The 72,089-nt window shown below is 39.7% G+C and overlaps 1 protein-coding gene and 1 long non-coding RNA gene across 3 annotated transcripts; both read left to right on the top strand.

Moving 5' to 3' along the window:
• Window positions 1-14,371: 14,371 nt before the first annotated feature.
• On the top strand, window positions 14,372-41,301 carry LOC139988707 (band 7 protein AGAP004871). Of its 2 annotated transcripts, none has more exons than XM_072006402.1 (6): window positions 14,372-14,489; window positions 17,339-17,551; window positions 18,520-18,700; window positions 21,999-22,160; window positions 39,401-39,566; window positions 40,734-41,301. In XM_072006402.1, the coding sequence occupies exons 1-6, from the start codon at window positions 14,471-14,473 to the stop codon at window positions 40,953-40,955; spliced, it is 963 nt and encodes a 320-aa protein (XP_071862503.1). In that variant the 5' UTR covers window positions 14,372-14,470; the 3' UTR covers window positions 40,956-41,301. The 2 variants fall into 2 exon arrangements, with proteins under 2 accessions (XP_071862503.1, XP_071862504.1); XM_072006403.1 differs by lacking the exon at window positions 14,372-14,489 and adding an exon at window positions 14,570-14,791.
• Window positions 41,302-55,627: 14,326 nt separating this feature from the next.
• LOC139988721 (uncharacterized) lies at window positions 55,628-56,488 on the top strand. Its single transcript, XR_011800192.1, has 2 exons — window positions 55,628-55,711; window positions 56,239-56,488. It is a non-coding gene; the product is annotated as an uncharacterized lncRNA (long non-coding RNA).
• The last annotated feature ends 15,601 nt before the right edge of the window (window positions 56,489-72,089 follow it).

The following is a 72,089-nucleotide window of genomic DNA, read 5'->3' as shown; positions in this document are numbered from 1 at the left end:
GATACCGCGCGAGCAATGAGCCGCGATCACACGACGACCGAAACACGTCCACGTTTTGGCCAGCCGCGTACCTCAGATCTGGTTACGTAATTCCCAAATGACGCACCAACTTCGATATTCTCGCGCGCGACATTAATATGAATGCAAATTCTACCGTTTGTTTTCACGTTTTCTTTTTCCAGGATCCGAACGTCGATTCGCGCGACAGCTCTTCAGAGGCTGAACGTCGAGCGTCGGTAAATTTTTCGACAGCTTCCATCGAGATCTTGTCACGGAGAAGATTCGATTTAGCCGCGATAAAATTTCCGAGAGTTTCGTTCTGCTCTTCTCTTCTCTTCTTTTCCCTTCCGCTGAAATATATCTCGCAGACGCGTTTCTTATTGTTAGCAATAATATCCTCCGAACACGCCACCTTTCGTACGTCCGGCGGTTTCTCTTCGTAAAACACGGAGACATTTTCATTCGTTTCGGACCGTCCACCAGCGAAACCCAGTCACTGTCAGAATACCATTGTTACGAAGAAAACGTGAATAGAAAGCAAGGAAAAATACAGCCAAAAAATAAAGACGATTATATGAAAATATTCTTTCTGAACTCTGAAAATCGAGATTTATTGTGAAAATATTGAAATAAAATACAGAAGTAAACAACAATTAATATCAATCTATAAGAATAATTAACAATAAATTACATAAATAATAAATAACAAGTTCTGTGCAATGTCTACCTGAAAATCGAGAATCGATTTTCAACGTCCTGAGCTACCGATCTTTCTCCGTCAATCTTCAATAGTTTAAATAATTATTCTGCGATCTTGTCTCTCTGATTATCTCTGATGTTGCTCTCTGTCCGTCCGTTTGGGAAATGAGTGTCTCTCAAAATTGTTGTCCGTAAAACAAAAGAAGGTCGCTCTGTCCGTGAAACAAAGAAAGTCGTGCTATCCGTAAAACAGAAAGAGTCCCTATCCCACGTGAACTCTAGGCAGTTTACATACGTGTACTAAATTTCCTTCAAAATTGATCAAATATTTGCACGAATATAACATATGGTAGATACGCGTTTCATTCCGAGAAATGGAAAAGATACGGTGTGTAACAAAATTGCGAACACGCGTGTGTCTATAATAAATTCAGACTTTTTAAAATAAAACTAACGGAATGGAATTTAAACTGAACCTGTTACTGATAATTTCCAGCTTCAAACTTCCTGTACCATACACCGTTCCTTTGAAAATTTACCTTTTTCAGTTATGTCACCCTTTCAGCCAACTAACAGTTTTTAAATTACCCTTCAGAAATACGCGTTTAAAACACGTTTTTGTTCGCGCCTGTTCTATCGAGAATTAGCCAACTTCGCGTGCATTTGACAAGTTCTGAAATATGTTTTTTTTTTTTGTTTTTTTCTGAAAACTACACTTGAAATGAAAGAGGTTCGCTGTATCTTTTCGATTTATTTTTCTACGTAAAATGGCTTGTTGCTCGGTAATGCATCGTGGTTGACTAACCAGCGAAAAGTATACAGTCGTGACACGGTAGTACGAGACACAGTAGTAGTACGATATGCGATATACCGTGCAATAACACGATTAAGACGAAACGAATGGGCTAAAACCTAGAATTGCATATCTTTCGCATCGTCAAAAATATGAAGTTACCTTATAACTGTGTTATAAAGGCAAGGTAAAAGTTTCACGCAGCACTGTACGTGTCTAGACGAAGATATATAAACGTGGTACAAGAAAGGCAAGATAGAGACAGAATATAGGAGGGTTAACAACGTGATCACGGTTCAACTACTCCCACAGGATCGCCACATCAGCTAGTCCGTGCTCTTTCACCCCTACCCTTGCAGCACACAACCATTCGACAAACACAACCATACACCAACATGCCTCGTAGATAGATACTCTCGTCTATACACACATACACAGGCACACAAGTACAAACAAGGATATAACGTGTATAGAAATTTTCACGTTGCACCAGTATGAGTAAGTCTCGTGTGCTTTAAATACGAGTCAAGATTAGTATAGGTAGATAAATACTTACGTTTACGAGGCGTACATTGAACACGATTTAATTTCGCTAGATAAAAATATACCATAGCTACTAGAGATTATAGCCGGCTGTAAGAACTAATTCAACACTTACGAGTATAGAATAGATATTTTTTACCAGTGCATTGTGAAAAGTTCGTATCGTTTGTATTATCGAACGATGAAATGTCCCAGCGACGAAATTTCAACAAGTTTCGTACAACGCGCGTAACGTATTCATAAAAATTCTCTGCGGCAAGCGTTCGAGTACTTTCGCGAGCCATGCATGCACGAGCGATCGTTTGAAAGCAAACCAGGCTCATCCGCGCTGCTTTTAAAATCCCCAGAAATAGGGAAAAGCCGGTATTATCCAGTGTTTAATTTATCGCAATTACGGTTAGGCAAACGCAACGGTTCGACGACTCATTAATTTTCAATGCTTTTCAACGCCGCGTTAAACTTCTTTTAAGCCTACCTGTTGCGTCTTCGATTCCCCGCGACCCACCCCTCGCAACGTATTCCGTTGATAAACACATTCCATATCTATTACCTTATCGCCGAGTGCGTTTATCCGAAAAGCGATTCTCCGGCGAAAATCCAGCAGCCATGTTCTCGCGTAAGAAAGTTGTGCCACGATAAGTGGAATTCATTTAATACAAATAATAAGGCTGACGCGGGGCTAGAGATACCCTTGTAACCGCACCAACCTCGCCCCATTTTAGCTTGGTTACATAACAGCGGATTTAGTAGGCCACAAAGTTTACGCAGTCAAGCACGGGGGGTTTAAAGAATCACCGTCGTACGAGCCACCCTAACTCCTGCTCGTTTCCTTCTCCCGTAACACCTAGTTATCCTCAGGATTTACTCTCGCACAAACGACGCTACACAGGCGAACGGTTGCAAACACCGGCATAGGTATACAACGGACTAGGTGATACCGTAGCTTACGTCGTCGTCGAGAGTCGTCAGTCACCGATCACCGATCCCAGGGTAGTAGCCGGTGTACACTGCCAGGTACTTTGCTCCGGAGGATTTACACTGCTTCTTGGCTTTTCGTCCCTTCCAATCGATGCCACGTCAACGTGCACACGTGTACACTACGGTACAGTATCGTACGCTATAGAATGGCTACGCAAAGTATTTGCGCATACCCCCATTTTCCAATGAAGAATTTTTTTTTATTTTCTATCAACAGACTGCAAATTTTTATGCATTCGTGTGCGATTCAAACGAAATGAAAGAATGTCTGGAAAAATATAATATTCCAAGTAAAGTTCTCGATATGACCCGTTGCGACACGACCTCTCTACACATATTTGGCCTGCACTATGCACATACAAACGAGCACAGAAGCGAGCGTAGATCGCGCTGGCATTAAATGAAACCGCCATCCCTTTCCTCCGCTTGTTTTCCTGTTTGGTCACAGTTTTGCATAGTTCGATCCACTCGGACTTCGCTCGATTCTATCGGTCGCGAATTTAATGCACCGTAGCTGAGCGTAATAGTCGGAGGGACAACGATTCTCGCTACGATGATCGTGCTCACAGAGTACAAGAAACGTATCTAATTTTCGGTTTATTGCGAGCATTATCATTAGCGGATGCGGTAGCTCGCGCCATTCGTCTGAGCGTGACGCGAACGTCGCTTGAAGCGATTGCGCGAATACAACTTAGTGAGTCTGCTGTTGCGTATGACGTTCGAACGAGATTAACGTCGCTCGAGTGATTTCAACGATCTGACCAGGATCTAGTAATCGCTAGATCCGATCGCTTCCAGCAAGTTCCCGCTTTCCCTGGAAAAGAGTGCAAGCGAAAAATTGCTCATCGCTGCGCGCTCCATTTCGATAGATTACGTTCGAAACTTTTGATCTATAGCGTGACAGGTGACAGAGAGCAACATATTGAAATATTAAATCCGGAGAAATATTGATGTTGATTGGAAAGAGAAATCGAAACCGACGAATTCGAAAGGTCTCGTTTTAGAACGAGACGTTAGATTAGCTGACGAAGATTCGGCATTCTATGTTATTCGAGAAGATGTTAATCGCGTGAAAATTCATTGATTTTAAACTTCCCTTAAATTTTAGTCAAACAACGACCGATAGCTTCTATGTTCCTTTGGTCAATTTAATTAGGACAGTTGCGTCTCGTTGCAGTGCCAATGAAATTTCCAAATGTTCTACGTAACACGCACGATATAAACGTGAAAGTTTTCCATAATAAGTATTGAAATACTTTGACGAGCCACTGTATGTCTCTCAAGACGTCTCGAAATGATTTGTTTCAGCTCGTGAAACTTGTGAACTTCCACTACTGACCAACTTTGCGACCTCGCTATATCGTTTCCACTTGTCGTAGATCGACAGACAACAGCAGCCGATAAAGCTACAGCCGTAGTAGAGCTGTTAGTCGTTCCGCGTCAGAAAATTCACTTCGACATCGAGTAAATACGGGAAACGCTAACCATCTTCGTTCTCTTAGACCTCGTCTCTCGACGGTGCTCCCAAACGAGAGTAATTCCGTTGTCCTTTATTAGCGGCGAATCAAAATGTTTCCCCGCGGGGCGTCGAATAAATTACTCTGCAACGAGAGACCCAGAATTTCATGGAATAATAAGATACAGGCAAAGCGAGTTCTGGATTGCATTGTGGAACATTGAAGCGAATGAAACGGCAAGGATCGCGGAAGCAGTGGGTGGGAGCCGTACGAACGTCGCCAAAGCGTGACCTCGACGTGCTACAATAATCACTGGTATTGTACTTGTACACAAAAATAATTTCCACGAGATCGCTTTGAATGGTCGCATGTCCTCTATCGAATATATTCGTCGTATTTTTTAGTATTAAAGTTAATATTTTAATATCTTAATAATTAATTTTTGCTAAATGTAGAACGAACTTGCAACGGATGAATTGAATTACGATCGAATTTTCTTTTCTTCTCTAATCGCGGGTTCGCTATATGTAAATGAAACTATATATCGTTTCATTAAAAAACAATTATATTTCACACAGCCAAAAATCGTCTTGCGCATCTCCATTGAAATTTGTTCTCGAATTACCATGATCGTTGCCACCATTTTACTGCGAAATATTTCTACTACGTTTGTTTCTTATATACGACAATAAGAATGATAATAAAAAGTGATTTATACGATTATCGCGTTATTTACGCTATTCTAATGTATTGTTGTACCGACGATCCTTCGCTCGATAGCTCGCCACTTGCCGTTTCCATTTCAACGATTAAATGTATTATCAGTACGCGATTAGTTCTCGTTACGTCGTGGAGCTTACGGTGCAACAATTTCAACGCAGTCGATCGCATTTCCATGAAACGATACGATGCTTTCAAGTAGCGCGCTCGCTGTTTCACTTACAACCTAGCCCAAAGGGTAGTGTGTCCACGACACGAGAAGCATCTATTAAACATCGACAATTGCCGCCGCAACTTCGATGTTTGCACCATTCGAACTTGCAACGTGGAATCCACGCTGCAGGATGCAATCTACGATCGATTTATTATTTATTGCTTCAGAACGTAGGTATCGAATAATCGAAATACCTCCGATTACAGGTCCGCGATTCGTGTGTCAAACGATCTCGTCGCTGTCGAGATGCAAGAAGATTATCGATTCGCAAGACTTTCTGTTCGATCTTCGCGGAATACGCACGAATCGTTCTAAAGAAATAACACGCTCGTTCGATGTATTTACATTCTTCAATTCCATTAAAAAAATAATAGAAATTCGAGATACAAATATAATTTCTGTAATTACAGAATTTAATCTTCCGCTGGATTTTGGTACAAATTTCTAAATGGAAAATTACGTATTGATATTAGAAATGAATCACCCAATAGGCTTTGCGTAATTTTTGAAGCAAAATACGCAGTTTCGCTTGCCCGAGAACGGCTACTCAGCTTCGCAAGTCCGACCCGAGGCAAACGCGATCCAAGCTAATAACACGAGTTAGAGCCACGTTTCTTAACCGACGTGTCGCAAGAATTTTTCAAAACTCTTTAAAAAAAAATTTCTACATAGATAATGTCGACTCTTTCACTTCGAACATTCGCCTCTTTCCTATCTGATTGTCAAATAAAAACATCCATACACCTCTTTCCTCTCCGACTATTAAATAACACCAATACACTTCTTTCCCCTTTGGCTGTCAGATAAAAACACCAATACACCTCTTTCCCCTCTGACTGTCAGATAAAAACACCAATACATCTCTTTCCTCTCCGACTGTCAGATAAAAACACCAATACACCTCTTTCCCCTCTGGCTGTCAGATAAAAACACCAATACACTTCTTTTCCCTCCGACTGTCAGATAAAAACACCAATACACCTCTTTCCCTTCTGACTGTCAGATAAAAGCACCAATACACCTCTTTCCCCTCTGGCTGTCAGATAAAAACACCAATACACTTCTTTTCCCTTCGACTGTCAGATAAAAACACCAATACACCTCTTTCCCTTCTGACTGTCAGATAAAAACACCAATACACTTCTTTTCCCTCCGACTGTCAGATAAAAACACCAATACACCTCTTTCCCCTCTGGCTGTCAGATAAAAACACCAATACACTTCTTTTCCCTCCGACTGTCAGATAAAAACACCAATACACCTCTTTCCCTTCTGACTGTCAGATAAAAACACCAATACACTTCTTTTCCCTCCGACTGTCAGATAAAAACACCAATACACCTCTTTCCCCTCTGGCTGTCAGATAAAAACACCAATACACTTCTTTTCCCTCCGACTGTCAGATAAAAACTCCAATACACCTCTTTCCTCTCCGACTGTCAGATAACACCAATACACCTCTTTCCGCTCTGACTGTCAGATAAAAACACCAATACACCTCTTTCCTCTCCGACTGTCAGATAAAAACACCAATACACATCTTTCCCCTCCGACTGTCAGATAAAAACTCCAATACACCTCTTTCCCCTCCGACTGTCAGATAAAAACACCAATACACCTCTTTCCCCTCTGACTGTCAGATAAAAACACCAATACACCTCTTTCCACTCTGACTGTCAGGTAAAAACACCAATACACCTCTGTCTGTTAATTAATAAATTCTAGGACATACATAAATTTCTCGCTGCGTGGCAAAATTTTAATGATTAGTTTACGCGTGCCGTGAGATAAGGTAGGTCGAGAATAATTCGAATTAGAGGGCAAAGAGATCGGAGAACTGCTCTGAACCGTCTCGTTACGCGAAAAGAAATAACGACGCACGTACGTCACGAAATCGCAAACTCGAATGGTCGGCCTAATAACAACGTTGAATTTCCACGCCAACAGATTGGAAGGTGATAACCAGAGCACGCGATCAATTACAGGTATCGAGCCAGTGTTAATTAACTCGTGGAGAATTCCGTGGCAAGCTAGATGCCAACTCGTAAAGGTAACTAGAGAGGAGAGCAGTGTCTAGGAGAGGAAGAGGCATTTGTCAGGAAGGGAAAGGCGATAGATCTTGCGATGGATCGCGCGTTAGAGGCGCGCGTGCAGCTTGCAACCGATGAATCGTGCGTTCCTCTCTCGCCACCTAATACAGGATAATGTTGATCCGTCGTTTCTGCGCTTGCCACGTTATACGACTAATATCCATGATCGCGTCGAGTAAATACGGTATTATCTCGTGTAATCTAGACGCGCAGCTTCTTAGTCATTAGGAGCAGCATCGGCTTACGGGTATATCCGGTGGCTGATTATTATTAATGGGTCGAAGGCGTCGAGCCGCCGGATGTTAATGTTTGCGGAACGTATACGCAATTTTAGGCTGTGTATGACATGCCATCGCGTAAAAACCTGCGACACTGTTCTTTTTTCCTTTTTCTCCTTTTTGAGAAATAGTTCTTTTTACGAATTTATTTTCGTTCGCGAATATTTATCAATCCTGCCATTCTTCTCGTTTCTTCTTAACGTCTGTTTATCTTCCGATATCTTCTTTTTTTCTTTTTTTTTTTTTTTTTTTCTTTGGAATATTTTATCGTATTTTATCGTAAAAGGCGTGGAATACACGGAAGAATATCGAAGCCAAATATTATGAAACTATCTATATTTTAATAATATCCATCGAAACGATAGAAAATCTCTACGCGTGACGCTGTGACCGACAGAAAGTCGCGTGAATGCGTCCAACGCTAACAAGAAATTCCAACTTTAGATAGACGTGGAGATCGATGCAGTCACCAACAAGCGCGTGACGCATTGGTATCGAACGATTCTTCAAAAAACCAGCAGTCGAATTGAAAATCAAACTGGGAATACAGGGAATGTAGCTACCTCTAGCTTTCCAAGTAATCGAATATTCTGCGATGGTAACGCGCGTGTATCGCGCTGTTTTTTTAATTCGCTTACTCCCAGCCGTATTTTACATGGAAAGGGGAAAAGGGTGAACTATATGAATATATGATAACGCTAATTAGCACCGGTCCGTCTGATACGGGAACATGAAACCGGCTGTTTGTTTCGATCGGGGATGATCGGTGGGAATATTTCCGAACGTGGTCCGGTGTTACATCAAAAAGCATCTGGCACGTCAATCGATTCGCGCGCTGCCCGTTCGCATCCCCAGAGGACGACGGTATGGTTTCGTTTCGGCTAACGAGTTTTTAATTTTAGTTTCTAATTGAAACGAGAAAAAAAGCCCGACGCGATCCCTCGTACTGGCGTGTATCATAAAAAGTTATCGTTGCCCGGCATCGAATAAAAAATAGCTCGATAAATTCGAACAACGCCGACCGAGCCCCGTAAATTAAACCGTATAAAAGTGGAAGGAAATTCCATCGCTGCTCACCGACGAATAAATTGCCAGTGAAATGGCCATCGAATGAACGTGCCGTGACTAGTTGACTGTAATCGCTAACGTTAGATCCTGACAATTCTATTTAAATAATTTCGCGCCAAAATCATCTTACTATCCGGGTGTTCCTAATAGTATACAGGGTAGTACCGAATCAGAGACTCAATTACGAGAAGATAAGTGATCGAAAATGTGGAACAACGTCTTTTCAAGGGAAACTTCGCAAAAATCGTCAAGTACGTACGTATACGTCGTAAATATTAGAGCACAGGCTGCTTTTATACAAAACGTCATACCTGATCCAGATTACCGAGAAAATAAATATGGCAAGGCGAGAAAGCAAACGTACAAGACAACGATGATTATGGAGGTTGCGTTTCAACGATCGTTATTCTTAGAAACGATGGTTTATGAATATTCCAATTTTATATGCCGCGTCCTGCTTCAGTCTGTCGGCAACGTTATTAGCAACGGCCGAGTACAAACAATTTGTTCCTTAACATCGGTAAACGTACATCTTACGGGGAAGCTTCTCGTTTCATTTGAAATAAGCAGTTCGGGTATTCCACTTTAACGATTTTACGGTTGAATCGCATCGTGATAATAATTGTTATTAACAGTGGCAATTTTCCGATTCGCTCGCAAATGGCAGGAAATAAAATTTCGTCGCAACATACAAATTAGCGGAATAGCGTCGTTTCCTGATGTTACGATCAAACAATTGCCACTTTGTTACTGCGTCGATGATTTTGCTGCGCCAGAAACCACGTGAATTGCGTTAAAACGTGGAATATCGACGAAGTAGCAACTAACCAGTTTCATTGACCGTTCGATCGCGCCAATGAGTAGCGTCCATCAGTCGTAACCTCAATTGTAATTTTTCCCCGTGTTTCGTACAAATCGACTGTGACGCCTTGTAGCTTCTATGTTTGTACATTTTCAAATTTGCAAATTTTACCGATATACACACCGATAGTCGTGTCCTTACGATACGGACGAAACTTGAAAAACTTTCCTACGAGGTACAAGATGTATCCGTTCTTGAAGTTGACTGATAGAAGAACGAGTGAATGAATTTGTGATAAAGAAATATATTTAAATAAATAAAAGTATAAGTATAATTTATAGGCTTATGCTGATCCAGATCGTCGTTCTCATAGTGTTGCAATACAATACAATCGACAGGGAGCACGTTCATATATTTATGGCAAAAGGATATTACCAAAAAAGTTGACGTTATAGCTTTAGCCAAAGGCTACAAGGAACATAAATAGAAATCTACTTATTAGTTTCTTTGTTCCTAGGCCATGTAACCAAAAACATAATTTATATTCAAGGGCACAATAATATGGACCTCTCCTTATTTCGAATATTTTTGTTTCGCTAAATTCTATTTTCCGCGTAATAGCGGTCTCCAGGTCAAGGATATACATAAATAAAGATGTAGAGTTTTTCTTGAATTACTTCAACATCCGTAAAAATTGTCTATGACACGGTGTAGGAAAATGTGGCATCAGTGTTACCGAGAACAGATCATTTATCGTTTAATTAGTTAATAATTTGTTAGTATTATTATTTAACAATGTTGGGCGTATTGAATTCAAGCATAAAAGGGTTAATTAAAGCTTAAATTAAGCTCAGTGAGGATTCTGAATAGCTTTTGTCGAAGTACACCGACACAACATCAAGGACAGATGTAGCATACGTGCGTTTCTATTCGAAAGAATAGCCTCTATCAGCTTTATACAGTCAAAGCGATAGATAAAACTTTTATACGACCATTTATTGCCACTTTTTTTTCTTTTTATCTATAGCTGATGAAAATCGTTGAATTTCTGGCTGATAGTCAGAATGATTGGAGAAGAAACGAGTCACGTTTGTTGCCGTGTTCGGATTTAGATCAAAAGAAAAAGCGTCCTTGCAAAGCTGGAGCACAGTTTCATTAGTCTAATGGACCTCGACGCTCGAAACTCGAATTCTCGCGGTATAACGCCCGGACAAGCAATCAAAGCGATCGAAAGAAAAACCGCGGGACGTTTGAAAGCAGTTTCGTCCGGGCAGGCACGTAGCGGGGGGAAAAAAAAAAGAAGGAAAAGAAAACGAGGTGGAGGGAAGAAGCTCGTTTTTAAAGCGTTGCCGGAGTAAACTCGTGCGCAATTATTTAATTGCGAAGCTTGTCTTCCCAAGACCGGGACCCGGAGCGAAAAAGAGCAGGACACTTTTTACCAACTCTGTCGCCGCTTTCGTGCCGCATCGCTCGTGACCAGATTTTTCCCTCTGCTCGCGGTAATTTGGGAAATTCACGCAACACTTCGACGCGATGTTCTCTGCTCGAGAACGCCTTCAAACTTCATTCTCTCTTACGAGGGTGACGTTTTTAATTAATTTGACGGCTCTTTTGCTAATTAAAGAAAATGAAAGAAATGAAAGTGCGACGCACAAAACGGTTAACTCTGATGCCGGCGCAAAACTCTAACTCTTCTACCCGTAGCACGCGCAGCCATTTCTACTTTTCGGGTTACAATTCGCTGTAATGTCGCTCTACTTTCGCGTAGTTTCAAGTAATTTTCTCATGCTATTGTAATCATATGGGCCGTTTATTCTGAAAGTGGTACGAGTTCATTTTCCTTTGGTTTCAAATAATCAAAACGTTTACGTTCCCATCGAAAAATCCTGATAAATTCTGCTTGGCTTGTGCACGTCTCTGTGTGTTTCAGCAGATGCAAATTCGTTATACGAATAATATTCTTTTAGAATTAACTCGACCGATAGGTACCTTTTTTTGACACGCGAATGCACTTGCATCACGTTCAAAATTAGCGAATTGTACGATTCATTAAATTCTAATTATTTAACGTTTACGTTCTATGCTTCGATCCACCTTTGTTTGTAAATATCTTGGAATATTTATTATTTGAAAATAAGCAGAATAAAACTAAATAAATTAAAATTCTCATACTATTATTACGTCAGAGTGCAGTAAACGTAACTGTATCGCTATCAGATTCTATCCTTAATTCGAGATTATTCACTGAGAAAATAAAATAAGATAACAACAATACGTAATAGCTTCTTCGATCTTAGATTTGCACATAGATACGGTTAATAAAGTGATAATACTTTAAATGCGATAATAATAATTCAATTGAAATCTAACAATTTAATGACGATAACAGTAATTCGATAAATGTAATTGCAATTTACGAGTGCATTATCGGTTCGCATTTAAACAACGTGTTCATACGCATGGAATATTATGTCAGATACAGAGATTAGAATTACATTCGCCATTATTTGTTTTTGCTTATTGATATATCGGTTGTTTAAACAGGATAATAGATTACAAGAAATGGACTCGTACAACCTTCGAAATAAATGGTTACGTAATTCCATTACGTATTAACGAAATTTTAATCGACTCGAACAAAAGAACATTTTGTTTATAGCTTACTCTTTAAACTATAAATCTTTTATCAATAAAAAGTTCACGTTAAAGTAAACGTCAGTTTTTCGAAAAATGGACCTACGTCACTTTCAACGTAAACGGCCCATACAAAATAACACGCGATGGATTACAAAAAGCTGGAATGTTCTGGGAAACGTGGAAGCGAAACTATCAGTCTACATCTGATCCAGCGAAAAGGGAAAATTCGGGAAATCTCAGGCATCTCGGTTTCGCAAACGAGCCTGAATATCGCGGTTGCCAAAATAATGGCTAAACAGGCTGCTTTCGATTTCCCATTATTCTCGATTACGCTGTGTATTCTAGTCGTTCAAAGAAAGCTCGTCCGGAACGCGTTAACCTCTCGTTTCCGGAGCCGAGATTCCTACCGATCGGAGAATTAAAGCGCAGATTGCCTGTCCGGCTCTCATTCTCTGGAAAATTCTCAAATTTTACTCCGTCCGCCGCGATAAACGCTCAATTACGAGAATAAAACGCGTAATTCCGATGTCGACCCGACGAAACTCAACGTTAAATCGATTTCACGGATTCTTCTCGTGGAATCATTCGGTGTCGCGACCAGCCGAGGAATCTTAATTACCGAGACATCGAAATATTCACAGCAGCCAGGTTGATCGAATCGTAAACGTAAATCAAATGATTAAGCTACCCTTGCGCGATTGACTTAATGCTATTAGTGCGTAGGAAGAGGGCTAATAAATTTTTTGAAAAATAAAAATGAGTCTCGTTCATTTACTCGGGACATACGCAAAGACTTAGAAATACCAACGGTCAAAGAAGAAATTGGCAGCTACGCAGAAAAATACAACGGAAGAACGGCAACGCGTCGAAACCAGCTGGCTGCTGAAGCGAGCAAAACTCTCATAGAAAGAAGACTAAAAAGAAAACACCCCACTGACCTCGCTAAAGAAATAAAATTGTCAAACTCAAAGATGGTATCCCGCTGGGGATAGCCATCCACATGTTACTTAGCAATTAGGCTAGAAAAATTTACCGAATATCCAGCTGGACAAATTGTAAAGTACAAATTAAATGATAAAAAAAATTTTCATTTGCTCAAGTGTTTTATGCAACGAAGGCGTCCGAAATTTCGGATCTAGATCTCTTGACGTTTTCTCGGCGACTGACTAAAACCGATCATCGGCGGTTCGATGACGGGGAATGTTTGGATTACCGTCGCTCGATCCGCCACGAACATCGATGCCCGACACGGCTCCTGGGGAGAGATTTCCGCGTCTTATTGCCTACAAGTGATATTTCACGAGTCACGAGTCAGAAATTAGTCGATTTCCCAGCATAACGATAACGAATTTGGCAGGGAGGAAGATAAGATTCGACAAAAGAATTTTGTAAAGTACAGCAGAGCCCTGCTCGTTTGAGCGGAACTTTAATTAGCGTCAGATCAATCATTCACAGTCGGCTTCGTTTCCAAGGAAATAAGAGTTTGAACGTGTTTAGTCACGATTGGCCTAGTACGCGAGCACGATAAATGCTCTAATTTATTTTGCCCGTAAACAGAGCATGCCGAGCAAAAGATTGTTTTCCGCGTTTCTCGAAAACGAAGCGTCGTATGAAGCAATTTTAATCTGTAGCTTCTTCTAATCTTTTCGCAAGGAATCGCCTCGTGTCCATCGCTTGTACGTACATCGTACGTGTTATTCGACCGATCTCTGCATAAATGGAGTTCGATTTCCGGTAGATTCAGTCAGCAGAGGTACGTTCGACCGATCGTTAACTAAAATTTCCTCTTAACAAATGCAGCCTTTGCCTACCGTATCGAAAAACGTTCGTCTCGGTCGACGTTCTCGATGACGAAGCCCAGAAGGCTCGTCTTCTTTGGACGGTCGCCATACCGCGAAATGCTGCGTTTCGTCGATCCGCACACTGTGCAATTACTCATTATGTATATAAACAGCGAACGTGTTCTTTCATGGCATGACGACCGGTTAATTCGGTAGAAGTTTGCGGTGTGCGGTTCGACGCGTATGGCAGCGGCCAAGCGATCGAACGCTCTTACTATTTCTACTTGGAATCGAGCCTTCGTTCGTCCAATCTGCCAGCTTCTCGCCAGACTTCTCGCGCCGCTTTAGTAACCGAATCGCCTTCACCGTGCACGGATTCTCGCGTATTCTTCGACACGGTGTTAAAACCGATGGGTTTCGAATTGACAGGTAAAGCAGAAACTCGAAGAAATTCGATGCAGCGATTGGCTGATCGCTGCGGGAACAACTAAAGAGTGGAAAGTGTATCGGAAACGTTGCAGCGAGTTTTCTGTCGGAGAAGCAAAGTCTGTCCGACCGAGCGGTTCCGTTCGGTTTGTGCTTCAAAGAAACGGACAGCGAAAGGAAAGAGAGAAAGAAAGGAAAGGAAAGCAAAGGGCGGATTGAGAGAGGCGGTTGAATCCTTCGCGGCATGGTACACTACGGATGCGCGAAAACCGACAGCGGTGGAGTCGAGTGCTTCGTTGAGTTCAGTGAGACACCAGGTTGCTCCATAGTATCGGATCGTTCCATAAGTAATTTTCATGTTTACGTGCGTAACTTTGAAAAATTTCGCGTCTTTGTCGGTTCTTTCGTTACGATTCTTCGCAGTTTATAAGGCGAAATCATTTCTATCTCCATTCACGATGGCGCCGGTGACTTTACGAGTTACGTCGATGCTTTCGGAACAAGAATGGCCAAATTCTTTGCAAAATTTAACGCGAATTCTTTGCTCAACGATTTCGGTCATCGTGAAACGCGGTGCTCACGATTTTCGTCTCGTACCGAACGACCTACCATTGTCGACTAAATATCTAGAGGGTCACGGAGCTTGGTAGAAAGCGCTCATAAAAATCTCCCATAAATGGTAAAACCCTATTTTTCACAACAGCACACCCAAGTGGAAAGATATATCCACAAGTTGGTTGCTTTCAGGACAGAGCCCGTATAAAAACAGGAAATGTGATTTATGTTTTTCACCTGTGTCCTTCGATCATGCTCTTTTATTTTTCTCAACGTCGCTTCTACAGAAAATCAGCTTCGTCACGATGAAACAGGTTTACTCTTTTCGTCCATCGCTATTTATCGTTTCTTCCGTATCAACATCATTTTTAATCTTTCTAACTGCTGATTATAAATTTCTACGTAATCGACGTTCGATCTTTCCTCGAAAAAAATCAACGTGCAAAGTAAAATAGGACGTTACTTATGGAATGACCCGATACTTTCTCATTGTTCATTGTAAAGTCGTGGCGAAATAAAAGAAACGAAGGAAAGGGGACGAAAGTTGTAACAATGAAACAAATGTCGCATAGTTTCCGCTGTACTTTCTCTCTTCGCGACGACAGGAACGATAATGCGGCGTAGCCATGCATCTAGTAAATGCGATTCCTTCCAAAGTATCGATACTCGAACCGAGCTATTATTCGTCAACCGAACAGAGAAAAGAAAGATACTCTTTGCTGGTAACGCCGCGATAGATTGACGGTATAAATAATTTCAAGCGAGTAACGCTCGCGTTGCGCATCGCATGATCTAAAATAGACGCCATTTCCAGCTCTGTACGCGTCTGATTCGATAAACATTAAATCATCGACAATCGTACTTTTAACGCCGGATGTTTCGTACTACACCGTCGTCAGCTTTCGTCCCTTTAACGAACTCCCAGCTTATTAATGCGTATTTTAATCCAGAAATAAACCGCCTGCCGAATCGTCCTCTTCTAAAATTCCGCTCGTGATTCCGTTGATTTTGTTGCCTTGGGCCGTTTCCACACGGACGTGTACCCTATGACGAAGCGTTGAAACAAATATAGTAACGTTCACGCTTATCGGCGATGCGTGTATTTGCGTGTGAAACCGGCCTTAGGCTATCGATACACCCGAACAATCGAATACAGAATGTTGCAATAACGACGATACAATGGAGAAGATTCTACGTGAAAAAATAATTCGTTCACCTTCGATAATTCGTTCAATCGTAGCCTTTAATGTCAACGTGAACGAGACTGGGACGGGTTAAATGATAAACTCAGCGATATTCGATGCCAAGATTCTCGTGATTTCGCGACAATGGAACGGTGAGACGGGGCGAAATCGCGTCCGGTGGATTTTGAAGAGCTTTCAAGGAAAGCAGAGAAACGCAGAGTGGTGCGATGAAATTAATGAGAAAGCCCGTGGATGGGTGGGGGGACGAATTACTTTTCTGGCAGCCGTTCCATTTCACGCGCAATTTACCGAGGACGATCCGTGCGCGCGAGAGAGGCCTTTGCATGATTGCTTTTGCACGCGGTATCACCGAAAAGGGACACGCGCTCGCCGAACGGAAGGAAATCGTCGACCGTATAACCAGTGACAAATCACCCCCATCGAACATCCATTAATTACTCGACCGAAACTCCAAACGTTTTCCATCCCTTTCGGAAAGAGATTGCGCTTGCGATACGTTCCACGTTCTATCTCGCCGAATCAGTCGATTCGATGCACGTTGAGACGAGCGTCGTGACTTCCGTTGCGTCGTAGCGTAACGTTATAGCGTGTTTAAAACTAAGCCAAAGAACGTTCGTATTTCATTTTAGCAAAATTTTGTAACAACGAAATTGTAGACGAACGTTCCTCTCGTTGTTTACTAATAAATTCTCGTACGTTACAGCAACCGGTTCGATGATTAAACGAACGAAATTTGGAAAGTAAAGTTTTCAAATTACAAGTTATCCGATAACGTTATTTGATATAAAATTCTATAGTTTAAAAAAAAAATGCGTATAGCTTGCAACTTGTAGATTCCCTGATCTTATTAGTCGATAAATTATTTTGCGAAATGATTCTCTAAACGCTTGATAATCGCACGTTATTTACATATTTTTTATATACAGTTAGCCGAAACAATCGAGCGTAACCACAACGCTCGCGAAATTGGACGTTTGTTGTGCAACGTTCGCAGGTAGCTTCGATCCTCTTACGACCGGGTTGTAATTCCTTCTGTAACCCTGCCAACGCCCGTCATTTTCCTTTTCTCTGGTTTATTTGTTGGGAAAATAGAGGACTCCTCGGTGGCACGCGTGGAAACGATGGACGACAACAAGGTCGGCGCAATGACGAGATTCGTCGAAGTGATCGCGACCATAGGATCGTTTTTACTAGTGCTCGTTACGTTTCCTTTCTCGCTGTGCTTCACGTTCAAGGTCGTGCAGGAGTACGAAAGAGCGGTTGTATTCAGAATGGGAAGGTTGAAGAGCAACGCTTACGGCCCAGGTAAATAGCCAACGCAATTTCACTTTTCTTCGTTCCGAAACAAGCTGTTTGAATAATAAGCTCGTGATCGTGCTTTGAACGCGAGGAAACCTTCGACATGATTGAAATTCCGAACAGAGGGAAGCGGAAAATGGTTTAAATAATAGAGGGGAGCTGTATGAAATTTTATATTTAATTCACGTTCGTTTGCTTTAGCTTTTTCCTCCGTTGACTGCTATATTTGAAATATGGCCAAGAAGAAAAATTAAAGAGCGATTTATGAACACATGGTGGGTTCGCGATACAATTTTTTCGATACTGATTTTAGCCAGACCACTGCTTACGTTTCAATGTAGAAGTCGAAAATGATTGACGATGATTTTCGAAATACAACGCAAATAAATACTTCGACATATCACATCGTGTAACTTGTCTAGCGAGTCGTGAAACGCTATGGTATATTTTTGACAATAATCGAAAATAAGAACGGAACATTTGTGAAAAAGTAAATTCGATAATTCACTGACGCATAAATATTTTGGAATAAATTTTTATTTATTGGCAGATACCTCGATACGGCAATAAACGCTTACCGAATATGACTACCGAATTTTTCAATTAAAAATATACATTTTTATGATTTTCTACAGATTTTCCGAATATATCAAATTAAGTACAACTTCCTCTTGTTCTCGATTATCGAATAAAAATTAATTCATTTGACGCTCGATACTCGTTTATATATCGAAACGAGGCACGATATTTATTTATCTGTGTATTTAACAAGCACCGTGTAAACGTCATAAGTGCAACGTATAAATTAATATTTGCTACATAAATTTAACTACTTGTAACTACTTGTTCAATTGGAAAATTTCACGAAAATATATTCACCCTTCGGTATGTCGAGCGCTACAACAATTGCGTTCGATTTTATGAAAAACGACAGGGCAAATATTTGTTAATCGAACGATGCCATCGTTTAACAGGGACGTTTTTCGTGATGCCATGCGTGGACAACTGTGTGCGCGTCGACCTGAGGACGGTGTCGTTCGATGTTCCACCGCAGGAAGTTCTCACCAAAGATTCCGTCACGGTGAGTGTCGACGCGGTCATCTACTACCGCATAAAGGAGCCACTGAATGCCGTAATCAAGATAGCCAATTACAGGTACATGAAGTTCGATGCCATCGATTCGTTGGTCTGAGCGAATCAAGGCAGGAAATATCGAAAGCATAGAATTACCCTTTAATTAAGCAAATGAAATACAGTATTGATCTCGTACAAATGTATCGCTAATTGTAAAAAGCCAAACTAATCTCAACTTGCATCTCTGTAAATTTTCAACATTTGATTAAGTCGAAATACAGTAGAATTCCATTACAATGTAAATTTGAAACCAGTAGAATTCTATTCCTCTGAACTCGTACAAGTTCATCAATTCCCCCCACTGTCTGTTACCTTCCGTTCAAATAAATCAATTCAATATGCGAAAAATCCTCCTATTGTACATCGTTGGACCCAGTTACGTTTAGCTGCGGTTCCAGCGACGTTAGTATAACAAAATATACGGCATAACGTGGAAAGCGCGTCATTTTGTTCGCGTTTGTTACGATTAAAGATATTTCTCTACTCGTTTCGCGAAGTAAAATTAACATCGAGCGTTCTTCCAAATTTTATGAGAACGTCGCGCTTTAGTTTGGCTAATTTATAAATAGCTGGTATCAAACTGACGTACATACACGTCGATCTCGTCGATTATTCTACTTGAATAACCAGTTGTATATGACAGTGATAAAATTATAGGATCGAGCAAGTACCTGATCTTGTATAATATCAGAATGAACACGAGGTTCTTGCCTGTGACGTCGTAAACCACATAAAATTTTTAATTGCGGTAATACCGTAACCCTGTTTTTCCCTTCTAACCTGGCAAAATGAACGCGGCACGCAGAAAGCGTGCTAATGCGTCGCGAGGGAGACGGAAGTGGAACCGTCCGAGGAAATGTACGCTATCGTAAAAGAGATTTCATCCGCGTAATGCAAATGGCTGGCGAAAGGACCAGCGACAGCTCGTTGAAAGACTCGTAACATTTAGTTTTCTGTTCCCCTCGCGCCACCTTCTCTTCTTCTATTTCTTCTCGCCCGCGTATCACCAAATACAAACAACGAAATGAAAACGCAGGAACGCGACCGTGTTATAGTACGATCCAACGAGGGAAAAAATGACGAGAAGTTGAGGTGGAAAAAAGAAAGAAAGAGAGAGAGAGGGAATGAAAATTACCAGTCACGATTTTCTCTTGGTTTGAACGAAGCACGAGAAAAAAATAATACACTGGATGTGGCGCGACATCATCGCGCAATTTCCTCGGTGGCACCGTCACACCGAATTGAAAGTTCGTTTGTCGACCATTTGCACATGAATTTCACCGAAATTCCACGCGAAAATTGCTTATTAATTTATTCTTCGACGTAACGATCGATCTCCCCTATTCTCGCGTTATTAACTTTTTCGAGAAACGAAACGTTAATCGAAAACGACGTTTGATGGAAGAAAAACAGAATCAAAAAATTAGAGAAATACAACGATTCGGAAAAGTCTTGGAGACAATTTCTACGAATATAATACACGCGTTATATGAAACGTTTTGAAACTTCATTAACGTTGCGATTTATGCCGACTCGTATATTTGCGATTATTATTAAAGAACTGGGACTTGGATAGAAAATTGTTTTGCCTATTAAATATTGTAAAAATCATCAACAATTCATATGAATATATTTCATTGTTTCGTGATAAAAACGCTACGAACTTCTCGAATGACCAAATATCTTCTAACTTCTGTATACATTTTCAAATTCATTGCACCATTTTATCAATATAATCGTGATATTTTATCAATATACGGACGTATCGTGTCTTATTACATAATGGAGCGCGATATAATGTAGCATATTATCATAATAGAATAACGACGTCGTTAAAAATCGCGTTTTCTTACAACGTCCACGAAATTTCAATATTTTGCGCCACGGGCATCATATATTTATAAACAATTTCTCCGAGAGATCAAATATTTAGATATCAAATACCAAATAATAAATAACAAATACTATGAAAAGAAATAACGGTGACTCTCTCTCTCTCTCTCTCTCTCTGTTCGTCATATTTGCGGTTTGAATTAAGACGAAATGGGACGTAGGTGACGAAATTTTTGAGACGCGGCGAATTAATTAGAACTTCTTGAACGACTGGGTTAATTAACGCGGACACTATTTTCTGAAATTTTAATTAGCATCAGGGGAGCCGTACAGTTCCGAGAGAACGGAGCAGAACCATCCGGAGAGGGAATCACCGATGTTGGAGAAAAATGCGAGAGACAGCTCCTCGAGGAATTACGAGAGCGTGACAAAATTACTTGGATAATTTGCGCCATGCAGAGGAAGAGCCTGATTAATTGCGTAAAAGTTGCGCCGGCACGATCGACCTGGAAATCTCGGCAATCGAGTCCGCTGTCGACTCGCGTAGTGTTTCTGTCTAGCGTTCGATAATTCCAGGCAGGAGTTCCCGTTGTTTCGATGATGCAACGCGTTTCTAACAAACTCGATCAACCAGTCGTTTTTTATTCCTCTTTTAAAAAAGAAAAACATCAATCCGTACTGTTAGTTTAATTACTAATAAGGAATCGATGTCAGACGGAAGCTAAAAATTGGTAGAAAAATAAGATTTATCGTGGCTCCTATAGTAAGCAGGAATTTTCGCTGCTTGCGACGATGCAACGCGTTTCTAGGAAATTCGACGAACGTGTTTCTCTTTCTTCTTCCATCGAGAATAGTATTTGAAAAAAGTGCGGTTAGTTTAGGTTGCTAATAGGAAGCAGGGGACGTCGGAAGGAAGGTAGAAATTGGTAGAAAGATAGGATTTAATGCTCCGCTGAGTGAGAACGGACTGGCCAATGTCCTGTCCTCGTACGCACGTTTTTAAACCACACACGTGACAGCCTCCGCGAAGCGGCCGACGTTTAATTAACTGGAGCACGCCAGACCGATGTTCAATTATGGAAAAGACGTCGGCGTAATTGTACGAGTATTCATGCTGGCATGACACGAAACTTGACAAAATTCTCCGCAGTACTAATTACGACGTTAACATACTGCTTTTTTCTATGTTCGTTCCTATAAGATGAAATTACTTCCGCTTTAGTCAATGTCCCTACTACTACTTTTCAGAAGTTAATTCTCCACGTTGATATTTATATTTCGTATAGCTAGACATTAGAACTAGCCATCTATTAACGCGTATTCGAATATGTTAACGCATAAATAAATAGAATCGATATATACTTTTATTCGTTTTACCAAGCTTTAGTCATTTTTGGAGAAATCAATACGAAGACTGTTGTTCAAATTGTTCTGGTTATTATTTGGTGGTTCTAGCGTCGATAAAAGAAAATTCATGATGTTACAGTCACTCTACTCGATTACTGGCTGCTAGTACACTGAGGACGGTACTCGGTACGAGGAACTTAGCGGAGATCCTCTCGGAACGTGAAACCATTTCCCACACCATGCAGACGTCTCTGGACGAAGCTACGGATCCTTGGGGTGTCAAGGTCGAACGCGTGGAAATGTGAGTACACTCGATACAATGGCTAATCGAAATCTGACGCGGCGAATTTCTTCCTGCTGGTTGAGAGCTCCGCTCTTCGAAGCATCCCAACAACCCTTAAAAGCTGGAACATCCGCTTTAAACGCAGCAAACAACGAGCCCACGATTCGTAACGAGTAAAGCAGGCGTCAACCCTTGTTGTTCGCCGAGATAAAATCGAAAAGTTGTTTAAAAGGAAAGCCGAGACGAGTTCTCGAAGAGGCACTATGTCGTTCGTCACCGAATTAACGTCCGATCGATCGATCATCGTGCACGGAATCCGTATTTACGTTCGAAGAAATGTTCTCTGCTGCTTTTCACAGACCGCCGATAGTCGATTGGAAATCAGCTTGGTTAAATACAATCAAAAATCAGTCGCCGTGAAGAAGAATGGTTCGCGGCGTCGTATCGATCATGCTGAAACGAATGAATGCTTGATGTATAAGCCAACGATAAATACCATCTCACGCGGAAGAGAGTTCAATCGATGCGGTTACTCCACGATGCGAGTATATCTCGTTCCATTGAACTTGCTGGAAAGAACATACGATGAAAAATGTGTGTGATCGAGATGTATCGACAAGCTCGATGAAATCATTCGACTTCTACGGTGGACGCGATATCGAGGGAATTTTCGATTTCGTGTCAATTTACACGGAGAATGCGAGTTCTACTTTATTATAATAGCTATCTGAGAGAACGAGAACGATATCTATGTTTGTTTAAAAGTGTTCTCATTTCGCTTAGATTGAATTTTCGGAATATAGTACAATAGTAACGTAATGCATGTTGGAAGGTAGGAACAGGTGGGGTATAATTTCAGTTATGCTTGCGCGCGGTCGCGTTTCTTTGATGCAACGAGCTTAAGAACGTCGAGACGTTGAAGAATACGTCCCAAGGGAAACGAGAACCACTCTGGTAGACCGTGATAACTCGATGGCACTCGAGGCTGTGCATGCACGTAGTTAAATACTCGTATGTCCCGGAATCGTCACTAAGCTGAAACCGTGCTATCTTTAAAGAAGCTGGCTCGAGAACTATCCTGAGATACCAGTCGCGACGTGAAAAGCCGCGTTAAAATACCTAGACTATAGAAGAACGAATATATCAGACACGAAATATTTTATTTTCCTTTCGTTTATTTTAATTTAGTCGAACCGATATCTCGATCTCTTGAAATTACAATTTACGTTGCCATCTTCCGTATTATTCTTCGTTATTCATAGTACGCTTGATCCGATCGTAACGTTTCCTTCCGTTTCTATTTTCCATCGATAATTTTGATATCGCTTATGAGAAATCTAAATCGTTTCAATAGTATCAAATAATTATTAATATAAAAGTATGGGGTCTAAGAATTCTCTTGGAACTTCGATAGTTTTTCTCAAATCCTATAACAAAATCAAATTGTTATTTTCGAGCCTTTTCAAGCGTATGAAAAAGTGAAGTGTCAAAGGGAAGTTGATGTACGCGATACACGATGAACGTACATGCTCAGAAGGGTGCGTGCGCTACGTGAACGCACATAAACGCCAGTATTCGAGGGTGGCTGCGATCCCTCGACGAGATGTACGAAAAAGAAGAGCCCTAGTCTCGACGTTCACAACGTCGCGCGTCCCAATAGAAAGAAGACACTGATGCCGTCTATTTCTAAAGATGAAAAAGGTTCGAGTGCCTTTCGAAAGAGGCCCTTTGCGAGGACGTGAAAGACCTGCGAGGACGTGAAAGACCTGCGAGGATCACTGTACGAGTGGCATTCGTATCTGCTACTTCCTGTCGGGAGAATGATATTTCTTACGATGTTAAGGTGGAAGATCAAATTCGAATACTCCAGATTTTGACGCAGCTGATTTTATGACCACGCTATATGCTTTCCACCTAATACACGTCCTAATACGTTTCCGTCGCTGGAAATTTACCGAGATGCAAACAGATGCATACAGATTCTTGCGGATAGTTGGAGACTTTTAATGATTAAGTGGAAGAAAGCAACGTCGAAAGTCTATTTATACCGCTGTCAACCGTACCGGATGGCAAAGTGCATTTTGGCAACGTATGCATTGCATAAAATATCGTCGCGCTCGTATATTTGGATTAACGTTCGCAACGTATCTTGTTGTTTTAAAAATGACTATCGTCTAGCGAATGGAGAAACGTAAAAGGCAGACGGAGCGCATTTTTATTTCGGTCGAGTGTAACTAGCCAAAGAAAGCAGTGCTTTTTACCTCGACCTAAAGCCACTCTTAAATGTATAAGCCGTCACGTATAACGTGCGAGCGTATACGAGGCGTAACTCCGCTTATCGACAGACAAACAGATACGATAATCGCGGAATTTTTGAACCGTCCGCGACACCTGCCACCTCGTCACGTCCTCGCGAAAATACGAGATACAAAATTGAAATTATTCCAACCAACGAACTCCGATTAACTTCCTGCATCGGGGAATGTTAACTTTCAGAGTATGGAACGTGGTGTCCGACGACCGGGTTCGACGAGACCCAGAGGCTAGGCGGTTTAAATAAAAATTATGATATATAGAATGTTTGGCTACAGGTGTTCAGGAAATCTCAGGATTGATTCTTGAAACCAAAATAACACGGACAAATTGCAATTTCGGCTTTGTTTTTTAGTTATCGACAATTAAAAATCAACGAAAATATCCTTGCACGCGAGCAAACCTCCTTACGCGAACGAAAGCAGGTCAGCCTAAACAGCGGAGCGCACAGTGATCCTCAAATCGAACGACACATGGGCGACAACTCACTTTGTACAAGCCGTAGAGAAGAGAACCATGATATTGAGAGACGTTTTGCAAAAGAAATGGTAGATCGAACGTTAAACGCTTACCGATGGTAATCCGTAGGAGCATATCGAAAATCACCCTATGAAATTTCCAAATAGAAAGGATTAACGTTTCCTCTAACCCTATGACTCCATAATTTATAAATAAAAAAGCATATTGCGAATGTTTATAAAAGGTTTACATAGATGAATTGATACGAACACCTAGTCAGGATCGCAGCCAATTAACTCATATTACTTGCCATATAATTAATAATTGTATCAGTTATACAGTTAATTGCTTTACCGCATAGTGACACAATTAGTAATTATATATCAAATAATACTGATTGCCCAGGTCTCACCACGTGGAGGTGCTGCGAATGGAGACCCACCCTATCCGCGACCCATCCGCCCTCCTTTTACGCAAAAAAATCTAAAATTTATTTATCATCAAATAAATGCTCCTTTTGGTGTTCGTTTGCACAAACAGCAAAAGGAGCTTTAAGAAGAGAAACCGACGCGAAAACTAGAAACCTGACTAGGATTCATGAAAACGTGAAATCTACAAATTAAATTAAATCTTAATCTAATTGTAATTCTATATGGGACACTGCTTCATATATATTCACATTATCGTCGCGTCAACGATGAAAACTAATTGATTATGATTTACAATTATAACAATTAATTATGATTAAGAGTTAAACAGAAAGGACAAGAGAATAAGATGAAATGTGTGCCATATAGAATTAACTACTATACAACATATACATTCTACAATACCATGCTTTTACTACCACACCATGCTTTCACTACGATGCCATACTTCTTACTACTATATCAACCTATTTACTACCTACACCTTATCTACTTACTTAGATTACAACCTCAAAGTAGCCTACCTAACCGTAAATCACACTTACGTAACAATCTAAATGTAACAAAGGGAAAGGGAAGGGATATCGTACGAGTATCAGCCCTCTTGTATCGATGCCACAAAACACCCTCAAATAAATTCAATCCGCGAAAGATTAATATAATTCTAGAAAATATGTATAATTGCTGCCTGATTGGTAAGGCTGAAACATTATTTCGTAATATTAGCTTCTATCTTTAGTTCACTTCCTTTGTTTCTCTCACTGTTTCGAGCCTTAAACATGCTACATATTTCAAATGCTATGAAATATTCAAATATGTAATTGAAATGTATTTTCCGTAAATTGATAAATCAGAAACAAACTCATTTACTGGGTTAGTATATAAAAGAAACAGGAATCTCTAAAACGAGAATATTTTATACATAAAACTAATATACTAATGATCAATTAGATGAAATAGTCTTGATTAAATTTTAGCAAAAGTAGAGAATCATTTGTATCTTTTTAAACGAAAATAGGAAGTTTGAGAACAAGAATTTTAAGTAATTAAATTTGAACTGAATTAGAAATTGAAAATTTCATTTGAATACTGAGATGAGAGAAAAATCGATTATTATAAAATCACTTGCTTTGTCTTTTAACTTTTACTAGCTGTTATTTCCTACGATACAGTGATTTTCAGCATAGTGAACCGAATTTTTTTCCAGAATTTTTGTTACAAATGAACGATGATCGCGAATGAACCTGGATTCATGCAAACGAAATTCAAATATTTATAAAATTCTACAACACTGTTAAAATATTGAGAATATCGAGGACGAAAAAATTCTAAAAATTATGCTTCTAATAACGAACAACCGCTAGTATCGATTCCAATAGTAATGAATTAAGTTTCAATTTATGTAAAATAAATTAGTAGGTAGTTTAAAAAATAATATCGATTTAACGATTTAATAAAAATAATTTTAAGCCTTCATAGCAACAATAAAAAATTTCATTATACTTTATTAAACATGAAAAAGCTTATAATTTCGTATCTGTATATATATTTATTACATTCGTAATAAAGTTCTTTTATTACTCATGGTAATTTTTAGTAATCATGGTAACGTTAACATTAACAGAGGAATGTGTCTTATAGCAGTATTTTCAGTAACAAACGCAGTAATAAGGGGTGCTGAAAAAGAAACAATACAGTAGCCAGAAGGGCTACTAAAATTCGATCGTCTTCCACTCTATATCGACAAACCGTGAGTGGAATATTATTCTTGTTTCGCAACGCTAATTTACTACTAATATTTATGAAACAGAAAATTCTCAAAATCAAACGCGAAGAGTGCTTCGTTATATCTGCAATATCAATTAATCTATGATTTACGAAAAAAAAAAAAAAAACTGAAAATTCCCGAAATTTGATACGCAACGCTAACAAATATTAATCCATGCACTCGTATTTAAACAATACGCAACACTAATAGCGAGAGATCGCAGTGCAACCATTTAGGAGGTTGTTGATGAGCGATCACATTTGTACAGCTTTTGTAGCTGTATCGTGTGATCCAGCAACGGTGTCCGACAAATGCAGTCGGAGAGTTTGGGCATTTTGTACACGCAACTCTACATGACAAAACGCGACCATACGTTATCGCAACGCTAAAAGGAAAAATAATTAGAAATCGCGATGGAATAATATCGCAACTCTAAGTATTAAAGAAAATTAATTAAAAATTAACATATTTATAATTTAATTTTAAACGATAGAAGGCAGTATAAATTCTGATACGTATAATTCTCTAAGAAATTCTAAAAATTCGTAATAAAAATTGCAAATGCAAACGCGATATTCGTAATTCGCAACTCTAAAGCAAACGCGATTGTCATTTTATCGCAACTCTAATTCAAACCGTAGTCATTCTTTCGCGACACTAATAAAAAGCCGCGATATTATTTCGCAACACTAATTCAACCCGTGATTGATCTGTCGCAACACTAATAAGAAAAATCGCGATTTGCCCAATGGGACGATGGACCGATATATATATCGGCCAAAAAAGCAAAAACTACTACTACTACTACAAATACTAAAAGCGAGCATAGTGACAAAGTAGTAACAAGAATGACTTCCCATGCTCTGGATGACCCAGAGGATGGGGAGCCATTAGTAGTTGCCCTCTTGAGTGACAGTTTGTCGGGCCTCTTCGGCTTATAGCCTCTTCTTTCTTCGGGCGCAATGCCCGCTGAAACTTAAATCTAAGCTCGAGTCTTCTAAATCGCAAACAAAAAAAAAAACTTGAAAATAAAAATATAAACCGCGGAAGCTGATCGAAATGCACATGGATTGACCAACGATCACACCGGTGATCGTTGCCCACTCGCACGTGCGTGCTCGAGCGATAAACGTTCGTTCGCCCATTCGCGACCGCGACCGCGAAATTCGAAAAATCGAGAGGCAAAACCAGAGACGAGAGCATGCTCTGCTCGTGCCGGTTTCGCCGTCGATTTTTCAAATAAATTTCCAGAAACAGGTTGGTCACACGAAAACGCGCCTACCCGACCAGAGACTGTGCCAACCTGCCCGGCCCTACCTACTTATAATTAACAGACACACCAGAAAGTATACTACCTATCCTACCTAGCGCTATATTTAAAAAATGGCAAAACGGGCACACCAACACATTCGCTCCACGGTTCTCACGCAAACGCCCGGGTGCAAAGGTCCTACACTAGAGAGGACGTCCCGGGACGCCTCCGACACCCGAGCTTAACATAACATGCATACTCTAAGGTACGTACCTTTTTCCTGAAATCGACTGACGAAGGCTAGCGATCATTGCGTAAAACGTGATAAAACGCGTCTAAAGAAATTATATTTTTAAAATAAATATAAGCAAACTTGGAATTATAATTGCAATTGATAGCAATATTAAGACAGTGATTACACTTAATCGCGTAGATGATATTATCACAAATTGTGATTGTATCGGGATGTAAATTGAATCGATATATGTCTCGATATTTTTAATATTTGAAGTTTTAACGAATGAAAAAAAGCGACGCAATTCCACGGCCTAATAACACGCATACACAATGTGGAAATTACGTCGTGCACGATACACCAACGCATCGTCAGTCGCTGAGAAATTATTACATTACTTAATTCTAGATCATCGTGCCCAATGTCTTTCTCCCATTCAAGTAGCACCTGGGCACGTGAACGAGATCCTGACAATGGGCACGGAAAGGGTTAAATCTGAAAATCCTGATCTAAAAAGATGATTAGTTTGTCCAATTTTTATTTAACGGACTAACTTTCTTTGATTTTATATCTCATTACTTCGTTTCATATTGTAATAACTCTACTTTATTAATTTCATAAATAAGAACAAAATTTTAATATTGCAAAAGAGGTAGCGTTAATTGAAAAAAGATTAAGATTCGATCAAATGGAACAGTTGACTCTAAATATATTACTAAGAAAGAAATAATCTCAGGCGATCTCTTTATCAAAGCATATACTCGAAAATGCAGAAGCAGTGTTCAAAATTATTGCTTTGATTAAAACATCTGCCTGTCGCGAAGTGTCTTCTTGCACGTAAAATTTTACACATTTTTGTACGGAAAAAGATGAATTTTGCTTAATATTGACTTACCTGATAAACGTGACTTAATATTGTCACGATCAATTCATTGCTAAAAATCAAGTATATTTATATGTCATACAGGTATATTCGTGTAGATATTTGCCATTTGCAAATATTCATACGTATATCATATTAACCCGCATATTTATAAATAACACGAATATATTCTCAAGTGTATATGTTTAACCTAATTATTAAAAAACTACTTATTATAATCGCCATGTGCAAGAAGACCTATCCTAAACTAATAAATTTGAAAAAAGAGTGTTACTGCTCACGGGTATAAAAAATACCCGCGGTCACTATGCTCGCAAAAAATTCTACGTAATACAACCAGTCACCCGTGCCGATTCGGACCTTTCATCCTACGACATGATTGAGTGACCGGAGGAACAGAAATGCATGCGACTCACCGTTCGATGCGGAGAAACAGAGGACGTTACCATGGATGCTTTTTTTTTTTTTTTTTTTTTTTTTTTTTTTTTTTTTTTTTTTATCGTGGGGAAATCCTCATGGACACTCGGCGCTGCGTAGCAACGACCGTGTAGTGTCGGACTCCTACCGACTAAAACCCCACGGTGGTCATCCCGACGTTCGGAGGTGCACCCGGGGTCTCTTGCGAATCACTACCGAGTGCAGCCTCGTCGTCTATCTCCCTGCCGTTGTAGTTGTCTAGGGAGGCATCCCGGTTTGAGTTGGGAAGCTAGGGGGAACCACTCCTCCTAGCGCCACGTCCCCTAATCTGTCGCACCCGGGGCAGCGACGGCGGCGCCGCGCCCCTGCGTCGTACGGAGCCCCTGCGACGTTGATGCGATGATCTACTGGGATCGGCTCTTCTCTTCCGGTCCCTCTCTGCCCGCTCCTTTCTCTGCATAACCTCCTCGCAGTAGGCGCGGACAGCGTTAAACTCCCGGGGCCCTCGGAGCATGGCCTCAACGACCGCTTCCGGAGCCAACCTCTCGCCGATGTCGAGCTGCAGGACGCGCCGCGGTTCCGCCCACGCTGGACAGAACTCCAGCGTGTGCTGTGCCGTGTCCTCCTCTTCCCCGCAGTGGTGACAGGTGGACGTCACCTCCCGCCCGATCTTCAGCAGGTACTCACCGAAGACCCCGTGTCCGGCGAGCATCTGTGTCGTCCTGAAGGTGAGCGGAACCCCGCCTTGATCTCTCCAAGCCTCCCAATTGGGAAGCACGGCGCGGACGGCTCGGTGTGGCCGCCTGGCGTCCTCCTCCATCAGCTGGGAGCGCCACCGCTCCCAGATACGTTACCATGGATGCTGCGCTATCCCAGCGAATATCATCAGGGAGACTAACATCAGGCAGGAACCGTTGAAAGGCCAATGGTGGAAATGGAGGATGCGAAAAATCTGTTAGAGAACAAAACACGATGAGTGATTGACTATTTGAAAAGTTGGAGATAATGAAAAATGACGGTTTATTAACTTTAGTAACTTTAGTAATGATAAAGGTTGAAATTCTAATAAACTTTGGTAAGTATAAAAAGTGAAACTCTAATATGAAAGTTTAAAATCTAAAAATTAAGAATCTAATGATTTCAGAAATATGTTAGTCATTTGTTTCGTAATTCGGTATGAAGACTTTAACACTTATTTTATTTTAATGAAAGAATAACCTAGGAAAATGCTAACCTTCCAAATTTTCAATCAAATCGTATTTCTTAATCGATAGTGATCGAAGAAAAATATACAGAATAGACATAATTGAAGTACGATATGTAAAAATACTTACATTCTTGGCTTTTGAGCCACTGTTAGAACATTCCCAAAGAAGATGAAGAAGTTGAAGCAGTGGTATGTCTATAACAAAACATAAGATATCATTAATATCGTTAATATATAATAACAAACTTGAAACTTTAGCAATAATAAAGAGTAACGTCTAATAAATATGTAAATTGGAACTCTAATATAAAAGTTTTGAGAACAAAACATTCAGTGATTTTTTATGCGCATCAGACAGTTTTATCGTACTTTAATGTTAATACTTTAAGACTTTGTTTCAATTAAAAAGGACATTTAAAGCTTTCTAAATTATCAATCATTTTTATTTTATATTTAACAATATTTCAAACAAAATATAATAAATAGAACAAATTGAAATACAATATATAAAACTACTTACATTCTTGAGCTCCTGGAGAGGCTTTATCCTCTTGAGGGAGGCACTGACTCTAATACCGAAAACGAATATTCGAAAAAATAAATATATAAAAAAAGAAAAATAAAAGACTACGTTACCGCGACCGCTTAAATTATAATCGGCGAACAAGAACTCTAATATCGCGTACAAATATGATTGATAAAATTTTATTACTTTCGCGTGTGATTATTCGATCGAATTTAATCAAAACTATCGTGATTTTAAAATATTGAAAAGAAATTATCGCGTAGCAAACACTGACTCTACAACCGCATTGCGCGCGGTCACAAATATTTCCTGAAAATAAAACTGTTTAATAGCGGGGTGGGTTGGGGGTGGAAAAGAAGCGAAATATCGTTTCGACAATTTCCTTCTTTTCTCTGTCGAACATTTACTTAGAAAATACTGCTATTTTTTTTACACTCAAAAATTATTATTAAAAAATTGGAACAAGTATGAAAATTATTAGTTGAAAATTATGAGATATTTCTCGATATCGAACAAATGTTTATGAAAACCGTGAATGCGATGCAATTGTTTGCAAGAATTATACTATTCGCTAGTAGAATATATACTGTGAATTTTCGTTATTAGAATACAAAATATACATTCCACTAATACACTATAGTCGCGTGTTATAAATATTGGAAAATATTTGCAAGAATTCAAAAGTTCGCCACTAAATATAATTAAACTAAGTTGCAAGTTTATGACGTTAACTGTAGCAAATTCACGAGTGAATTGTTGTGATATAATCGATAAGTGAAATGTTTATAGAAACAACTCAATTTGAAACAATAAAATAATTCGTTAAAAATTCGTTTGAAATAAGAGAACGATTTCATGCATCGGAAAAAGAACAATAATTTATTTAATGATCTTTACGTTCATCTTAGTATTCAAAATAATTAAGAAATTATCTATTATGAAATGTATATCAAATATACTTTAAATTAAATATAAATTGTATATCAAACGTTACCCATGCTCGAATAAAAAGACAACAGAATTATTCATACAAAACTGTCTTAGTTAAAATAAATTCATTGGATTGATCATTAGTCGTCTTTGAGTTCATATATTAATATTCCTGTTACTTTTATATTATCCCTGCTATCGATAAATAACTTGCACAAAAAATAACTAGAAATTAAAACAAATGTATAAAATATTTAAATGAAATCACAGTGAAACTCAAATTTTATTATAAAAGCTTACGAAAGAAGCTAATATTAGAAGCTAATAACAGTATCCTTTAGTAAATAGACGACTGAAGAAAAATTAAAACAAGAAGTTTCAGAAAATTATTTCATTTCACTATCTCAATGTTCAATGAATCGTTAAATAAATGTTTATTAATTAAATGATATTAATATCGAGATATAAACGATAATAAAAAATATAGGAATGAAGAGTACGAAAAATATAGTAATGATAGTAATGAAGAACCGACGCCACTAACAGATTTGAATACGTTGCAAACCTGACGCAAGCCGATCCATACTATTGGTATGACATGGAACGACTGAATGACTTCTTGCACCTTAGTTTCTCTGTGTAACTTCCAAAGTGATAGGGGGAAGGAAGGGGAGACGAACGAGCCGGCGGTACAAACAAGTACACAATTAACGATTACATGCAGTTACAGATTAACGATCTACACAAAAAAATGTATACAACTACAAAAACATTCATCTCTACGCAACGCTTACACAAATCGTTCCAAATTTCAAACAAAACACGCATACACGCAATATCCACATCCTACACAATGATTACATTAATCTTTATAAACAAACGATGTTCCACGATGTTCCACGGTGTCCCACGGTGTCCCACGTCGTCCAACGGTGTCCCACGTCGTCCAACGGTGTCCCACGTCGTCCAACGGTGTCCCACGTCGTCCAACGGTGTCCCACGTCGTCCAACGATGTCCAACGATGTCCCACGTTGCAGTCCAGTCCAGATCATCCAAAATTCTTTTAGCGGCTCTTGGAGATCCACACTGGACCGACGGTGTCCCACGTCGTCCAACGGTGTCCCACGGTGTCCAACGATGTCCAACGATGTCCCACGTTGCAGTCCAGTCCAGATCATCCAAAATTCTTTTGGCGGCTCTTGGAGATCCACACTGGACCGACGGTGTCCCACGTCGTCCAACGGTGTCCAACGATGTCCCACGTCGTCCAACGGTGTCCCACGTCGTCCAACGGTGTCCAACGATGTCCCACGTTGCAGTCCAGTCCAGATCATCCAAAATTCTTTTGGCGGCTCTTGGAGATCCACACTGGACCGACGGTGTCCCACGTCGTCCAACGGTGTCCAACGATGTCCCACGTCGTCCAACGGTGTCCCACGTCGTCCAACGATGTCCAACGATGTCCCACGTTGCAGTCCAGTCCAGATCATCCAAAATTCTTTTGGCGGCTCTTGGAGATCCACACTGGACCGACGGTGTCCCACGTCGTCCAACGATGTCCCACGGTGTCCACCGGTGTCCAACGACGTCCAACGATGTCCAACGATGTCCAACGATGTCCCACGTTGTCCAACGGTGTCCAACGATGTCCAACGATGTCCTACGATGTCCCACGTCGTCCAACGGTATCCAACGACGTCCAACGGTGTCCCACGTTGTCCAACGATGTCCCACGTTGCAGTCCAGTCCAGATCATCCAAAATTCTTTTGGCGGCTCTTGGAGATCCACACTGGACCGACGGTGTCCCACGTCGTCCAATGGTGTCCGACGATGTCCAACGATGTCCTACGATGTCCAACGATGTCCCACGTCGTCCAACGGTGTCCCACGTCGTCCAACGGTGTCCCACGTCGTCCAACGGTGTCCCACGTCGTCCAACGGTGTACCACGTCGTCCAACGGTGTCCCACGTCGTCCAACGGTGTCCAACGATGTCCCACGTTGTCCAACGGTGTCCAACGATGTCCTACGATGTCCCACGTCGTCCCACGATGTCCCACGGTGCAGTCCAGTCTAGATCATCCAAAATTCTTTTCGCGGCTTTGGGTGACCCAAACTGGACTGGTGCGTAGTTCTTAGCTTGGCATCGTTTTCCAAAGACTAATCAACTGATCAATTTTTGGAAAACGATGCCAATTACCAGGTCTCACCACGAGGAGGTGACTACGCACGAGACCCGCCCATGAGTTATTTAACATTATGCATCGGTCTCGACATTCAACCTATTGGCAAGAATGTCGAGTTCTGACTCTACTCGATCATGGGCCTGCGTAAAGAGATAGTTTTTTCGTAGCCTAATCGCGAAACACCTATCTCCTACGCAGCAGTTACACGAATCTTTACAAACGTAAAACAAAGCTTACACGAAGCAATATCTATCTCCCACACAACGCAACATGTATCTCACACACAACGATTACATCGATCGCTACAAACATCGTACAATAATTCGCAACCCTATCGGCAACATTCCGTATCAAAGATACATTTGTCTAACTTGGAACGAAAGAAAAGAAATGAGGCTACTATGGAAAAGGAGCAATCAGGCAATGAAAGAAATACCGCGGTTCGCCCGGAACGAACGTAATCACGATCTCTCGAAAGAACTAACAAACCTACGTGTCGTACCCTCGTGCACCAGATAACCTAAGATTCAGTGGAAGCGCAAGCATTGACCTTCGCTCGATTCCTGTCACGTCGTTTGGATCTTATCACGGTCGATGGCACTTACCGATGATACCAGTGTCCAGCAAATGGGCCTGCAATTTAACACACTCCAACTGAACAGTTGAACCCGGGGAGGGACCGCTGAACAGGATTACGAAGGCAAGGCCCCAACTGAACAGTGGGGTCCACCCCCGCGAGTTCGAACAGAATTACGGAGGACATTAAACGCAGGTCCCCTGTCCAAGTACCGAAGTACGAATCGGACAGTATTGCAGAACTGCGACTCAATCGTCAACAGATTCACAGGTATCACCAGCGTGATGACAACGCCCGCGATTCGAGGCAAACAACGAGCAGTCGTCGAGTAGTCACCAAGACAAGAGGTGTCCTTGGGCGACCAGCGAATCCAAAGAGTTGTCCCGTGTACGTTGACCCGCGCGTACCCGGAATACGCGCGAGCGAGTACGCCACGCGGCAGTTTGAAAGAACTGAGCGATCGCGAACCGATAAATCGCGGGAACAATTTTTCCAACGTGGTAAGCGAGGGGATCGAGAGAGACGAGATTTATATTTTTCGTTCCAAGATGGATAAGTATCTTTGTACGAAATGAGCTTACAATGCACATAACATAGCTAACTATCTTATGATTAATTAAAGCTAAAACGCACGCATCCCACGGTGTCCCACGGGGTCCCACGATGTCCCACGGTGTCCAACGTTGCCCCCGCGGGGGGGTCTTAGTCCAGTCTAGATCACCAAAATTAATTTGGATGATCAAGACCAGACTATATTCAAGTAGTTTTTAGCTTGATATCGTTTTTCAAATAATAATACTAATATTCAAAATAGTACTTGGTGTATTATTATTTGGAAAACGATACCAATTACCGGGACCCACCACGAGGAGGTAACTACGCTCGGGTCCCATTTACATAAACAGTTTTTAAGCATTGGAAGCAGAGATGTAAAATTATTTTATAACAAAGAAGTAGCGTGTATTGAAATTTATTAATTAGAATGACTTGAATATTGAACTTACCATAGAAGAAACGAAACCATGCAAGGTACCAATTGTAGTGCGTATGGATGAATGGTGAGTTGTCGCTGCCTTCGGTTAAATTACACTTGCTTCCTTCATTCCACGAATACGGTGCTGTTTCCTTGGTTTTGAGCAGACATAGAAAATTACATTCCATCCATAGACACTCAATAGGTACACTTTGCGTTACTACTGGTTTTATATGAAATAGTGAAATGAGAAATTAAATACTTTAGAATACAAATTAAAAAATAATGCTATATAGAAAGACAATAGCACTTCAGGGACTTGAAAGATTTCGGAAATATTAAATAAAACAAAATAAATCATTAATTTACTCACAACGAATTCATGGTATTCATTTAAATCAATGAATGTAGAGTTGCTTTCGATTAGTGGTACAACTGTTATAAATTAAGAGCATAATTACTTTGAATTAATGGGAGGATATGGTTATAAATTATTGCTATAATTGTTAAGAATTAATGGAGTAATTGTTTTAGATCAATGGCTTAAATGTTGTAAATTAATAGCTTAAATGTTTTAAATTAATAGTTTAAATGTTGTAAATTAATTGCTTAAATGTTATAAATTAATAGCTTAAATGTTGTAAATTAACTGCTTAAATGTTGTAAATTAATATCTTAAATGTTTTAAATTAATTGCTTAAATGTTGTAAATTAACTGCTTTAATGTTGTAAATTAATAGCTTAAATGTTGTAAATTAACTGCTTAAATGTTGTAAATTAATAGCTTAAATGTTTTAAATTAATAGTTTAAATGTTGTAAATTAATTGCTTAAATGTATAAAATAATAGTTTAAATGCTATAAATTAATAGTTTAAATGTTGTAAATTAATAGCTTAAATGTTATAAATTAATAGCTTAAATGTTGTAAATTAATAGTTTAAATGTTGTAAATTAATAGCTTAAATGTTGTAAATTAACTGCTTAAATGTATAAAATAACAGTTTAAATGTTGTAAATTAATAGTTTAAATGTTGTAAATTAATAGCTTAAATGTTATAAATTAATAGCTTAAATGTTGTAAATTAATAGTTTAAATGTTGTAAATTAATAGCTTAAATGTTGTAAATTAACTGCTTAAATGTATAAAATAACAGTTTAAATGTTGTAAATTAATAGTTTAAATGTTGTAAATTAATAGCTTAAATGTTATAAATTAATAGCTTAAATGTTGTAAATTAATTGCTTAAGTGTTATGAAGTAACAGTTCAAATGTTGTTGATTAATAGCGCAAACGTTATTAACTGACAATTCAATTAGTAACAGTTTTTCCACGATCCTCACACTACGAGAGTTCGAAGAGAAAGAAACTCGCGCGCGAGTCGCATGTTCCTTATATACCTGATGACATGCACTTGACAAGGTGACAATAGGCAAACCGCATGTTAACGGTTTGCCGATGTAAATACTGATTTTTCCATTATAATACAATCAAATTTAATAAGTTTTTAACTTTTATTGCAAATTGACGCCTCCAGCAATTTATTACAATAACCATTTTTATAATTTTAATAATTTTTACAAGCTAAAACTAAATTCATACTTTTGTAGTACTAGTTTTTGATTTAGAACTGTGTTAATTTATATCAAATGCCTCTTTATGCAAAAAATAACTATACTATTATATAATAGTCAAACGGTATAACTATTATAAATTAATAACATAATTATATTTAATTAATGAGAGCATATTGTTATAAATCAATAGTGTAATTGTTAAAAATTAATGAACCAGTTTTCTTAGATTAATAACAAATAGTTTTTAAATGAACAGCGTAACTGTGGCTACAAAATAGTACTAGCGCATTGCCTTATTTTTTGATATAGCATTTTTATCAGCTTCTATACATTTCATTCTCATAGTATTACATTTTTATAGTTACATGAAAATTATATATTTGTGGTTCTTCGGCTTCTAGTCGTGTTTGTAATAGCACCTTGTGCTTTGTTCCAACGTTTCGTTAACATTCCAGTTCGCTTTTCCAGGGCAGACCTGTTCCACGCAGAACTTCACTTCCAATGCAATAAACGTGTCCAGAAACATATATTTCGATCGATATAGGACCACGATATTAAACAGATTCGTACAACTAAATTCATTTAATTCTCCATTTAAAACTCCAGCTAATGAATCGACTTTAATTATTGATCTATCGCTCTCTGTTCTTCTATCGTATCTTCCAACGATATATAATCGCCTGAGATAATATCAGTAAAAGTTGGAAACTTCCCGGCTTCATAGAGAAATAAAAATTGTCTTTGGAAAACTCTGTAAAACAGCGTAGAAATATGACTTGGAAATAACCAAAGCTACGTACATAGTAAGATACATAACTGTGGGTTAAAGATGAAGTTGTTTTATCATCCATATTCTTAAAAGAGATCTCACGCGCAATGGGGCATTCTGTAGTAGCGCGCAAGAGCGGACACATTTGCGAATAGTTTCGAGTTACGATGAAGAGGGTAAGTTGCTTGGCGTAGTTCCATGGACACGGCCGGAATAAAGGAGGTTTCTTTGCTTTATGCGACCTCTGTGTCGACACTACTTTCGTAACGGACCGTATTGTCCCTTGCACTCAGCGAACGGTCGTTTTGAACTTGAAGTGGAAACGAGCACTATCGAACGAATTGCTGTTCAAATACTTATCGAATTCTCTTTGTGCCGATGTAAGCCACATGCAGAGGAACGTTTAAATTTATAAGAGATGGGATCGACCGAATCATTCAGACATTCTGAGATCAATGGGTTTATTTGATTTCGTTAACTTTCATATTACTTTTATCAGTATCGGCGATCGTATTTATCGCTATAGGCTGTAAAAACGGTAATAGCGAGGTTGCATCGATTTGATCGAAATTAAAACTAAATTCTACTAATATTAATAAATCTGATAGTCCTTTGGTTTAGTTGAATTTTACCTTTAACTTACGATATTCATTCAAGAAATTAGTTTTACCCTTTGCGAGTAAATTTTATTCGTAATCATCAAAGCATAGACAGGTAGATGTAGATCGAACGAAACGTAACGGATATTCGTGATTTAGAAAGGACGTTCGACTTCCGGTGCAGCTGCAACGAGCCATGGCCACGGAGGCGGAAGCCGCAAGGGAGGCACGGGCCAAAGTGATTGCAGCGGAAGGAGAGATGCTTGCTTCCCGTGCTCTGAAAGAGGCCAGTGATGTCATCTCCATGAGTCCAGCTGCTCTTCAGGTACGTTCCAGACTGTCTCCTCGAGGAACGTCAAAGATATCTTTGTAATTCCACTGCGTTGCTTCTCTCGCTGCTCTGTGTGTGCTTGAGAATCTACCGTTAATTACGCTGTACCACTAAATTAAGCCTTCGTCCAACGAATTATTTTGGTTTCTCTGGGACGTTACTATGGCGACCTTTCTACAGTCGTCGGTAACGGAATCAACGCAGGTCTCTCGAAAGTCCTCGTTTAACCATTCTATCCATCCAAACAGCACCGAAACCTGACCAGAACCTAATCCCAACTTAACTCGCTAATTTCCATAGACACTTGCACGTAGCACGTTTTACTTATTTTACGACGTAATATCGTGACATAATTTAGAAGGAAAGCGATAGCTTTTAGATTCTGACGTGTTCTGGTAAACAGTTTAAGATCTATTTCAACGCGTTCATACTTTCATCAACGCCGCGATAACGCAATATTTTTTTCGCAATGTTTCTTACGGTAAATATGTTTACCAATTACGTTTATACGTTATCACACTCGAACAACAGACGCGTTCGTTGGCCATAACGTAATTGCGTGCATCGAAGAGACTTGCTTGTATTAAAATGTTGAACTTTTATTCAGAGAATTTTTGTACAATTTCTCCATAAAACAGAGTGTAAAATAAAAAATCTACCAACAGACTGTAATTAAATTCCATGGAGAACGTACAGCGAAATTAGAACGGTAAATTCAAGGGGAAAAACCGCGGAAAATATTAACGCTTCGAAAATATCAATCCAAATGGACATTGGAATTTTTCAACGTCGACTAACTAAATTATAATACAATAGAATCGTTAAAAAGTGTCGTGTAAAAACACAGTTGCATGTGTGTTACGTTCCATAGGTGTGCTCTTTCGTAAGATAATTCGATCGAATTAATATCGTAGCGAAATTTTACGAGTTCCAAGCTACGATACAACTTAACTTTATTATAATTATTCGTTTACGGTGATTTCTCAAAGAAATTTAATTTTGAGGGCTTCGAAACAAACCTAATATCTAACGCGAATGATTCGAAAACAATCGAGCGTCGCGTTACTTTTAAACAACAGCGTGTCGTTCAACTACTCCGCGATAGAAATGGCTAAAAGACAAATTCAACGTTCGCTGAATTTTTCACTGTATGTCCAACAGCTACGATATCTACAAACACTGAGCAACATATCTGCGGAGAAGAATTCGACCATCATCTTTCCCTTACCGGTCGAGTTTTTGGCTCCGTTCTTTACTAACAATTTCCATGCAAGCGCAATTCAAGAAGCTGTTCGAACGTCGTCGGAGCAGCTGTGCTCGAAGCAGCTCAAGGTTCGACCCGACATCCACTCAAACGCAGACAATATCGACGTGTCAAAGTGAAGAGGTATGTCAAACTTCGATTATCCTTAGCAAATTTCGCCAACTTCGAACGGTATGTCGGATTAATTGGAGTGACCTTTGATCCAATTCACTGGTAAGCAGATACGCTCGATTGGAAACCGATACGAGCATACGCGAGACTCGACGCGTTTGTTGGTCGTCAAAGCGTCGCGTCACCCTTTAGCTAAAATCTCTGTTTCGTTTCGCGCGATTTTGGTGCGCAGGAACGACAGACGCGCGACCAGAAACGCGACAAACGCGACAAATAAACATGTAAACTTGTAATTCGTCGCCGGGCTCCCTGTTTCATCTCCGAGCCTTTACGCGACGAAAAGAAGCGAACTCGACTTTTTCAACGAACGATTGCGACGAAAAGATGCGTTGGCGGAAGCACGTTCGTATTGGAATTCTTCTGCGCGACGAAGAGAAAACGCACGTAAGTTGAAAATTTCGAGTTCGCCGTTCGTAACGACCGATTGCGATAGAAAGACGCATTGGTACGTATAAATTTTATGGTTTTGGAATGATCGCAGCATACAACGACAGTGCCTAGAAAAGTATTTCCACGTACCCTGATTTCCCAATGAAACGTTTTTTTTTTTTTTTTTTTTCTATCAGATTTCATTTGGTTTTAGTACCAAATTTTTGCGGTCACGCGAAGATATTACCGAATACGAAATTTGATATATTTGATCCGACCGCCGATCTTAGTTGCCAACCCAATATTATAATTTGCACGCGAATTTACCACTTACCAGTAGATATGTTCCGTGCATTAATTCTTTCAGAGTTCTGAATCTACGGATATATATATATGAGCTTTGAAAAATTGTCGATCGCGCGATACGAATCTATTTATGCGTCTGCGCGCAGCAATATGAGCGTCGAATATTATTTTTACGTCTGGCTTTACAAATTAAAAATAAAAGCAGCAATAACGAATTCTGCCTTTAAAATGTACGCTTACAGGCATTCGGTTTATCGGACTTTTTCTCTCGTGAATGTAGAATTCATTACAAGTGATTTAATACGCGTGCAAGTTTTAGCATTTTGGCTTTCGGATACGTGTAATTTCAAGCGTGGTCGATATCATTTCAATCAAAAGCGAGAAATTATTCCATCATCGTGAAAAATAAGCGGCGTATAATAAACTCGTGTCATCGGATATCTTGGGGCTTGGAACAGTTAACAAGAGCAAACAAAAACATATTATTAATTGATCAAAGGGATAACATTTCCATCGAATAAAAGATGAGTTACATTGAATTTATATTTAACGTCTCCGTGAAGTATATTTAATGTTAAGTGGTTACTGAAGTGCGAGTAGATAAGCTACCTCTACCATTTTCGTATTAATTATGGACGCGATGTATGCCGTAGAATTAAATTTTACACAGTTTCAAGCGTGCTTTAAACATTTTTCAAAATAAGCATCTCGAGCTCCTTTCGACACTCCTATCGATCAAATTTTCGATAATTATAAGATCATTTTTACCAACACGATAATTCTTACCGAGCATGAAGTATATACGATTTGCTAATGCATATTTTTAATTAAAAAATTGTAAGCAGGATATTAATTTAGAAATGGCAGGGTGTTGATTAATTAATTTTCATCTTTTCAAACAAGATATTAATTTACAAGTAGCCTCTGCAGCCCAAGATTAAATTGTACCCATAAAATACATATGGTTTTGTACACATCGACGAATGTCGCTATCTAAAAGTTTAATTTGCGCTACCTAACACATACACGTCTATCTGAAAAGTAACAAGATCATCGATATATTAATCAAGCACTGGTCGTATTTGTTAAAACCGATTCGAAATGTCGTATTTTCGCTCATCGTCGATACAACGCCAGGAATGGCTATCGATAAATAGCAAATAGATTTCTGGGTTTGTCTCTTTCGTTTCGCTTGTATGCGATTAGCGTTTACTTGCATAGGTGAAACGTCTTCGCTACGAATCTTCTATCGCAATTCTATTTGGGATTTTAACGATAAGAAGAAGTAACGATAATATTAAAGTAGTTCGTCCGAGCCAGTAGATGATACAAAGATCGGAAAGCGAGAATGGGCTTTTATTTTCCTCGAGTGGTTTTCGCGCGAAAAATGAAGACGCGATAAGATGAAATTATTTTCCCGGCGGACTACTGGCAATCAGGTAAACTGTAGAAACAAATACTCGCACGCGCGCGATTAACGACTTGCGTGGAATCGCTCGTTAAGCCGCGAAATGAACGACTCGGCGGAGAACCAACGTCGATTTCAGTCAATTTCCAGAAAATCGAAGCTCGATGTGGAGTTATGGTAGAGGGGAATATAGTCGCGTCTCGTCACGATGCGTAAATAAATATTGTTCGCATGAATTCGAATTTAAAGGTGCGTGTGGAGGATCGAACGAGCCCCTGGAGAGAGTTTCCGCGTCACGTTCCAGGCGTTACAGCGTGCCGTGAAAGCGTGTGCCCTCGGTCGCCCGCGTGTTCCTCGTTGCGGAAGGTTGAACACGGGCTAAAGTGGAACGTACGTGCCGTGTCGGCCTGCTCTTTATGAAACGGTGTAAAACGGAAATTGCGCGAACCCGTACATTGAAATTTACGTATCGAATGATAACGTGGCCATTTGTAATTTCAGCTTGGCGCGTCGCGAAACGCGCGACGGAACAGCGAGCGAAATAAGAGCGTACGTCTGGTGAAAATGAAATAGGCTCTTGCCGGTATTCGAGACGAAGCAAGCTGCACAAGACCGGCAGACCACTTAAATTGCCTGGTCGCGATAAAAATAATTAAATTCGTTTGGCCGATGTCAAAACCAACCGCCACCGCCGGCTGGAACGTTAAACGGTGCGCGAGCAAGAAACGAACAGAAAGTATAAATTTCAATTTTATTACAGCGACCTCGTACGGCGACCGAGGATATGTTTCCTTCCCGTTTTTTTAACAGACGGGGGAAAAAAGATATTATCCCCGCGCGCGTAATGTATATAGAATGTTTTATAAACAACGGAGGAGCTTTAACGCGGACTATTATTTACGCGGAAAATTCTTCCGTGAATTATGACGCTTGTTAACCGTGCCACGACACACGAGTCCGGCCAGGATTAAAGAGCGCCCGTAGTTGCATGGAAACTCGCAGGAAGCAGTACGTTAAAAAAGCAATTCATTGCGAACGCGAGGATTATCGCGTGGGCTAGGAACTCGATAAACGACTGCTTACAAAGATGTGGCTCGCGAACCGAGCAATTAGAATAGCTGCTGTTAAGCTACGATATCGGTTATACAAAAGTATCAGCTCGCAGTTAGCAGAGAACCAATGAATGATTAATCGTACCGATAGGTTACGTCGCGATAATTACCGAGATCAGGCTACTTTTACGGTATGCGTTTCATATTTGGCAGGAACTAATATTGAAGATCGTACTTAATAAACAGACCGGTCCGCGAGATATTAATTCCTTCGACTCAAATATTTGCCAGTGAAATTAATTCGTACGCTCCACAGAGAAATGTCACACGGATACGCGTAATCCAGCCAGAGAGATAACCATCCAAATACACAGCAATTACGCTTATAACCGACCGAGATGGCCGGCGCGTTCTATTTTGTCCTTGAGCGTTCCAGTTCGAATGAAACGCGCGAATCGCTCTCTATACTTCTGCAACGAGAACAAATCCGATAAACGCGACAAGTGGCATACTCGAGCTGTAACACCAAGCGAAATCGCTTCGAAAGTTGCTGTCCGAGGAACACTTTGCTAATTTCATTAAGAGATTGCTTCGTTTAATGAAATTTTTAAAGAATTTCCGTTGGCGTGTTTTCGCGAAAATTTCCCGTTAGTCGTAATGGCCGCGACGCTCGGCATTCACGGTTAATTAATGTGGACGAACAGTGCCATTGAAAAGTGGGTTGGCACTGTAACTCTTTCAGACGTAGACTCGTCCCATCTCGTGGAAATAGCCGCGATACATGAACGTCCGCGATGTATAGCGGAAACGAATTTCCTCGTAAAATACGAGATCCATTTACAAGCAAACGTCCTACCTGTGTCGGTGGAAACAGGCGACGCGAGCTTAGCGCAGGAATTTCCCAGTGGAGATTCGATGCCGATCGCTACAATCCTGCAAACCAAACATTTCGGCGTGTACATACATAAGGAAACCCACGATTTGCCAATTTGGATATCGTTCGTTTATCGTTGCCGCATTCGCCAGAGCATTGCCAGGAAATTAGGAAATCCGCGAAACTACCCGTTGAATCCACAGTTTGCTTGTTATATTCCGGCTAATAACGAGGACTCCTCTATTCGACCAACGAGTCTGCTACGTTCTTCCCAACATCTTCCTACGTTGCATAAGACCTAATTATATTCTTTCAGAGTTAAACAAAATATCGGTTTGAAGCTCGTGTTTTAAAACTTTACGTTAAACATCTTCGTTAAAGAATCCTCTTAGGTAACTAACGTGACAGCAAGATCGAAATATAAAAATTCAAGCATCGTGGCAGCATCGAGCTTCGTTCGTATTAATCAAATTAACAAGACTCTCGTTAGCGAATTCTTTCGCGCGTAGTGTTTTGCGAGTTTTCATAATGATACGAACGAAGTTACAAAATACAAAGTCGTTTGTCTTAATTTCTCTCGACTCGAGTTGCTTCAACTCGAGTAATTCGATTAGCCCGAAAGAATTTTACACGAAGAGATCCACAGAGAGATTCGTAGCGTGGGAAACGTTCGAGAAGCTGCGATCGTCGCGTTCCAAAATACAGAAAATAATCGGCTTTTCACAACGAATTAATCGCTGCAACCACTTCTAGCTATTTGTGGACAGACGAAAAACGAGTGATACAAACGTTGACGTTTTAACAACGACGATTCGAACGCGACAGTACGAACAGAGGAACGAGAAGGTAGCTATCCGACGACAAAAGAGGAAGGAATTAACGAGGCCGGTATGCAAAAAGACAACATTATCATACATTAAAGAGAAATTCCGCGAAGCTGAACCCAGGCTTTTGAGAGAATAAGTGGACATTGAACGTGAAAGCGGATGGGTAGAACCTGGAATGCCGCTTTCAACGTAAATCAACTGGAGTATGGGTTCAACGAATTCGATAACTTTCATCGCGGCTATCGCTGACTCGATTCTCGGTACCGAAGAGAACGAGGAGCAGCTTGTTTTTCGCGTTACTTTCGGAGACAAGGAATCTCCGGTGATTCAACGGACGAACAATAAAGGCAGCCAACGCTGGAAGCATTGTCGTCGACCCCAGAGACGGGATTCGCCACTCGTCTCTTTAATGCTCCGTAATTTCTTGGGCGATAATTAGCAACCACTTGCACCTCGTCCGGCGTCGACGGCGGCTTACGGTTGCAATTAAAAAATTTTTAATTCCACGGCACCTCGGTCTGTCCCCTGTCCCTCCCTCGTCGAAATCCCACGTACTCGGAACACACGCAAGTTACCACTCCCAGTTTTCGCCGTAATATGCCGGCTCGTTCGTCGCACTAACTTTTCACACCGTTCTTCACCCGCGCTTATTTCGCTTGAACTCGGGGCAAACTTTCACACCCCGTCTCAACGTCCACGTCCCTTTGAGACCAGGACTAATTCTTGCGCGACGAGATTAACCGTCACGTTCTACGGAAGACGTGAAAACGCGACGTCATTTTTGCCTCTCCTTGGTCTTAGTCTGCCAGCCTTCTATTTTTAATTTGTTAGCCGTTTTCAATGAGTATACTCGTCTTGAAGAAATGGCAATGTTTTGCGCTACGTCGAGTATACTCGTCGCGCGTAGAAGGTAGCTGCAGTTTGCTGTTTAAATTGCGATCTTAGTAATTGCAGTGATAAAATTAGAAAATAAAACGGTCGTTTCGTTACCCCTTAATTCTACGTTGTAACAACCATGCATACTCTGTGTTCGACGAGTATACTCGTCAGAGCGTACTTTTCGCCACGCGTTTTACGCGCATGTTTTTCAAAGAGGTGGCAACAGCTGGCTGGTTAAGATTCGACTCGACGGTGCGACTCGATAGAGATGGACTGCTGTTATTAACCGTTTGAGTACCAGGGGTCTTTGAAAAAACCGGGTCGGAAAATCGCAAACAGCGCGATAGCGCTTGTCTTAATCGATTGCGAAGAGAAACAAGCGGCGCATTGGTGCTCGTAATATTTCTTATTTTTATGAAATACATCTATATTATTATATATGCGTACTATTATTTTATAAATATTTTAAGTTTTCTTCAATAAAAATTATTGAGAAGATAACAATGAAATACAAAATACCGTCGGTCGTCCGGTATGTACTGGAACTTTTCGATACAAAATGTAAACAGCGCGATCGCGCTACTTGGGACTCAAACGGTTAATTCCCGTGATCGTGAAAATCACGTTGCAGTTTCGTATGAAAGTAAATTAAATCGGAGAGCTTATGACAAAAATAACTTCCGTCAACGTGTCTCCTTCTCTTTCTTTGTCTTCTTCTTCTTTTAGAATATTAACACATTGCGTACCGGTCACGAGATATCTCGTTTTCATGTTTTTTCGGCCGAATCGATGACTCAAGCAATCAGAGACAAATGCTTTTGTTACGTTAGCAGGCTAATGAAGCCTTGCGCATTGTTGCGACAAATGATTCGCAAAAACAACTGAATGTTGACATTCCAAGCATGTAAAAACAATCAGTCAGTATAGCAAGTACATCTAAAGTACTTCTAAAGTGTTTTATCGTTGTACATTTTGTTATTTCAAAGTTCGTGTTTTAATTTGTAACTAAACAGCATTTTAAAAATCATTTACATTTTCAATCTGTTACTGATAATTTATAACAAAAATTATTTTATGAAATAGGCCGTAATTCTATAAAAATAGCAAGATGACACATAAATGTAAAGAAAATGAAAGTCAAAGTGAAATATCGTTTGATGATTTATCTGATGCACCAAACAACACTTGCGACGAAAATGAATACAGAAAATGAATAGCAACAACATTCTTGGATTAAGTGATACGATCAGACATATAAGAAGACTGAATAAAAAATACAATACCAAATCCTGGATCCTATTGCTTGTCAAGTATGCTTCTGGGGCGTTGAAAAATGTGCGGGCCCTGGGAGCGCGTTGAGCGCGCAGAGCGCCGTACGCAATGTGTTGTAGCGGCACATAAACTAGAGGACAATTCGACTCATGTTGTTTTGCCTCGGGCTATCAACATCGTTAGGGCATACGTAATGTAATATAAATAAACTCCGTCAAATAATTTCTTGTATTTTCAGACAACACTAATAAGTTTGCAGCTAATAATTCTCTAAATCGTTTAATAGTTACATCCTTCCTTGTTGCAATTGTATAAACCGTCAAAGCGTTTGCAATAAAAATTCCCAGAAGGAGTTGAGTGTCAAATTTTCGATACTATTTGATTCCTTTTCTAATTGTGGTGGTGTAGCGACACATGAGCTAAAGGACAATTCGACTCGTGTTGTTTTGCCTCGGACTATCAACATCGTTAGGGCATACGTAATGTAATATAAATAAACTCCGTCAAATAATTTCTTGTATTTTCAGACAATACTAATAAGTTTGCAGCTAATAATTCTCTAAATCTTCTAATAGTTACATCCTACCTTGTTGCAATTTTGTAAACCGTCAAGGCGTTTAAAATAAAAATTCCCAGAAGGAGTTGAGTATCAAATTTTCGATACTATTTGATTCTTTTTCTAATTGTAGTGGTGTAGCGATACATGAGCTAAAGGACAATTCGACTCGTGTTGTTTTGCCTCGGGCTATCAACATCGTTAGGACATACGTAATGTAATGTAAATAAACTCCGTCAAATAATTTCTTGTATTTTCAGACAACACTAATAAGTTTGCAGCTAATAATTCTCTAAATCTTCTAATAGTTACATCCTTCCTTGTTGCAATTGTGTAAACCGTTAAAGCGTTTGCAATAAAAATTCCCAGAAGGAGTTGAGTGTCAAATTTTCGATACTATTTGATTCCTTTTCTAATTGTGGTGGTGTAGCGACACATGAGCTAAAGGACAATTCGACTCGTGTTGTTTTGCCTCGGGCTATCAACATCGTTAGGACATACGTAATGTAATGTAAATAAACTCCGTCAAATAATTTCTTGTATTTTCAGACAACACTAATAAGTTTGCAGCTAATAATTCTCTAAATCTTCTAATAGTTACATCCTTCCTTGTTGCAATTGTGTAAACCGTTAAAGCGTTTGCAATAAAAATTCCCAGAAGGAGTTGAGTGTCAAATTTTCGATACTATTTGATTCCTTTTCTAATTGTGGTGGTGTAGCGACACATGAGCTAAAGGACAATTCGACTCGTGTTGTTTTGCCTCGGGCTATCAACATCGTTAGGGCATACGTAATGTAATGTAAATAAACTCCGTTAAATAATTTCTTGTATTTTCAGACAACACTAATAAGTTTGCAGCTAATAATTCTCTAAATCGTCTAATAGTTACATCCTTCCTTGTTGCAATTATATAAACCGTCAAAGCGTTTGCAATAAAAATTCCCAGAAGGAGTTGAGTATCAAATTTTCGATACTATTTGATTCCTTTTCTAATTGTGGTGGTGTAGCGACACATGAGCTAAAGGACAATTCGACTCGTGTTGTTTTGCCTCGGACTATCAACATCGTTAGGACATACGTAATGTAATAATAAATAAACTCCGCGAAGAACAATGTCGCCGCTACGTGCAACCGTCGAACAAAGACGAATTTCAATTTTCCGGTACTCCCCCAACCAGTATAAATAAACGAACACGATCGTAAGGCGAACAGTTTTTCAGTCTCAGTCTCGAGCGATTTTATTAGCGATCGATACACAGTCTTTAACGAATCGGTTAGTACCGAGCGTCTTAGCGAACATTCTCTGTATTTATTAATTATTTTAAAATATATTTGACGGTTTCAATATCGAGTAATCTCGTCATTTAAGCCACACGACCAACCATCCTCCACAGTGCTAATACTTGCAATGCAAAAGAATACTTTGATAAAAGTCGAACGTGCTGTATACGAAGCCTCGTTTATACGTTTACCAAGACCTAGGAATTTCGTTACTACGGTGAACTGTACATTTAAAGGTCGTTATAATGCCCGTTTTGTTTTCTCTTCAATTTTATACAGTCCGCTGAAAGGGAAACAAAGGAATAGGAAGCTTCCGCGAATAATTATCCTATCCTTCCCAAGCTTCGGTATGTATCCTCCAAAAATTAAGATACCGTCCAACCGGAGAATAATACCGTCGCACGAAATTAAGGGATGATCACGTTCATCCTCGCTTATCCCCGAGGAAGACGTGACTGGCTAAATAATAGGAGGCTGTTACCGGGTTAGGACGCAACAAGCTCGTCTATTCGATCGTTAATCAGATTATTCGCTACGATCTAACCGCTGCTTTCCCCGTTGTGACCATGGAAACTCTACGCGTGGAAACTCACCAATCGTTTACAAGCGTAGTCTTCGATCGGTTCTGGTCGCTGTGTTCTACAGGAGGCGCCCTTACGAAACTTTCGCGCCGAAAGCGCAAAGTTACCGACGCGATCCACATCTTGGCAATTCGGATATTCGCGATCATCTTTCGAACAAGCTCGTCCAGATGTTCTCGGAACATGTGTAGTCTGTGCCGTGGTATAGTCCGAGGCTCCGAGATCCGACGACGAAATTACTTGGAATATTCCGTTCGCTGCTTGTTCTCGAGCTTGGAAAAAGAGGAACGTGGACGAAGTCGGAAGTAAGGAGACACAGCGAACAGCGTAACCGAGCCAATGACCAGCCGATAACCACAGTTTCCTATCGTCGATTTCTTTTACCGTTAATATCGTTAATATCAAGATATCGAAAGACACGCGTAACAGAAACATCCCGCGTAATTGGACTTGCCGTTACTTCAAATAATTTCTTCGCGTTGCGAGTGTTTTTTTCTTCGATTATATCGTAACGAGGTATATTCGTCGATTCGTTTTAATCTCACGTTGCACAAGCGAGGTTCGTCTATGGGTATTTCTATAGAAATAGGTGGTATAACGGGGCGATATATATATAAACATATCTTACGGGAAGTATAATAAACGCGGTTGAAGATATTTTCTTCCGCGAGGAGAAGATTCTATTTGAACGAAATTCTCTCGCACTGCGTTTCGTAAACTCGAACGAGCGATCTTTGTTTCCGGCGACCGCCAGTTTCTACGAAATCGTATTCCAAAGTCAAATCAACGTTGTCTTCAACGTCGATCCATCTTGCTCGTCGATTCGCCTCCATCCACCGTGCACGATCGTTACCAATTTGCTCGAGTACCTGCTCCAAAAATGATTCCATCGCGGACAAACAGATGGCAATCGTAAGTAAGTAGGAAAATCCTCGATATCGTAGATCGTCGATAACGAAACTCTTTCGCTTATTCGACAGACGCGAAGGGTTGCAAGGCTGACGAAGGGCTGGAAGGAAACAAGCGTATCAGCGGTGCGGCGATCAACGACAAACGCCGGTTCGTTCGAGCTGCCTAAGCGAAACCGGAGAACAAATAAACGGACGTTGGCAATTTATCCGTGGAAAGGCACGATTAATGTTTCATCGGACAAAGACTCAGCTTCCCTGGGATTTTTCGCGCATACTGGCAGACACGAGCTCGCACGACCGAACGATCTTTCTCTCGCGGGTCCGTCCACGTGCCGAGAAATACTTCTTTATCCAGAGCCGGCGTATTCTCCACCTATAAAATAATTTCTCGAAGGGATAGTCTGGAAATGGGTGAGTTATGTTGTCTGGAGTTTTATGTTCCCAGTTCCGAGCCTCGGCTGCGAGCCCAGCCCTTCTAGTTCTCCAACTTCACGGATGGCATCGAACGAGCGAGGAAACGTGACCGGAGGTCCGTGCACGGCCCGCGAACACAACGAACGACAGAAAACGAACCGCGTTGCGCGTGTGTTTACCTGGACGTTCGAGCGGAACAACAACGATCGAGCCAATTAGAAGCTAGCAGCGAACCGTTGGTCGCTAAACACTGGCAGTTTTCCCGTGTTAGGATCGTTCGTTACGCTCTGGTCCGGTTGCTCGCCAACCGGATAATCGACGCGGTGGTTCTCCGTCGCGAGTCTCGACGCGATAAATATCGTCTTTTTATTAAAATCGTAGGTGGTCCCTGGAATACAAGAAAGCCAACCTTTCCGGAATAAAATTATCTCAGCTCCGCTAATGCCGCTTGCGGAGAGGATTAAATGGGACCTACGGTTGAAACGGCAGGGTTCAATGAACCAGAAAGGGTTTACAGCTACGCGAAAAGTGCGACGTAATCGTGTTTTATGTAATGGAACTGAACGCTAGTTTACTCCCACTTTGCCCGCAGAAAGAGAACTTTTTTTATTTTTATTTCGCCGAAAGTTTACTGCTCCCGCTGGTTCCATTAAAAGCGCGGAACGATCCGGAACGTAGAAAAATCCTCGGGCTTTCGAACGCGTTACCTATAAATCTCCCATATAAATAGTTTCGCCCGTCTAAACAACCGCCGATAGAAACACCAAAGATCTAGAATTTCGTCGAACATCGAGAAAAGGAAGCCGTAAACGAAGCTGTCGTCCCCTTAAGGGTACCGAGGAAGCTGACCAACGGAGATCCCGCGACGGACGTATTTTCCCCGCGGAATCGAGGATTCTCGGCACGAACGCGTTCCAAGGGGGTGGAGAATCGGGCGAGCTGCGAGTCCGGAAACGCAAGAATCGAACGGACCTGATTCTCTATCGATAAAGAATTGGAGAGAAGCAACGATAGAAACAATGGCATACAACGATGGAAGGAAGCGAGAGAAAGACCGGACGATGCCACATCGGAGGCAAATTGCGGTTGTTTGGAAACAGAAACCCGGCCCATAAATAAGGGGAAGGAAATCGCACGCGTGATAGGTAACGCATAGCCCCGGGAGCTTTGCCGCTCTTGAAATATCGTCCTGAGCGGTACGTCTGAACGAGGGTGTGGATATTAGGGAAATCGTGTGACGCAGAACGGAAGCCGGGCGAAGGGGACGAAAAACGCAGCGGTGTTTCATAAAAATGAAACTAAGGGGTTAAGGAAAAACCAGAATGGGACGGTGTTACCGCCACCGGCTTTCATTATACAGCCTCTTATAGTTGGCGTAACTCCCATTGGTCGTAAATATGAATTACGGTTGGCCGAAATAGCTTGGCGCACCTTACTGTATCCGCGTGCGAAAAAGGAAACCCTTTTCCCCGCAGCCGAACCACGATAATTTATTCCGGCGAGGACCGTCCGATGAATGAAAATGGCCGTCAACCTTTACCGAGCAGCCTTTTTCTCTGGCCAATAACTGCCAACGGCAAGTTTCAGCAGTGACGAGGCAGAAATTAAACGGGACACGAAGGCGAAACGGCTACAACGATTTGAACCAACTCCAAATCCTTCCTCCATCGTTCCCGACGAACCTACAACTTGTCTATTTTCTTGATCCGTCGTCGAAACTTGCCCCACGAGCGCCTATCCCTGCTATTGGCCAGCTTTCACTGGCTTTCCCTCTTTACGAGCCATATCTCTACCCCTCCCCGATTTTCTCGTGCCCGTTATTGAAAAAGCTGCAGCATGCTCTGATTAAATGAAATTAATCGAACGCTGTTAGCTTGCGAGAAATAGAAAACTGACGAACAAGTACGTTTCGTCGTGTTCACTGCGGCGGAAAATATCATTGTTTCGATAAAAAGAACACAGAGTATCGTTTCGAAATATCGTAACACGGTGTGTAATATTTAACTGTTTTTTCTTTTTTTTTTTTTCTGTCGCGGACATTGTTTATGACAACTTTGATATTTATGTGTAATAGAAATTATTGGATTTCTGAGAACAGAGGGAATAAAATGGTTACATCGGAATAATTTCGATCGTATTTGTCTCGATTATAATACTTTCGATACAACGAGAGATAAAAACCTGCCGTTTGATAGCAAATTTTTAAACGTTTGTACGTTTAATCGAACTCTTCGCCGCATATTAACGAAGGTAGAAGACGAAGAGAGGGAAGTTTACCGGTGTACCTGCTTGTACAACTGCGAGACCATAAAGAAGGACTTTATGTTCGCCATTTACAGCCGCTCTTTTGTAGATTTCCTATTCCTTCTATCGAATTAAATTCCTTCGTCGCTCTCTCCTTTGGTCGCTGATGCCCCAGATTCGAATAACATCGTCGGAGAAAGGGTATTCTCGCGAATACAAACGGAAATGCACGCGAATTATGCTGTCTCGATATTGGTCAATACGTACAAATAAAGCTGGAAGCAAAGGGAAAGATGTCGTGAACGAACGAAATAGATTGCATTCCGAGGGAATTGAACATTTCCAAGAATTGCCAGGCTAAAATCAATTTACAAAAGGACGTTGCTGTAAATAAACTCGATTAACGATCGATTGTCCGGTAGAAAACAGTCCGGGACAATCAAACGATATTACCTAAAATTAATTTCAACTGGAACGTTCTATCAGAATTCTACGATGCGCTTTGATCGATATTGGCGTGCATCAATAAATAAATCGTCCTTTGTCGGGCCGTTTAATTCAATTTCACCGATTAATACGCTCGACAAAGGACCAGGGAGACGTCTAGAGAGCCGGACCACCGGCGAGCAAAAATTAGTTTAATATTATTCGTGAGAATTTGAAAGATCACGCATCGTCATTACTGTCGAATCTCGGTATCTCGAGGCTCAAAGAGACTACAGTTTCCTTCCTTTCCTACCGGTCCGAAATTTTTTTTATCCGAGTCAAAAGAATCGACAAAAACGACCTCGTCGTATCTTTTCTTCGGTTTAAAGCGATAGATCGAGAGACGAAGAGAAAGATCGAGAAGCCGGACGTCGACCCGCGTAGTCTATCCGATCGATAAAATTGACGCGATGTTTCGATAAGTCTGATTATCGATATTTTAAGATATTCGATGCCACGAACTCGTCCCACGTGGTCGATGAAACAGCCACCGCCTGATTATGGTTTACACGGAGGGAGGAAGGGAGGCAGAAGAGAGAGAGAGAGAGAGAGAGCGTGCAAACGGTGAATATGACAGTGGCCTGCAGGAATGTTGCGTATCGATTTTGAAAATTATCATGCAAGCAGGCGCGGCCTACGATAGGTTAATTACCAAATCCGAACCCTCGTTAACTTCAGTTAATGCAAATTATTTTCAACTCTGTCGACTTTGTAGTTAACGTTCGCTTATAAATCGCGTACGAACTAATTGCATATTCTTTGTTCCGGCTGCCTGCCAATTACGAGCCCCATCCGATTGTTACGGCTAATTTTGTAATTATTTGCTCAACGAACCGTGCTGGTTACTCATCCTCGATTTCAATAGAACGCGTTCCGATACATTTTTAGACTATCGATTCTATTGATATTCGTTATCCGTGCATAGAGGTCGTTGTGTACCTAGGAACTGTACTGTCATCTCTCAGAGGGTGAAGAAAGTGTTTAGGACTTTAAACGAACGACAACATTCGATAGCAACAAGCCTGTTCGTTATGAAATACCGACGTAGCAAAAGTCGTTTCTTACGCCCTCTGTGATTTGCTACTGCCAATCTAACGATCTTTTTTATTTTTATTTTATCTCCGTACGTAGTTACATTTCGCCTACTTGACATTAAAAAACTATTTGTACTCTTAAGATGCACTCGTACAATCTTACTCACTCCTGACCTCTATCCGTACGTAATCACAACGGACATAACGTGGTAAGTATATTTACATATTACAATTATAGTTACATATACGCAACTCGATCGTCGCAAACGATAAAATCGATAAATAGAAAACTCCCGAATGTGAAACTGGGATATTTTAATTACCCAACGCTGATAAATAATTATTCCGTACACTCCTATATAAATACTCGCAACGATAATAACGAAAGATCCATCGCTGCCATATTAGAGATTGCTGAATTACCTCTGTACAGCCCTTTTAGCTGTATCAGGTAATTCAGGAATATACTTTCCCGATCTCGGTGGAAGAAATTGAGCATTTTATAAACGCAACATTACTATTAATTATAAAGTAATTGAAAGAAACGCGGTAGAAAAATATAACAACACTACTTCTTAAAATAAGTTCGATAAAAATTATTACTTTTATGTTAAAGAAATGCTACTTTAATTATTCGCGATGAGTGAAATCGCGACACTACAATCTTCATTAAAAGTTAATATCTTTCCAATTCAACTTTAAACGGAATAAAAATTAAAGAATTGTACGATCATAGGAATACAAAGGCATGCGACTCACGATTGGATGAGGAGTCGTTGCCATCGATGCTGCAGTAATTCAGAGAAAGTCGTTACCAAGACAGTCGTCAAGAAGGAACCATCGAATCCCATGGAGAAATTAATTAGTTGTCGCTTCCATTATCTCCTTACTCGATCAACGACCTGCACAGAAGATAATCAAAGATTTAGAATCAATGTATAAAACTGGACCAATTGTGACAAAATAAAGTAATAACCAAACTCAAATTCTGTCTCAAAAGTTTATAACACAAGCTATTGAAATCACTAACACTTACATAAGTAAACGATCAACGACGAACGAACAGAGAAAGTCCGAAAGTTTGAAAAACTATAGAATCTCGCTATAAGAATACGTAATAAAATACTAAATAAGAATGCATTGGTTAAACGAACCTGTTAATAGTCGATAGGAGACAATAAAATAGTAACAAACGCGCTGCTTAGTTGAAATAAATCACTTCAAAGGACGATACATCTCGATACCACACTTTTCAACGATACAATGATGCCTTGCGCGCCTATGATTATTTGATTCCTAATTGGTTGAAGCGAAACGGCTTCTCATTCGTTCAGAATCGCGCGCAAATTTGAACCCGGGAAACTTTGTTTCGATCAACGAAGTGTAACAATTTCAAAGCAAATAATAATAAGAAAATTTTTTAATTCGTTATCCATTTCATTTTCACGCCGATAATGTAATTTAATTTAGTTCGTCGCTAATTTTTTTTTAACCATTATTGCCATTATTAAACGTAATGAGTAATTAAATTAATAAATGAATTGAAGTAATATCGTAGCATAATCTTACAATAGAAACTAAATCTAATAGCTAAACAACGGTATATGCTTAGAAGTAAGTAAGAATGAAAAATTTTGTAAAAGAATTTCGAAAAACTTGTAACTATTACAAATTATTACAAATATTGCAAAAATTAATTTTTCTTTGGCACGTGCGATTATTTTTAACCAATGATTCAACCACTGTCTCTCATGTGTGGTTGCTTACGGTCGGCAACTAAACGCGAACGAGATCACGAGATTCAGTATCTGCGACAGATATTTCAGTTTGCGATCTGTTTAAGGATAAATCAAACAACTTTCCTTTATTTCCTACTAGCAGTAATCTAAATACAGCTCTAACGATTTATCCGTTATCAATAATTCGGTCAATTTAAAACGTTTATCATACCGACGCGATATCCTTCCCAGCTTTTAAGAATGATCAGAGAATCATGAGCGAGTGGGTGTCGTTCACGTCACGTGCAAATAATTTATAGCTCCAACGGAGAAACAACTTTTTAACGGTTTTCCAAATGAATTACGACAATTGAAGTTTCTCCGACGAAACGTACCAACTTCATTAAGAACTACTATTCGTTTCGTTTTACTTGTTAACTGTGAATTTTTGCCGGTTAATTGCAAATTTCAGTAAGTAGTTGCTGTCTGATCTTATCTTATAAATTCAAAGTGCAAAATAGGAGACTTATAAATAAAATAAAAATGTAAGTGGAACGATCTGATATTAGTTCGATACTTATAGACGATAGTGTATATGGTAAATATATCCAGTGGAAAATAGACAATCGTACTACGTATGTGCATCCTTCAACTTCCGACAGACAGGTACTGCTTACTTTTTTATTTCTCCTGCTTCGGATGTTTCGTGGGAGTAGCGCCCGGAGCAAGCCAGAACATCCAGCGCGGAGATACATTTCCGATCTATCGGAAGTTTAAGAAACGTAACGTCGAGCCCGACGAAGGGTATTAAGGTTCCCTGCGTGGCAACGTCAACAATAGTCCGATCCTTTCGGTCGGATAAACGCAACGAGATATGACCACTGATCTTTCGCGTTATGAGTTGCCACAGCGATATCTGGAGAGCAAAGTTTATTCCGAGTGGAACATGGCAAACACGACAGACCGAAAGAGATATTTGCACGGCAAACAGTGGTTCTCGAGTTGAGTTCCACGTGGAAATTTTTTGCTCGCTGGGAAACAAGGTTATGCAGGATGGTTTTCACGAGGCGCTATAATGAAGCGTTGCCGGAGATTAACGCGCGTGACAAAATTACGTTTCAGCGAAATCAAACATGGAACGGGTTGCGCGGTGAATTTCGTCCGGCCGATGGAACATGTTTATTTATCAATTCGGTAAACTGCAGGCCGATGCCAGCTTCCATCTTTATGACGTAACAGTAAAAAAACTGTTTATAGAAAGTACCGTACATCGTATGGAGGCATTGTTGTTTTATACCACGGAGATCCGGCATAAAATAACGACCGCAAAGTATCCGGCTGCGCGCACCATTTCAACAGTATTAAGCATGGAAAAAGATTGGCAGATACACGTGCCTGGTAAAATGTACTGGTTAAAAAACGTACCTTTTTATAGCCATAGTTTCCAGAACATAGAGTAAAACCGACGTTAGTAAATGTTTTACATCGTCCGGTACTTGATGTTTCGATAGAAAAGAAAAATGCTGAAACAGCATTTCATTTCTTTTTCAAATATATGTATATATATAAATATATAATGTAATTATCGTACGATGAATAATTGGCAAATAAACAGCTTTTTTGTTAATAAACGTAACGTTATTTAATATTTAAGTAGTTACGAAACAATTGCGCTTGTAACGTATTCTATAAATTGCTAACTTTCCCATGAGATGAGGTGCTGAGCAAAATGCAATAAAATGCAATATAAAGTACAGTACTATGCAAAAGACTTGCAGTTGGACCATTTACCATAATAATTTTCCAATGGTTTAATCATATTTTCTGGACATGTTTCTACATTGTATCGTGTATATAGGAACAAATGTTTAGATACTCTCTTCGTAGTACCAATTGTTCGTAATTATCGATAAATGGAATATTAAATGAAATATTCCTGATACCTATAGAAATATATTGAAACGATTGAAAATAAAATGCAAAGGGAAAGGAAGTTGAAAATAGAACGGCACATAGTACTGAAAAATTACTTAAAAAGTTTCCAATACAACGGAAAAACTCTGGCTATTGGAATAGCAAGACTTCTTCTTGCGCTTGACTGCGCCATTTTTATAAATTGGCACGTACCTCGTATTATGAATTTCGTTAAACCAAGCGATCCAATTTTAAAGAAATAGGTGCTGAATTATGTATTGATATTATTACGAAAGAGAATGTATTTTGTAAAATAAATTTTCTGATAAATATACATTTTTTAATAAAGAAAGCATATCGACACGACCTTCTATACATAGAACAGCATCCAATGAAGTACGTTGCAACGCGTTTGCTGGCCAATGACCGCAACAAAATATGTGCCATTTTTGTTCCGTGAAATACTCATGAAAAATGTCCAAATCCTGCATTTGCCACAAAAAAAAAAAAAAGAAAAAAAGAAAAATTGAGAAACGATACACAGAAAATAACAGAATTGATTATTACGTTAATATCGATTGTATTAAAATATATTACAGAGAAATACAGGGAAGATAGCTGGTGCTGTGAACTTTTGTGATGCTTTCTATGAGATATACAACGGAAAGAGGAATATTTCAAATCTGCGAAAAGTGCAATATTTCACATCTCCGAAAAGTGCGATGGAAATGTTTATAAAAACCATTCAAAAATAATATATAACAATTGTTTGCAATAACGTACGATTGCATATCGTATCTATATTTCACATTGCCTGTGCTTCGTAAATATCTATCGTCTACCTCTACGTTTGAATTGTCGCTATGATCGGATATTTATACGTAAAAATATGATAATGATTTAATTACAAGATGTTCATTATTTTATAAAACACTCGTTATTTCAAAGGAAGCGATACATACGGAATAATACAAAGAAGATATTACAACAAATATACACGGAGAGTCGCAATGGATCGGAGATACAACTGCTAAATTAAAATTGAAAATCCACTCGATAGTAAAACAAAGGCCAATTATTCCACTTTATCCAGCCTTTAGTCACAGTTACATATTCATTATACCTATGGTTTTTCTCACAAAGATACACAGACTCTTCGCTGTAGATACCTTTGCACGAAGAATATTAAACTCCGCTGGAAACACCGTAATATCGCGTAACAAAACGTCCCGTGGAATTATGCATACACTCGTTAAGATACGTTTGATCCATTCGATCCAAAATGCAAAAGAATCGGCAAAGCTCGGCTATTGGGACAGCTGCCGCTCCCATTTTCCCGTACCATGAACGCTTGGAAAAGCTGAAACATCGCATGAAGATCTCTCTCTCTCTCTCTCTTCCCTCTCTTGCTTCCGGATGCTCCGTTTCGATTTCGAAGTCGGTCAACTTCGAATTAAAGATTCTGCTCGCAGTTTCGCGTCGAAAGAGGCTCATCGAGACGATCCGTGTCCGAACGTGAAACGCGAAAGGTCTGGAACAGCGAGCGCAGTTTTCAATTTGAATTGTAGAAAGAGAAGAATCGTGTGACTCGCATATGAAATTATAAAAGATTATTCTTGTTCAAACGCGCGTATATATCCAATGCCCGGCATTAATTTATCATCGAAAATCTTGGCTATTTTGTTCGCGGATGAAAGGGAATGCAAACACAAAGCGGACCGGGCGAACAAAGCTGCTAATTATACAAATTGCGAGGACCGTCCGCGCGCTTCATCGCTCGATTTTAATCGTCAAAATAATCACGTCCGTCGGCAGAAAACAGTCACTGTCGAACCTTGTCAAACGATCCTATTAGTCTATCGAATTTCTCCGGAACCATGAAGTTTTGAGAAACGAGACGAGAAATCAGATATACCGACTATAAAATCCTCGATATTTGCAGCGTATCCAACAAACAGTTTAGCTGAAATCTGTCACCGTATGTTTCGATCTCGTCTTTCCACTAATAGCCGAGTTAATGGTTGAATTAACTACACTTATTAATTAATTCGTTAACTGACCAGCGAATTCGTCGTTCGAATTTCTTTTCGAGTTAATTGTTTGGACGTAATAATATTTTTACTTAAAAACCTATAACTATTTGGAAATATAATCGTGCCGTTCGCAGGGTCTCGTACATTTGTTTCAAACATTTTTTCTTACTCTTATTTCCGCATATATTAAATATCAGACGGTCAGGAGCGACAGGACCATCGCAAAATTCAACGGTTCTTACTTACGTTCGTTCAGCGCTTCGCTGTCACGCTAAAAGATAAAACATCTTGCTCGTGACAAGAGTAATTCAGCAACCGTTAGGCGAGGGTTCAATTATATTAGAATTACATTCACGAGTAATTATCAAACTTATTTAACCAACAATCTCGATTCGTTTTTATCAACTTTTAATTCGACGATAATAAAAGTGTCCAATTAAGAACAATCCATTAACCGATTATTTTATTTATCGCGATTTAATGGACAGTTGCGAAATGGAAGAAAATCGTTTGTATTTTGCAAGCTGAGCGTTCCAGAGATTATTTAGTTCTTTTGAAGATTTCGTGCGGGATGGAAGCGAACGGAACGAGTACGGAATTGCGTCTGTAAGCTCCACCCACGACTGACGTTTCGAACTCGCATCAAACAGATGCGCTGGAAATTCGACAGCGTCGGAAATGCACGTAGAATGGTAACAAGACGAAGTCTCGCAGGAGAGAATTGGTAGCTCGCGAATGGACCGATTCGAACGATCGAAATGACCGGCGCCGAGCCGTTGAAAATTATTAAGAGGCGAATTGGTTCGTATGAAAACCGGTATACTGCGGCGTTATCTTTCCTGGCCTCGCAACACAGCGAGGAACAACAGGGGGTAGACTGGAAAATTTCGCGAAAACTTGCTCGAGAGTGCAGCTATCTCAGCTCGTTACCTCGCGTTTCCGGCGCCCGGCAAGTTTACGAAAGCTCGCGCCCCTCCCGCTCGGCACTTCACTTCCGCGATATAATTTTCCTGGCTGTAAGAGAGCTCGCCTCTCCTCTTCCGTCGACAATTTTGTCAGATAAAGTCGTCGAGATAACCGTCTACGACGACCAGCAGACAGCTCGTCGCGACATTCCAGAACTTTGTCCCTTTTTTCGCCTTTTTCTTTTTTTTTTTTTTCCTTTTTCCTTCCACTCACCAATCCGTAAGCAGCCACGCCAGAAGACATCTCCTCGTTGTTTTTCTCATTACTTTTGCGTGTCTTGACTAACTCACAAAGCAAAACCACTGCAGCTTCTTTCCAGGAATCGCCGTAATAATCGTTCGACTAACGACTCCACTAAAAGTGGTGAACGCGCGATGCTTCAATGAAAAAACGTCGACTCGCAGGACGCGAAGGTAGGTGATAGCCTTTCGCGTCGCGGTAGCGATATCGGTTAAATCGGCTACGTAGGTAACACGGACGAACGGTGTCGAGAGACAGTTCGAGCCTTTAGAACAAGAGAGAGCGAACGCAAGAGGTAATAATCGTTAAACTTCTACGTGTCGCTTCCAGGAAATTGCCATTCTGACGCGGTTCTGCCGAGGGACGTCAAGCAAATCTCACGGAGCCATCTTCGACGACAATTAACGGAACTCGCTTTCGAATTACAAGCAATTAGTCCCGAAAGAGGCAACGATGTAAGTTTCGATCGGTAGAGGTTTCAGGTAAAAAAAGAACCGCCTCTCTGTCGTGTCTGTTGGTATCGTTCGTTCGCCTTCGACGGCGGTCGTTCGATCTTGAAACGAATTCAAGCTTTTAGAACACGTAACGCGTGGCCAAGTATCGGCGACGTCAGAGACTAATCAGTCCTTTAGAATTCGCCGTTCGATATTTCATTTTTCCCAGACTCGGCGATATTCTCGCGACTCGCTGAAACGGAAAAGCTAGGAGAGAACCAGAGCACCATGCAGTGTTTTAAAATGATCGTCTGACTACGAAAATGTCATCTGCAGACTAATGAAATGCGATGCAGACTAATATCGCTTGGCGTTCAACCATCCTAGTTATCGTATTTGATTTTTCATGTAGAATCAGCCGCGGTTTGCTGCAGAGGAGAATGACCGAACTTTCGATAAAACTTCCAACGTTCGTAACTTCCTTGAAACTGATATTATCGATCATATTCGTATTACGCGATTCCTCAGGCTCGATACACGTCGACCATTGTCAAACAATGTTATAATTATTATATACGATGAAACTCTTTGATCGATCGTTGTTGATAATAGATTTTACGCGAACGAATTATTAAACGATCTAATAATTCTCATAGGTAAATAATATTCTAATTAAAGATCCTCGATAATGTAGAATCTTCTAACGTAGAAATGTTCAAAATTAGGATTTTTGCCCAGTCAGACAGCTATTCTCAAACATCGCGCGCCGATTCCACTGGCGAGTTCGCATCTGCGAACTAACTTTTCTCCCGCAGGCGTTCGTTCTCGTTTAGACAGCCTTCTCTCTCTTCCTTCGTTCGAACGACGAATAGGGTCGTCCAGCAAGTTTTTCCAGTTTTTCAAACCTTACCGGCAACTTACTGCCAAGAATAACGGGCCATTTTCACGTACGTTCTTACGAATTCTAAGTAGCCGATTTCGTTGCCGAACAGAGTTCGAAGTTGGAACATTGACACGTGAACAGGTGCGCATTCGGGTAATCGAGAATTTTCGTACGTTGTTCTTGTCACTGTCTGATTCTTACTACGTAAGCCATCGAATAGAAATGATGAGAAAGGAAGAAAAAATGAAAAAAAAAGAAAGTAAGGGAAAGCTATCGGTTGTCATTCATTGATAAACGATGTTTCGATGTACTTTTTATTCTTATACAAAGTCTCGTCTCGATAATCGTGGTATCGAGGAATTCGGTTAAACAATGGGAATTTTTCAATAAAATCAATATCGTAGAATTAATGCTATAAGAGGATTTTATTAGCGCAGATTAAAAGAGAAAGCATTGCTTCTGGTATATAACGCTGAAACGATTCCTCAATTAAACTATATTCCAGATATTACAGCCATAACGTCACTTTACCCCCAAATTCCTTTACTCTGTAATTGCGTTACTCTTGTCGCTTTGTGTTTCGCGCAATAATACTTACAAACTTAATTTACCACGTAATACTCGTATCGTCCGATTAATGGCAACGAGACGATGAGTTTTATTACAAGAACCTTAAATATTCTCCATAGAAAACGGATAGCCATTATCAAAATTGACTCTATCTAGTTTTTTCTTCTTCCTTTCTGCACGACGATTCAATCGTCGATCGATTAATTCAATTAGGAAAACGTGGATCGAAATCGTAAAAAAATACAATCACTATGCGAACAGTCGCCGATCGACGATGCGATAACATGGTCGACGTCCAAAACAGAACATTACGGTCTAATTAGTTGTGTAAAGTAATTAGTTCCGTTCGATGCGGCTCGTCGACGCGCACTGGTACGACCCGATGTCCTCTGAAAGCTTCAATACAACTGCAAATGTTATTAAAATCGACGTGCACCAAAGTCGATATTTTTACAGCGAAATCGTCGTCTTCCAAACGACTAACGTCTTTCCGGGAAAATTGCTTTCGCTGTTTTTTCCTCCTTTCCTCCGTTCCACTCATCCTGGCGACAACTCGTACGCGTGACGAATCGTTCTTCGTTCGATCGAATCGATACTTTGCAATCTTTATGATAACCTCTATTATTATACATTATTATATCTATTAATTTTTCCACTTTGGTGTTAATAGAGATAAAAAGAAATCTTTGAAATAATGTCGCTGTTAATGTCGGGCAATGTATCCATCGTATCGACGTACGACTAATGAAATTAACGCCACTATGTCCGGTACAATTTATTAAAAAAGTTTGAATAATATTCTGAGAACATTTATTAGCTGCGGATAATACCCAGTTGGCTGTGTCCTCCGACAACGTTAAACCTGCCTTCGTAATTCAAGTTTATTTAAGTTTCGTTAGATTCGCGAATAAAAGTTCAATATTTCACGGCTTAAGCTGAGATCAGTTAAGTAACCGCGAATCCTAAGCAAGAAAAAAGATCTTCCCTCTTCTTAACGTTGGTAAACCAAAAAAAATGAACGAATATCTTTCTTCGTAAATGAACAAGCAACTCGCAAATAAATAAATCTTTGTAGCAGCGTGAAAAGTTGATAAGATGATGAATACAGCGTCGAACGAAAGACACGCGGTTCAACGGATCATTAATGCGCGTCACGTTCTCCGATTTACATTTCTTTCCGTAATCGATGAACCGAGCAGAAGCGTTTTCACGCGTCGTCCACGACCAAGATGTTTGGCCTATTAATCAAGCAAAAGACTGGAGAATAGAATAGTAATAATAGGAGGATAAGGAGACGCGTGTGCACGCGTAAATCGGAATGAAACTGTAGAGGATGGTTGGTCGTGTGGTTTAAACGACGAGATAACTCGATGTTGAAACCGTCCGATGTATTTAAAAATACAAAAATGTATAATACAAAAATTAAAATGCTAACCGATTCGCTAAAGGCTGTGCATCGATCGCGAATAAAATCGCTCGAGGCTGAGACTGAAAAACTGGTCGTCTTACGATCGTGTTCGTTTATTTACACTGGTCGGGAGAGTACCGGAAAATTTTAATTTGACTTTGTTTGACGGCTGCACGTAGCGGCGACGTTGTTTTGCCTACAGTTTATTTATTATGACTGTTGAAATGGTCACCACTTCTAAGAAAACTCTACATCTGGTGTTTTTAGTTTTTTCGAGCACTGAAGCCATCGACAACGTATAGACAAAAGACTAGGGCACCTTGGGACGAAGGCAGACCATAGACGGTAGGTAGGCGACGATGGCTTCGAGGCTTTCAGTCTTAGGGTAACACTGCGGATCGGGACCAGTTCAAATTATATTCCTACTTGTACTTACGCTTCTGTATTAAAATATATTTTCTACTTTACAATTTATCCACGCGTTCCTCTGTTCATACATCTAATAACCTCAACGATAATAATTTGCCGAATTATTGGGGAAAAACGATATCCGTTAAAGAACCGATATAAAGTTTTACAATTTACAAAGGTTGGCTATTAGAATTTTATACCGTAACAGCTTGATGACGATTGCCTGTAAAATTGGAAACGCGATTAGTAAACAAACATTCGTCTGATCACAGATTCTATCCACCGTGTATATTTCATGGCAATAATAATTGTCGAAGTAAGAAAACTCTACATTTGGTCTTTTCAGTTTTCTCGAGCACTAAAGCCATCGACAGCGTATAGACAATAGATTGGGACGAAGGCAGACCATAGACAGTTTTATGCGTTTATTTTACAATCAATTCTCGTTAGAGAATTTTAAGTAAATTTATCTGGCGTGGTACCATGACACGATTAATAAGTGTTCATGGTATGTTTGATTCTATTTGAATCTAGTGCTTAGGTCTAAGGTGTAATGTCTTTTTAGCCTGCGGATCTGTTCCGACGTGTCGAGTAGTTGAGTAATTAGAAGGTTTTGGTGGTTGTTAACTCTTGTGCTGTGTCTATCGCTGAATTTGGATAATTCTTCTTCGACCGTGGGTATCTCGAAGTCGCGATCTTAAGGTTTTCAAACAGGTTTTAATATAGACCATAGACGGTAGACAGCGACGATGGCTTCGAGGATTTCAGTCATAGAGACAACACTGCGGATCGGGACCAGTTCAAATTATATTCCTACTTGTACTTACGCTTTTGTATTAAAATATATTTTCTACTTTACAATTTATCCACGCGTTCCTCTGTTCATACGTCTAATAACCTCAACAGTTACATTATGTATGTCCTAACGATGTTGATACTCCGAGGAAAACAACATGATTCGAATTGTCTTCTAGCTCGTGTGCCGCTACAAAACCGTTCGAAAGGAAACAAACATTGAATTCAAAGAAAGTACAGGGATGAATATTATTCGTGCGAATCCGTTCAACGACAGAGATATAGTTTTTAGAGATATAGGTTTTAGAGATAGTATAGCTTTTAATACCGCTCGGTTGGCAGGGTTGCGGCTACCCATGAGCCTTATAGGATTTCCCATAAACGCACTTTCATGTGCGTTATACAGAACACGCTGCTGCCTTTCCGCGTGCGATTTTCTGTTCGAACGACCTGTCTGTGTCAGATATATCGCGGAAAATGGAGTATAATGGAACACCTGGATGTGGATTTGTAATAACAAAAGATCAAAAGGCAATAAGAGCACAGCATTTCGATGGGAGTTTTAAGTAGAGCTTAGAAAAATCCAACACTTTGTTAAGAAAAGTATTTTGCTAGGAAGGAGAATAAGTTTTTGCGGAAGCGTGGAAGATAAGAAAGAACACTCGTTTAAAACCATTTAAAAGGATAATATCTCTATTCTTATGAATTAAAAACTATTAGTTTATGATGTGTGTTTTAGTATTGTTATTTTATGAACAAAAATCTCAGACATGTGTCATTTTATTCGCGCAAAGATAAGTGGAGATAATAGGATGTTAAGGTAAATAAAATATTCATATATGTATTCAATGGGCCCACCTTTCATATCCCATGCATAGTATGAATTTTCTGGCAAACTAGGACAGCAAGTGCAATTTTATCCTAGAATGTAATAAATGCAAGAAAAAATAATAGGTACTAAGAGACACTTATATTCTTCCTATAGATACAATGGCGTTCCGTTTCTCTGCAGATGAAATAATAAATATTTAATATTTACGTTTCAGCGTGAGACAAAGAAGCAGATAAAGCATCAAAATTAAGCTATGGAATTCAATGCTGTACTTATCGTTCTAAATCTTCAAAATACAAGTTTAAAAAAGATGCTGGTGGAAGCAACACGAAATCGAAACTTCGACACTGGAAATTTTTCCAACTTTATGAATCAAAAAATAATGCGTACACTGGTCCATGTTTAATCCACGACAATCGTTATAGTGACTGTTTAGTCCATGCGTATGTCATACGACAGCAACACGTTCTCTTATCTATTTAAGAGAAACATCGATGTTCTGTTTTATTCAACTATTGCGTTGTATCCTACTTTCCTCTATCCTCGTTCAGAAATATTAAGACACTTGTGAAGAATGAGATTAATTTCAGACGGAATTAAAAAATTATTAAAGATTTTAGGAATTATTATCTAGTTTAAAATTTATGTAAAGATAGATAGGGTTCACAGGATCTTAAGCTAAATAAAGAATTCTTATATTTAATATTATAGATATAACAAATAATTATTAACCTATTTTATAAATGGTAAATTATATTTGCAAAGGCTGCAGCAGAAAGTTCCAATATTTAAATTGTATTTTTATTGGAAGAGGAAAAAAGGTATAGGTTTTTTCTCATATTCAAAAGTGCAAATGTTTATTACTGCGAATATTAGTTGACTATGAATGTGTAACAGGTTTGAAAAAGTTATTTGACTTTGATTGATTTCAAGTTGATTCTTGTTGCTTTGTTCAAATTATTGGAAAATCGAGCTGCCTTTTCATCGCAGCAATCATTCTCTGTATTTCCCATTTTTTAGCAAATTGACAGCAATTTTAAAATTCAATGCATTGCCGAACGATCTTACGTTAGCGAGATCGTCGGTTCATCTATTTAGATTTTAACATAGAAAATATTATTTGTCAGAATATTAAAATATTGTTTGTTTTAACAATTATACCTTCGACTGAAATTCCTAACAGATTCTTCTCATTTGTACTTAGATTATAGAAATTATTATACGTTGAAAGGAAACGTATTTTATTGAAAATAGTGGAAGAATTTGTTTCGTTTAAAAAATACATTTCACTTCCCTTCTGCTTTCTTTCCTCGATAACGATATATTAAATAACGAATACATCAACAAAGGAATGCGTGCATCATTCTCGTATTGTAAGCGAACTGTATCTAACAGAAAAGCATAGTGCGGAAGATACTTATAGAAAATCCCACCTTAAGACGCTTCGAGTCGAATCGAATATAACCCAAGAATATCGTAAGTTGTTCAACTTTTCAAGAAGCCCGACTTCGACGGTAAAGTACATTGGTAAATGTTGAGATCACCGGACGATTCAACGACATTGGAAAGTTAAGATTTTCCAAGTAGAAGTTGAAACATTCGAACGGGTAGTAGAAGCGGCATAATTATCGTAACTTTATGCACGCTGGAAATATCGTCAAGCATCTCTGCGATATTCGAGACACTTAAGAAATTTCGAGCATTTCGAGACAGTTACGGCTTCCGACATTCTGAAAACTGTGAAATTTTTGACTAGTCGCGCAGCTTGTTAAGGCTTTCGCGGCATTCGAAGATTTCTCGGCTGGGGCAGCGAGTTACGGTCACCGTAGCACGTGACTAGCGAACTGTTTGACAAGCTGGATCGAAAAATCTTGGATATTTCTATCGCTGCGGAATAATATTGGACGCGATCAAAAGCTTTGGAGGGCCAAATTGCTCGAAAACTCGCGACAGAAGGAGAATGAAATGGCCATAGCCAGGGAACGGAGCGAAGGGAAACGCCAGTCGAAGGCGGAGGCTTCCAAAGGAAAATCGAAGCGGCACGAACGAACGAAAAAGATGGATAGATGGAATAAAAAACGAGCACGACTGTCGCTATGGATCATAAGCAATTACGAAGATAAGTTGATTGAACTGCGCTCTGTCGATAGATTAAACGAAAAGTCGCACGTGCTGCCGAGAATTATTGCGTGGATCGATTCCGTAAACGCGTAATTACCAAGCGGTGTCGTACGCGAATTGTACTGTCAAAATTACGACTCCTTGTTTCAATACGCACTGCCTGCGGCTAATCCAGTTAAAGTGCAAAACTCTGCGCTAATGAAATTCATTGAGTTGCTCGAAATTTTCTATTCGATGTTTGACCACAACGACGTAGGATTATTTGAATTGTCTCAGCTTCGACATCTTAAAATTCACTCTTGAACTTTGTACAGGCTAAATAATCTTTTCGCGTATGACGAGATTAGTCTTTAATACGAAAAGAAACGTCACGCGATCTAAATCCGACCAGAGGAAACGAAAAAAATGATTCGAACAACCCTATGACAGGATGCTTTGAGCGAGCAGATCGCATCTAAAAAGTTAGATACGCTTGGCTCGCGAAAGTATTTGGACGCTTGGACTGCGTACAAAACTTTCATGCGCGTACAGCGTGTAACCATTCAAATTTGGCCTTTGATTTTTACCTTTGCATTCACGAATTGCCACTTTGTTTCACTGTATCAAGCCGAAATTAAATATCGCCAAATGTACAAGCTCGACGCCGGATCGATAAACAGACAAAGGAAAACACAACCACTGTTCAAAGTCTCTATCAAAGCAACGATAACAGTTGGATTCGCGACAGCAACTTCATTTCTATCTTCGGCGTCGTTCAAAAGAGACCGTGAAGCAGCTTCGGAATATTAAATTTTTCGCAATATCCCGAATGCTACGGTCGATTGTAGTCCTTTTAATCTATACTTCGCGCGACTTCATCGCGCTTCCAGCAAGTGCAAACTGACGACGAATCGCAGCTGTCTTCTATTTTAATCGCTTATAGGCTTTAATCTGCCAACGCTCGTCTCAATTATCAAGTATCGGGATAATCGAAACGTATGTAACCGGCGGATATTAAAAATTGCGTGGAGAATACGAATAGAGACGATTACAAGTACGAAGGAATATCCAGTACCCTCTGTGCGACGTCCTTCGCTAAATGGCAGCTGGTTATTCTCCTCTGTGGATTTCCTCGAGTTTTAGTTGGGCAAAGATACGCGCGATCGTCTGTTTGTAGGATATCTTCGCAGATCTTTTTTTTCTTGAAACGAAGTAGCGATTTAATCTTTTTGCTATGACGGAGCTTATACCAACAGCTATGTACGCTTCTACTGACCAGGCTATGTCTTATAATTTATTGTGTTTGATAATAAACAACTGTAACGATTAACTGTGATATCGCGACATTTAATTCCGTTTGCTTATTTATATCGTTAATTATATTTGTTATAGTGTTGTTAATCGACCGATTTAATAATATCTAGATTATTTATATTTTATTAATAATCGCAACTAAATAGCTACGTCAAATGTATTTATTGTTCGAATTAAAAGAAGTTCGATCGAAAGAAATGAAATACCATGTCGATAAATCGGTATATGAATTTTATGACTGCGAAGAGAATTTTAATTTCAATGAGATTTTATTGTCATACAGCATATGAAATATTTGATTCCTACTGGTTCAAGTAAACTACGCGTTCACTCTTTGTCGAAATAAAATTAATGTACTACTAGAATTATTAAATTTGTTAAATTTGTTACTATCGTCGGAAAATATCGTTGCCTCGAATCTTACGATATTTTCGCGTGTCGACGATATTCCTAATTTTCGAAACTGATATCGCCAGGAAAAAGATTTTAGAGAATCAACGTTTACTAATGGCATCCTCTTTGAAAAGCATACCAACATCAATTATTTGTACAGAAGAACAAAGTTTAAGCTCATAAAGGAACATGATTCGGATTTCGCGTGTATGCGTATGCGTTGTACCATTGCAAATAGAATATCGGAGAACTGACAACATTGTTTCAAAGAAAAGATACACAGAACAAACAAGCATAAAGCGATGTGTAATTTTATATACGTTATAATCGCAGCCAAATGATATAAGTTCTCGATATAATCTATTTAATTAAAGGATCCAACTGGAACATCCGAATTAATATTTCATACGTTACAATATCACAACGCGATACATCTAACAAGCGAAATCAATTTTTTATTCTGCGATCGAAAGCTATATGTATTTTTATAGTTCTATCTTTACCGTTTCGTTAATCAAATCCTTTTTTCCTATTAATTAGAACTAAATAAACGATAGATAACAAACGAGAAGGATC

Source organism: Bombus fervidus, chromosome 7 (genome assembly GCF_041682495.2).
Source record: "Bombus fervidus isolate BK054 chromosome 7, iyBomFerv1, whole genome shotgun sequence".
In the NCBI taxonomy this organism is placed as follows: Eukaryota; Metazoa; Arthropoda; class Insecta; order Hymenoptera; family Apidae; genus Bombus; species Bombus fervidus.
The sequence above is the reverse complement of the archived record's forward strand: the minus strand, read 5'-3'. Positions and strand labels throughout refer to the sequence as shown.

What these genes read in the sequence shown, in the direction of transcription:
- LOC139988707 (XM_072006403.1), top strand. Translation starts at nt 14,731, where the DNA reads ATGGTACACTACGGATGCGCGAAAACCGACAGCGGTGGAGTCGAGTGC. An exon ending in GAGCAACGCTTACGGCCCAG is followed by an intron (nt 17,552 to 18,519) that starts GTAAATAGCCAA and finishes ATCGTTTAACAG; the next exon opens with GGACGTTTTTCGTGATGCCA. An exon ending in AAGGTCGAACGCGTGGAAAT is followed by an intron (nt 22,161 to 39,400) that starts GTGAGTACACTC and finishes TTCGTGATTTAG; the next exon opens with AAAGGACGTTCGACTTCCGG.